Source organism: Passer montanus, unplaced genomic scaffold (assembly GCF_014805655.1).
Source record: "Passer montanus isolate IOZ18808 unplaced genomic scaffold, ASM1480565v1 scaffold3, whole genome shotgun sequence".
Classification (NCBI taxonomy): Eukaryota; Metazoa; Chordata; class Aves; order Passeriformes; family Passeridae; genus Passer; species Passer montanus.
The window spans coordinates 1,427,484-1,488,431 of NW_024367707.1; the positions used below are offsets into that span (position 1 = coordinate 1,427,484).

Sequence of the window (60,948 nt, forward strand, 5' to 3'; positions counted from 1 at the left end):
ACAGTAATTTGTTACAAAACCAGTCTGGTTTTCTTCTACCACAATGTTTTGTTTAGTCATTGTAATGACAATTCATATCCTTGCCCTAATTACCATTATACTAGCATGGCCTCATATCCTTACTGCTAATGCTCCAACTACCACATGCAGAATAGCTGCTCTCACCAACAGGTAGTTACACTGCTTTGCTGAAATTGTTGCGCTCAGAATTGCACTAGACCACTTCAAAGCCATTAAAACGAGGCATCAATCTAGCTTTTACCAGAAGTGCTTCTGAAGTGTTTCTTTTTCTTTTTCTAAATTGTTTCCTTTTCTCTTCTGGTTCTTCCTGAGTGTGAAATTAAAAGCAACAGAAGCAGCATCTGTTCTGCAGTATCTGCTGCCCTCTGATGGGTGCAGTGATAAAGCAGCTTTGGGAACTCACTGATTTTACTGAGTGTGTTCAACGTGAGGGATTTAAGCCCCTTTTTCTGCTCCTCAAGTGAATACTAAGGGAGTACAAGCGAATACATGAGCTGCTGTTTATGCCCTCTCTCAGGTGGTCATTTGTATTTGTGTAAAGGAAAGGAAAAGAAAACAGCTACTCGTTTCTTTAAGAGAAAAAAAGAAAAAATAGGGCATTTTAGGTTTCAATTTTGGCATGGCTCTTACTCATGCTTCAGCTTAAGTGTGTGGCCTCTCTGAAATCAATCTAAATATGTGCACCATAAGATGGAGATTATGCTTGCTCTCCATCATAGAGTAACTTAGCAGTTTCAAGCTGCCCTTATTAGGTTTGAAGCCTCCCAAAGAAACTCTTTTTGCCACACCTTGTCAGATAGATATTCCTTAAATATCTCCCATGCAAAACCATGATATTCCTACTTTAAAGTCCTTGCTCCTCCTAATTGCATGTGTGGTAGGAGCCAAACTCCTGTCTGCAACACGAGCCTTGCACCAAGTGTTGATCCACTGAAGGCTCCCACTCCTGCCCAAATATTTCCCTCCCCCTGAAAGGGCTGAGCACTCCGCTCATGCCCCGTTCTGCACCATATCAGTAGTTACTGCCCTTAAAAACCAACATTTTTTTCCAAAACCTACAGACATTTTGCTGCATCCTTGACCAAGTCATGTATATAAACTCCTTCATTAAAAGACTGGGTGCCAAAACAAAAAAAAAAAAAAAAAAAAAAGCTGCAACACTAGTGGCAAATTTCATAAGCATCAGCAAAGACAACAGTACATTAAACATGATCTTAATTTGTGACATGCCTTTGAAGCTATGCTACATGCTGAGAATGCTGACACCATATACATGGCATGTTCTATGCCCTCATCTGCACTGCCCTGCGTACAACATCAACGGGCAATCTCGCTCAGAACTGAGAGAACCCAAATCTAAACCAAGTCAAATACATATATTTACTCATATCACTGATGGAAATTATCAGGGTAAGAAAGTTTAGAACAGCAAGGTGTTTTCCTTCAAAATCAATAAAGTGAACTTCCGTGGTTTATTTTTAATGTATTTTTGTTCTCTTGAAGGACTTCAAATAAGGATTTACAGTGAAATCTCCTGTTTACTCTCATGTCACACATACACTTGACAAAATGAAGTCCAGACTTCTCTCTGTGATTCATTATAGTAGCCAAGCCTTGGTTCTAATTATGACAGGTACAGTACTTGCTGCTGATAGCTCTTTTGGAGAACTGTTAAGGCCATTGGCAAGGATTTATTTAATTAACTTTTTGGACACCACTTTCAACGACTCAACTGTAATTACTCCAATCTAGACAAAGACTTTACTACAGAATGTACTAAAATATTATTTCTCTCTGATAACTTTTCCTCATCTCCATCAGCTTTAGCCTGTAATCTGTATATAATTGTTTACTATGCTGAATTTTTTCTTTCTTCTTGCTTTTAAAATTCCATTGCTATGCTTGGGATGTGTTGAAGGCTTCAAGTAAAATGGTCTGGCCTCTAATGAACTTATTTCAAATTTGATGGATATATAAAGATAAGAGAGGATACAAAGAGAGCCAGACAGTTACTAATACAAGTTGGGTTTGTTGTTTTTTTTTTTATTTCCACTGCTGAAAAACAGAATCTAATCAAGGACATTTGTATAGCCCAAGCAATCCTGTATGTTGCCCACACTTTGACCATAAAAAGAATCACCATGTTCACAGAAGCAGAAAAAAAATAAGAAAGGATGAAGGCTTTTTGATTTGCAGTTAGAAACCTTACATTACAAAGAGGAAAATGAAAACTGAAGTGAGCTACTTTCTATGTAGAAAGAAGATGAGATGGTGCTAAATGTGGAAAGATTCTAGCAGTGAAGAGTCCAGGTTTAACACCAAAAGGGCCAAATAAAGCAATTAAAAGTAACATTTTCGGTACTTCTAGAAAACTTTAGAAATCAAAACCATACAAAACAGATGAAAGATTCTTAGTAGCCTTTGGAAAATGAGGCAGCTACTGAAGGACACCACAACACAAACACAACCCTCTTTAAAAAGGCCTGGGGTGGAGCTAGGAAATTATAGACCAGTTTGACCTTGGTGGTAGGCAAGATCCTAAAGATATTAATAAGAGATGAGATCACAAGGAACACAGACTGGGCAAAGTGATTAATGGACATAATCTACTTGAATTTCAAAAAAGTATTTGACATAAAACTGTAAAGTAGATTAATGTATGATGGCAGCAAGCATAACGTAGAAGGTGTCATCTTTGAGCGACTAACGAGAAGCACAGGTACACCCTACATCCACCCATGCTATCTGCACTCTTCGAGGAAGTATGATAAAACATCATTCATTTAACATATAGACTGAGGCTAATTTGCTGTTCCAAGGCTGCTGGTCTCTTAAAGATACAGGGGACACATTTTGCTTTCAGTGCCACCGATGTAGTCAGTAGAGATTTTCTACAATGGGTGCTGGAGGCTATATATATATTCTGTGTTAGATATCATAGTTTCCCGTCAAACTAAATTATTTTGATTTGTTGGTATGAGTTTGGGTTTACAGCAGTGGAGATAAGTATTTAGCCCTTCTTCCACAGCATTGAGTTATTTGATGGTCACTTTTAGGAACCTGATTTGGTATCCTTTATTTATATCAATATAAATCCTGGTCAAACCCAAGAAAGCTGTTGCATTAAAATGAATTTAAAAACCTAGCACTGAAAGCATTAAATGTTGGCCTGGTTGTCTGAAAAGTCAATTGCATCAACTACAGCAGAGAAATTGGCTTATGTAGCTTCTTTACTGCTGATCCCTTGTAATGCCAAAAGGAAGTTCCAACCATTTACAAGCTGACATATATAAAACGTGAATCCACTGGGATGCCGTAAGTCTCCTTTGGAAACCCTGTCACCATCAACAGCTCAGGCTAATATCAGCAACTGCTGTGATAGTTGCTCAGAACAGTCATTCCTTTTCCAAAGTGTAAAGTTGAAGTGGCAAGATAAAGTTGCTGCTTGCCCTCGTGTTGTTGCTTCAGCTGGTTATATTTATCCCATTACTACTGGAGAGCTTGGCAGGCTGCTGAAGCATCGTGATGAACCCAAGTTAATGATAGCAGGGAAGCCAGCTCTGTTCCAGATTTGTCATGTGGATGTGATGCCATGTGCAGTGGACTGCAGTATCAATGAAAGGATCAGAAAGGAGTCAGCTGATCACTACAGATTCAGTCCCTGAAAACCACCCCACAGCCACAGCCTGAGTCTCCCTAGGGCAAGAGGCAATCCCAATGTGTACTTCTGGAAGTACGAGGGACTGCCAGCAGGAGCCGGCCCAGAAGGGTGTGTGTCCAAGTGGTGAAGGATCTCTAAGTTCAGCTGGGAAACTGAGCACGAAATTTGACTCAGATCTGCTGACAGCCATTTGTGTGCAAGTCACAGTGCCACTCAGATGCATTCTCTTGGAAGTTTGGGTTATTTTGGTGGTGGTGATGTTGTATCAGAACATGTTCTGAATTTGGTCTTGGACTCTATCAAAAGTATTATCAGCACTTGAAAGTAAAAAATTCCAATAACTCTCTCTACATCATAGACCTCACACAAACTCAATCCTCTGATTTAGCAAAGTTGCACAACCTGGGCTGGGAAATGAAGGCTCCAGCTATCTACGTTTACCTTTTTGCTAACGATGCTCACCTTTTGGATCTCTACCAGGTGAGAATTTCACACATCCCTTGCCAAAAGGAAGAGACAGCCACAGAAACAATGAATTCAATTTGCTTCTCATCCATGCCAGAGATTTCTTATACAACTTGTTATAGGGTGCCCTAGGGTGTACAATCCATGGCACCCTTTCTTGTGAACAAAACACACTGTAAAAAAAGAACCTTACTTTTTTTTTTCTTTATTATGTCTTCAGTCTTCGTCAGAATAGTCAGGAACTGTTATAGATTAGAAGAAGGGAGTCTAGTTGCCAAGAGACTTTTGGAGATGACAAATAAAATAACCCAGTCTTTGCTCCCTGCAAACATTAAAAAAGTCCAAGAGAAGTGTCTCTATGTACTGAAGGCTGGTGTTTCAGTCTCTTCACTGGAAGCCAGGCTAATTTCTTAGCTACAGTTCCTCTTAATCCTCCTCAGCATCTCCTTCATTGATACTTTGAGCTTTGATCATTCTGATAGAGTGGATTAGAAATAACATGAAAAGAAATGTGTGTAGCAACTAAAGTGACAAAGACACTTTTAAAAATGTAATTATGATACTTAAGATCCAAATGCATCACTAATGGAAGAGGAAAACCAAATTCACTGATTTTTTTAAGGCAGAGAGAAAATGACCACTGGACAAAGAAATGGCACAACATTTATCCACTAAGATACATCCCAACACAGAAAAATCAAATAAAGCCAGAAGGAATAAAGTTTACTGAAATGATTCATGAGTCTCAAAGGCCTGGGGAATGAAGAATCTGGCACAGAATATGAGACTTTTCTGAAGAGTCATGGCTGGAACAATTTGTTTTCCCATGCACAAAAAGACTTTTCTTCTCTTTGGGCAACACAGTTCACCACAAAGAATTATCAAAAATATAATCAAAAGTGACTTTTGACCCCATGACAAAAGCATTGTACATTAGTGCCAAGCTCTGCCAAGTTTTATTTTTCTTACATGGATTCTGAATTTGATACAGTTACAACTTTAGACCCTTGAGCTTTGTGGCCTAGAGCAAGGAGACCCAGACTAGCCCAGAATTCAGAGAGCACAGCAACAACATGGAAATACTTCTGTCCACCTTATTCTCTACTGGAGCCTCGTGTCAAGCTAAATAAAAGAACATAGTGCATTGTTCTATATGATTTGAATTAGAATTGTAACCAAACTGACAGTCACTTAGGAAATATGTTCTGTTAAAACATTTAGACAGCAACAATGTAGACAGGTTAGCAAATGAAATACTTCTCATGTGCATTCTCATAGCAATTCTATCAGAACAAGGGCGCTAATCTCTAAACAGCTTACTCATAAAACATTTTATTAAATTAAAATTATCAAGCTGCATCTTTTCATGTAACACATTAGAATACAGCTGTTACTTAGAAGTCAATTCTGCTGAGCCAAACCTGCAGTTTCACATTCCTGCAGCACTGTGGCCATAAAATTCCCATGGCTTATCAGGTGTAGTGAGAGGCTGGGCTTTTCCAGAGAATACAGAGAAGCCCATGATGAGGAGAACAGAGATGTCAATATCCTGAGCCTTCTGTAAAGCTGTGGAAAAAGAATCACATGGCTAACAGATCCCTCCATCTTCACGGATGCTTGCCTCCTTTTGCTGGAAAGTAATGACCATGGAATTGCTCCCTTTTGGTGTGCTATCTATAAACTGAGGGCTGTGTTGCTGCACTGAAGGTTTAGCCCTAAGAATACTGTGCTTTCTAAGTCCCATAAAGGATTTCAGTGAGCAAGGGGTACTCCAAACCATGAGTCTGCCTGAATCTGTTCAAACTTGTGACTAATTGAGCATCTCACAAAACGAAGGAAACCAAAGGAAGGCAGTACCAGCCAGGCATGCAAATTAAATTGTTCCAAAGATATGTGTTGAACAACTTCAGATAAAATAAATCACATTACTATGAAAAATTACAGGCTGTACAATTACAGAGACTGAAGATACTTTTAATTACCCAGTGTTAATTATCTACTTAAAATAGTTTGGGAAGGAAGAATAGGAGGTCTGTTAGGAAGTACATTTCTGCTGTTTATTGTTTAGGAAGCAATCGTTGTATATAAGCTAAACTGTCTGCTTGAAATAAACACGTGGAGAACAAAAAAAAAGGTGTTTTGTATTTTGGAAAGCAAATATCTCAATAAAACTATTTAACTTTACTGGCAAAATCATAAGCAAGAAAAAAAAACTTTCTCACAATTTCTAAGCCAATTTCAGGATTTGGTGACATGTATTACAAATGCTGTGGTGGAAGTGATGCAGGTACTTTTCACCCTATTTAAGGAGAAACCATCCTGTGTATTCCTTTTTGCCAGCATTAAATGTCTATTTTCTATTCCAGCCCCATACACACTTTGACCCTGCTCTTCCCTCTTCAGCTTGGTTTCAGGGGTATTAGTCTGCCACAGTAAAATCTAGATAAGATTCTCAGCTTACAATGACAACTGAGAAGGCTGGAATGGAAACACAAATTGACAGTACAAGTTTCTCTTGTGTCTGTGGCTCCTGTCATTAACAACCAAAACTCACACAGCAAGAAAAAGCTGCACATGTTCATAACTCACAGAGAAGAAAGCCCAGAAAAAAAAATTACCTTTAGGAAGAAAGATTTTGCATGCTTAATTCTTTCAGCTGAGTATATCTTTCTCTTGATTATCTTCTCAAATACTAAGGGTCTGAGTCTGTGCACATAAACTCAGTGGAAAATCTTCTAGCTGTGTTAGATTTAAATGTGTTCCTTAAAAAAATCTAAAAATAAAACCAGCTGTGATGGGTTTGAGTTAATTTCTGTACACAATGTAATTTTTCTACAGTTACTTGAAAAACAATTAATGCTGGTCCCATTTGAATATTGTCCTAAAACCTGCCTCATCCTTCCACAAAAGCAAACCAAACAGCAAACCACACAGCTTCTGCAAGGCCTTGCAAGCTTATTGTCTTTGGTAACTTTTTTATCTGGATGAAGCTGCAGTGCCGACAGAATTCAATAGCACAAGCTCACTCCTGGAACTACACCAGCTCCCTCTATGTACACCTTGGCAGACACATCTTCTGGCTGAAGGACTGCAATGAGGCAGGAAATAGAAGCAGCAAAGCCCAGCCTCCCCTGTGCTGATGGCTTCCAGAAGATTGATGGCGTTGCTCAGAAAGGCGCGGGGCCAGGCGTCCTGCGAGCGCTCGCTCCGGGGATACTCGCGGAGTTTTGTCTGCGCTTGGGGCTGGCTGCCTTCCCATGCAAACGATGCACGAGGATTAGCTGCTGTGCCAAAGGAAGCACAGATAATTTCGCCTTGACTTGAATGTTAACAAGCAGCAGACCCTGTGTGAGTGAGGTTTGAGAAGTCGTTTTTAAAAGCAGCTGTTTCTTTAAACTTCACTGTACTTTCCAATTAGTGGAAAACTGAATGGCTTCCACTTAAAACCACGTGCAATGTAGCCTGGCAACTTTGGGTAACACTTTTGGAGAGGAATCCTTGAATTCAAGGATGAATAACACCATTCCAGCTCTTATATTGCTGAAGGTACATGTTCAAAGGCATATGAAGATTGTGAAACAAAACATTTCCTTGGGGAGAAGACAGACAAAAAAGTAAGTTTTTAAACCTACAATAGTAGTGGCTTTCAGCTGCTGTCTGATGTGAAAAAAGTCAAGAACATGCTTTGTGTTTTACTGCAATAAAGGATTGTGTGGCAACATAAATTAAAAATACAGTTATCAGTCTTTGGAAATGAGCAGCTGCCTTGTTTCACGTATCATTGCAAGTGTTTGTTAAGAAAACAATTCTTGCAGATGTTGAAAAATGTGATTTTTTAAAGTCACATTATTATTATTGAAAAGTGAAATACTTACCTTAATTCATTTACTGCTTCACTTTGTTCCCTGATATTGCTTGACTGAAATATAAAGTATTTACTTTCTCTTCACCATTAATTACCTTGTAGTAATGAAGACTTTCATTCTTTTTAAATTGCATTCACTGTGTTTACTATTGTGTTGGCACAGATTTGACACAAAGGAAAATACATTGCTTGGAAATGATGCCCGGTTTCTGTGGTGGAAAGCTGCATGTCCAGTTAAAAGCTTATTTAAAAGGTGTTAGCTCCCTGAGGTATTTTTCTCTGAAAGTCAGCATTCATATTGTGGTTTATTTTTTGGGGTTGTTTTTTTGGGGGTTTTTTCGGTTGATTTTTTTCCTCTGCCCCCTGTGAACTTTGCCTGTCTTTTAAAACTACCGGCTTGAAGAAAACCCACCCATCCAGATTTTGTCTGGTCATATAACTCAGGAGAATTGCTGGAATTTTCTATCATTTTTTGTTTGTTCTTATTCTTGCGGTACCTGACAGAAGGTTAATCAGAACTCATTTTCATGCTCTGATAACCTGTGTAGAAAAAAATACAGAAGGCTGAAATATGAGAATGTTGATTAGTACAGAACAAATATATCTTAAGCTATACATGTTAGAATAGTTGCCCAATTTTATAAAATTTAAGTATTCCATACATAACCAGCAGCAGGAAGTTCTTCCTTGTCTTCAGAAAATATACTTCTATTAATTAAGGAGAAAAATGGTGGAATGAATTTCAGGAGTGTGTATTTTCAAAGACAGCAGAAGGTGTTGAATCTTTATTATGTGTCTCAGGGAAAACCTCTCTGCAGACCATCTGGAATTTCCTAAAAAGGAAACATTAATCTAATTTCACCTGATGACAGCAGGATTTGTTTTCTGTTTTCATATGCTTTATATTAGGTCTTGTAACTGGAAAAAGCCAATGGTCTGTGGATCAAAAGGCAATCATAGTATTGATACTGTGTGGCTTAATACTTAATGGATTTAAAGTTACTACCAAGGAATCCATGGCAGCTAGCAAAAGCACCTCAGCAAAAAGACAGATGTAAGAAGTTTGTTTTTCTCAGTTGACTTCCCATTCCACTTCAGTTATGGTTCACCACACCAGAAGTGTTGGAAGCACCTGCTACTACTGACCCCAGCACTTCACGGAAAGAACGGTCGGTGCTTTTCAGCTGGCTGGAGACAAGAGAAGTCCCTTGCTTACAAACTAGTGCCCCAGCAAGCAAGTTAACTAACAGCAAAAACCCCATATATGACCTGGTGTCACTTCGGAAACAGAAGCAGCTGTTTGTCCCCAGCTCTCCCATGAGAAATGTCTGCAAGTGACTCTGCAAACTCTCCTTGCTGCACACACCAGTCCATGGTGTCCCAGCTGCAAAATCACTGAGGTCAAGCTGTGAGAGTTCTTGTGCACCACCAACACTGTCTTGTGCTCTGCCCTGGCCTTACATTATCCTTACACTTGCAAAATAGTCACATATGGCCCAGGCTGCTGGGAGTTCAGTACTTTACTGATTATTGTCCTGGGATGAGAGTTTGGAACAGGAGTCACAGGTGCCTTCAGAATTAGGTGTTAGTTTCTCAAGAATTGAGGGGAACTGTTTCAACAAAGTGTTGCAGCACAAGCTCTATTTTAGAAAACTTCTCGGCCTCAACTCTCCCTGAAGTACCAGCGTTCTTCAATCACCCCACTCTTCCTCCAAAAGTGGTGCTGCTGAGTTATAGAACTGCTGTAGGCTGCTCTGCAGTACTGCAAGATGTCATAAACTGCAAATCAACAGCCAAGACACTTTTAAATATTTAATTATAGGGCTCTACCTTAAAGCTTCCTTTCCAAGAAGTTACATGCTTTGCCCAGTGATTTGAGACAAAATTCTCCATTACTGTTTAAGAACACATGTAGATCGTAAATTACATTAATTTCTGGCTACTAACCCAGTCTGTACTATGACACCACTGCAGCCTCTCTGCACATGCCCCTGCCACAAGAGCTGGTTCTGGTGTAGTGGGCACACTCACATTAACTTTCATCTAGCTAGAAACAGGAGTAATATAGACTTGGAAGCACATACTTCATCACTGACTCTACAAACCTGCAGAAACCCTACATATAGGTATATATATAATGTATCTATTATATATATATTTATATATGTGTGTAAATATATGTATATGTATATATGTATATATTAAGTTTGTGAACCCTCACTAGAACCTACAGTGCTCTGTTTGTATGACCATAAAACTGCACGCTAGCTGGATTAAACTTGGTGTGGTTATGCCCCATCATTTACTGAGTAAAGACACTGCAAGTGCTGACTCAATAGACTGATGCTGAAAGTGTTTCCCACACAACTTACACTCTTACTGCTGGCCCAAAAATATTTCAGCATGGCTGAAATGAACTTACCATAGCAGGCTATAAAATACAATCAAAACAATCACAGAATGAAATCTGTTGTATTTTATATAATAAATAGGAACCTTGCCCAAACCTCATGTAAGCAGTTGGTTTTCACTCATATCCTGCAGCAGGGCTGCCCCTTTGTGTGGTGTTACAGAGCGTGGTTTGAAAATCATTTTCTATTACACTTGTGCATCTTTCCAGGAAAGTAACAACAGAGAATAAAAGGAGGTATTCACTTCACAGTCAAAACACACTGTTCCTTCCCTCTGGAACAACTCACGGGGCTGTAACACCTCTTGTATCTCTTACCCAACGAATGTGTAGGAAAGCAAGAAAGAGTGTAAAGAGCACTTGATCCTCAGGCAGTAATGCTTTCTAGCAGAATTCTCTTGCACTCCCATAAGGATGAGTTGTTTCTACAGACTGGGTTATTCTGCCCCGATCATTCTGACTGCTTTCACTATCTGATGTGATATATCTGATGTGATGTGGTGATCTGCTATCTGCCCCTGTTCCTGTTCACAGGATCAGCCAGCACTGAGCAATAGCTGGGCCACTGACAGTATGTGATGACGAGTTTGGACAAGCAGTCAGTACAACTCAAAAGCACTATCTCCTTTTCAAATGTCACACTTCAGTGAAAAATCTGGGAACTGGAAAAAACACCTGGATACTATTAGATCTGACTACAAGAATTGAGGCAAAAATGTTACTCTCATCCTGAGGGAACTGCAAACCACCAAACCATCCTAAGTTAAGGAACACATACAAAGTCTTCTATTATGGTAATTTTCAATTGTGTTTCTTTTATTCTCAAGAATTTAAAAATCCTTAAAAGCAATTTTACAAATGAGACTCCCCAGTCTAGGTGCATGTATGTAAGACAGAAATGGCACAATGGCCTCAAAGCAGGGGCATTGTGTGCACTGCGGAAGGACAGCCACACCCAAGACAGAACCGGAAGCTCACTTCGTAGGATACAGTGGTCCCACACAATAGCACTGGCACAGAAGGAGTAAATGACATCATTCATTTAAATTTCTGCTACCACAGAGGAAATCTAGGTATTCAGAAACTACATCTGACCAGAGCACCAAAATTAACAGCGATGAGAAACACCCCCAAGGGAATCAGTTATATTTATATATATAATCCAAAAGAGAAACACAGTTTTCATGCCACTTCAGGAAAAAAAAAATCAGAAATTCTGTTTGAATTATTATTAAAGCCTTTGAAACCTAACAACAAAAATTCATGTTCATAAAAGGCATACATAGAAGGATGTCTTCTCCCTTTCCTCACAATACATATCCTATCCAAACACTGAGAAAACACTCATGCCCCAATCCCTTATATGACTGATTTAATTCATCAGTCTTTCAGCACCAACTTAACAGCTCTAGTGACAACAACTATGCCAGGACTGCAGTTGTTAAGGAGATTCTGCAAAGGAACACTTGAAATTTTCATAAGTTTTTAAGCATGCTTTTGAAGAATTTGTTCTTCATAAAGTCTAGTTCTTCCAAGTCACAGACTAATCTGTAAAGCGTAAAACTTAATTACAGAAATTGCAAAATTAAAGTTGTGACTGCAAGCCAACAAAGAGGTGGGGCTGGCACCCTGGGGGAGCAGCTCTACAGCTCTTCCCAGCATCTGCCTTGTTCTCCAGGTCAGAAGATCATTCCCAAAGAGCAGCAGAATTCTGACCCTGCCTTCTGGAGTCACTCACAGAACTTCAGAGTAAAAAGGCATACCTTGAAAATGTTCTGTGACCACAGTGTTTTATGTCTGAAGTGGAGAATAAGGGAAAAAGGGAAAAGGGAATACTGGGGGATAATGCTTTATCCTTTCCTGGACATGCATGTACACTTAAACATACTCCAACAGGTTCCCCAAACTGTGTCAGGTGACCTTTCTAAGGGTCTAACAATATGCAGTTATTTAGATCTCCACTTCATAAGGCAGCAAAGATTCCACCTCAAGATAAAGCAATCACATTTTTGACTGCTCTTGGGAATATTTTCCATTTTCTCAGAGGTTTATTTTGACTTCTCAGTTTCACTGCTGTAGTTTACTAGTAAGTTCCAAGATATCTTCTTTGAGCTCAACTTCTTGATCCATGAACTCTGTTTAAACAAACACTTCCTAATGCAACCTCAGTGACATGGCTGACACCAGTTTGAAATGAAAAAATAACCAGGGTATCTAGCAGAGTCAAAACAACCTTAAAACAGCTTTGCAACAGCTTTAGCAGAAGGAAAAGCACAAAGGATTATGTGTAATTCCAAACAGTTTTGATTAAATTTGGAATCTAGTAGATGAATTGTGCTCTAGAAATTTTTAGGGCACAGAATTCACCTTCAGGCGAGGAAAGGCCAAGGATATATTCTTTAAATGTAATGAAACACAGAGAATTGAGCCACACTTACAACCCAATGGCACAGGACTTGTTAAAGAATTAGCAGGCAGAATAAAAATTATCATAGAAAGGATATCCTTGACTGTGAGTTCCAGTTCCATAGGCTTCCACCTAAATAATCCTGCTTAGACCCTGAATTCTGCAATTTCTTGAATACAAATTACCACAGGGGTCAGCAGGACCTGACACTAACACAAAGTACTACCACAGAACTATACAGGACTGCTTAGATTTTATCCCAAGGTAATTTTCTTCCATAAGGAAAATAGTGTGAAAAACTGGTACCTTCTTACTCTAGGCACACATTCCTGTTTTTTGGTTTTTTTTTTTTCATGATAGTGTTAAATACTTAAAGTACCTTAGGAAAAAAAAATATAACTTTTTTTTTATTAAAACTCTGACAAATGGATGCTCTCCATTCCCACACAGTGGGACTGTATTCCCCTTTAGGCATCACCAAATAAACTTATTTGGTGCATTTCAGTGACAAAACACCGACCATGGTGTAACAGGGGGATTCAAGACTCAGTTTACAGTGCTTACGTTGATAATTATGCTTTTGATTTGTAAATGGAGCTAAGTGAGTATAGGAACTATTCAAACAGAAAACCTATGGAAGGGCCATTTTACCAAGACCTTTTTCTGACTGCAATTCCTACGCACAAACATGCATAAAATTGCTTTCTTCCAAAATAGGAAAATGGGTCTCTTGGATTGTTGCTCATGAAGAGAAAAGGGGAGCAGAAATAGCTACATTTTTGTTCTGCTTAAAAATTAATGTAGCATGGAATTTAAATCCAAACCTGAGGCCTTTCAAAAATGGGCAGTAGTAACTGCCATAAGGATTAAATAAAAAAAATCACACAGAGCCCAGGGGCATTTTCATCTAGAAGTTATTACAGAACTGGATTTAACAATGAATTCCATTTGACTTTGAGTTAACTGTCTGAGCTGCAAGAATTGAGAGCTAGCAAGTATTGAGAGCCAACTTCTTCCTTGCATATATTGCATATTTTAAAATACAGGGAAAAAATGGTGATTTATTTCAGAGCCCTGATACTCTGGTTCCCACACAGCTGTCTAAGAACAGCCCTGATTACTCAGTGCCAGCTCTCCTTGTTTCCAGCTGCTAAATCCCATTAGAAGCAGCTAAAAATGCATTAAGCGCTTTCCTAACATTACTTTTCTGTATAATCAATTTTTGTAGTTGTCATACGGCTAAGAGACAGAAAAGCTGGATCAGCAATAAAATTAACTGCTTTGAGAGATGTGTTCAGCAAAGTTAGAACATACACAATCTTTGATTTCTAGGGTAATCAGGCACCTAATACCCATAAGGATTTTTTCTTAAGTTCTTGAGCACAGCCCTGGCTGTGTTCTGATTAATTGTGAAGTTTCAAGACCGATTAATTTCCCAGTCTCACAATCCTGCTCTCCAGCCTACAACAAGCTAAGGGTAGATGAAAAATTCTGAGTGTCTGCAATTTCTGTTGGAACACTCTTGCTTTGAAAGTGGGATAAAAGTCAGGCAATTGCGGGATTATGGTCCTCCGTTAGTCTGTTGCAGAGAATTGCAGAGGAAAAGCATCATTTCCAAACAAAAACAAAGAACTGGCTGCTTCTGAAGTGAAAATGAGCTGTGGAGCCCACTTGTATGAAGCCACAGTGGTTTGCCAGGACTCACTGGAGTTGTAGTTCAAGGACTTTACAGACGTTGATTTGAAAAATCTGGACCAACAATGACAGAATGAATAAAGACAGTAGCTGAAAAACTCAAAAAATGCTGAAGAAGCCAGGGCCAGCACCTGTTAAGCCAGGGCACAGAGACTGTCAGGTGCACATCAACAGCTGTACCAAGGGCTGTTTCTTACATTGTAAGTGAGACTACATATAGCTATGGGAACTATTCATTGGCATTAACAGCACACACTTATATTTGGAAATTATGGATTTTTGCTAAGGAATATGCACTTCAGCATCTTGATAATAGTTCCAATCAGAGGATAAGAATCAAACTCTTTCAGATAAATGTATTGTTGCACCAAGATCCTGTTTACTTCCAGTTTTGCATCTTGCCTCTCCAGAAATGTTAGTCAGGCTCAGTGTGTTTCCGATGTGGGGATTAGAATACAGGAATTCCTTAATTAACTTCACAGAACCTCTGACCCAGGAGCCGAGGCCTCTGCACAGGGAAGATGACGTGGAGAGTCAGTAATGGCAATACAAGACACATGTCCCCCCTGCACTTCCAATCCTCTAGCAGAGAGAGACAGAAGGTGGTTACAGGGCTCTGCATCTGCTCTCATCAGTATCGGTGCAATGGCATTTCTGTGGCTCTGAAACTGAAAAAAAGACAAAAAAGGTAAAAAAAGACAAAAAAATCTACACAAGACAGATGCTGTTTAAACAAAGAAAAATATCTAAACACACAAACCCTGAAGAACACAAATAACAGTCTTTATGATTTGTGAAAAGATGTTTTAATCCAGTTCATGCTGGCACACAAACTGAATGTAATCTCAAGGCCCAGCGTGCAGATGAAAAATCAGTGTACACCCACTAAACCATCTGCAAGGCTCTGCCTCAACAGGAAGATTTCAGCCTCCGTAGATGTCAATTAGAAGTTCACACTGGATCAATTCGTATTAATCATAACAGCCCCGAGTCCATCCTGCGAGCAGAGGGACCAAAAACATTACTTGGACTGGCACAGGATCATGAGACATTTGTGTAGGAGCACAGCACACCAGCGCTGTTCTGCTCGTAGTTATCCTGTGCTATGTAAGAACAGATCGCCCATGGAGAGCATGGAGTCCCTTCACTGGAGACACCCCAGCACCGTCTGGACACAGCCCCGAGCCCTGCCTGAGCCGAGGGGCCGGGCCAGATGACCCTGTGGTGATCCTGGCACGTTCCGCGACCCTGCCGTAACCACCGTGCGCACGCAGCGCGCCGCTGCCGGCCACACTCAGACAGCAACACCTCAGCTCCGGTCACCGCCCCGCCATGCTCGGGCTTCTCTAGAGGGGACGAGGGTCCCCATTCACCCGCAGCACGCAGCACTGTGTCCTACCCCGGCTAGGGTGGAGCTTGGTTTGAAGGCGCTGAGGCTCCCCCGGCTGCCGGGACAGGAGGAGGGAGCCCCGGCGCGGAGCCCCCTCACACCGGGGTGGCCACGCCCCCCCGGGGGCCACGCCCCCGGCTCCGCCTTCCCCGCGCGTTGCCGCGCGCCTTCGCGCCCCCGCGCCCTCCCTCAGCCCCGCTGCTTCCTCCGCCAAGTCTCGCGAGAGCCGTGCGGGCCGGCGCGCGCGGGCCGCGCCATGTCGGATGCCGTTGGGCGCAGCCGGGGCCCCGCCCCGCCCGGCGGCCCCAGCGCCCCGCACTGAGCCCGGAAGCGCTTCCCGGCCGCGCTCCGCCCGGCTCCCCGCAAAGCCCGGCTCCCCGCAACGCCCGGCTCCCCGCAAAGCCCGGCACCCCGCTCCGCTCCCCGCGCCCGCCCGCCGCCGGGCCACGCGCCTCGCCCTCCTCTCCCCTTCCTCAGCAGGAGCGGGGGGGCCCCCGCAGCGGGGCCCGGGGCAGAGCCGGAGGGCGGGAATGCAGCCGCCGGAGCCGCAGCCGCAGCCGGAGCCGAGCCCGCAGCGCAGCACGGTGAGGGAGAGCTGTGGGGCGGGAGTGTGGGGGCGGGCAGGGCCGCCCCGCTGCCGGGGGGCGGTGAGGGGGGCTCGGTGGCACCCCCGTCCCGCCGGGCTGTGGGTGTCCCCCTGCGGCCGGGCCGGGGGACGCGGCCGGGCTGCCCCGGCAGCGGGGGCTGTCCTGCCCTGCGTGGGCCCGGGTGTGGTGACGGGAGGCGGCTCGTGTTGATCCCGGCTCCTGTTTTGCTGCCGCACTCCCACGCACCGAGCAGGGAAAACTTTGGTCTTTGTTTTTGGAGCGCTTTGCGGAGCGAGGCGGGCGGAGTGCCCGGGGATCCCGTGCGGGTGTCCCCTGAGCGGGGCTGTGCTGTCTGCTGGGCCACTGGTGCCGCTCTCGCTGCGTAAAAATAAATTAATTAATAAAAAGCAAATGGATTCACAGGTAAACGCTGCCACTGCCCCTTGGACGTGACTGCAGCGCGATGCTGCTGCTGCTGCTGTGCCTTGGCTCTATAAATAGGAGGCCCCCAAAGGTAGCGAGGCCTTGGCTGTGCTCTGTCCAGAGTCTTGGCTTCAGGTCGGGTTTGAGATCTTATCGACTGCTTCTTTTGGCTCTGAGGAAGATCAACTCGATTTTCATTTTAGTTGATTTTTTTTAAATGTAAGTGGGTATGGTGGATGGATGCAGCCCTTATTTATACTGTTCAGTGTTAGTGTAGGACTGTGCAGTCGCTGTGCTTTTCCCCTTGTTCAAACATGACTTGTAACATGATATTGGCCCTTGTTTCCCTGGCTTTGGCAAGGAGAAAACAAGGAGAGGAAAGACAATTGCTTAGATGGTTTGGGAGTATCTGTACTTCAGATTTTGGTAGAGATTCCCTGTGTCCAAAAAAACGGAATGGCGTAGATATGCCACGCTTGGAAAGTGATGGAAAAACTTACAGCGAGACACTGTGTTCAGGTAAACATGCATATGACTGTTATGGAAGGTCTCAATGCTAACAGATTTGAAGACATTATTCTTCAATTCTAAATAAATCTTGAGAGTGATCAGGTCAACCTATCCAGCTGATGTGTCAATTTGTGTTTGTTATTTTTAGTGGTGGTGTTTACTGTGACAAAATTGAGTACTGTTTCTTTATGGGCTTATGTTCTCTAGCAGGTCCACCTGATCACTAATATTTCCAGAGGACTTAGTATAACAGAGCTCTTAAAACTTCCAGGTAAAGCTTACCTGGTCAAAGGCCAGTCACTGTTCTGGTAACTTTAATTTTGTTTTCTAGCTCTGCAAGAAAAGCGATACTTTCTTCTGCTCCTCCTTAAGTATATCTGCAGTTAACATATTTCATGTAAAAAGAAGAAATGTTAAATTCATTTCCTCTTTGTAGAGAGAGAGGAACAGGATTCTTAAAAATAAAGTATTTCACAACATTTGTTAAAGCTTGCACTTTGTCCTGCTTTGTGAATGGTGTCTGTTGACAGCAGCAATCTGAAGAGTGCCTTAACAACCTGTATTAATGTACATATAGACTGTCTCTGTTCATTAAATTACCAACATACCAAACTTTGCACACATTAGTAAAGAATAATAAAATCAGCATTTAAGCTTTCCTTTAATCCTGAACCATTTGGTTTAAACACAGGTAGCCAGATAAGTATGATGTATTCTTCTTATGAAATTATACTTTTATGGTGTATTTTTTTCATCTTGTGTCATAACCTTTACATATAATGATGTCAGGTAAATGTAGTCAGGGTATTGTGAGATCTGTGTCCATTCTTGTTTCATGAGTCTCATTGAGGCTCCTTTTTCATCTTGAGGAAGACTAGATAAGTTGACTGGGTATTGTGAAAACATATCTGACTTTCCGCCAGCTTTGGTGATGTCTGTGCTGGTGTCTCTCTGTTGGTTGCAGAGTAAAAGGAAATCCTAATGGAAAAAGACTACTTTGAAGTCATCCAGGAGAGTACATTGATGTGATTCTTTGGGTTATCCAATGGTAACTCTCCTCTGTCCCCTCTCAGGAATTATGTAGGGCTTTAATGAAGTTTGTGGTTGCACTGGTCTATAGAGGCTTTCTCCTGATTTCAAACCCGTGATGATTCATTTTATATATATTTGTAAACAGCATAAGTAGCCTCAAAGTGTGGCCTGCAAAAGTATTCTTGATTAGGGCAAGAGTTACATTGATATGTACTGCAGTTCATAATAAATAGGAAACCTAAGATGTTTTATTGAATTCTTTTTCAAAGCACTTTGTCTTCAACTGGGAAGATTTTCAAATCCCTACATTCACGGCTTCAGTGTTTCAACAAAATCACCAACACAAGCAAAAGCCTTTGATTTACCTTTTTGACACCAAAGGTATTTTAGTGATGATCGAGTCATTGAGTAAATGATCAAATCTAGTAAATTTTTGGTAACGTCAAGTCTAAGTGTGTGCTTAGTCATCCAACTCAACTATGCTATGACACATTCTGCTCTGGGAGCATCTGTGATGCTGCTGTTCCCTCTGCTGTGAGCCGAAGTAGGTGCAGTGCCTGTGTGCTCACACATAAGCACAAGTAAAGTGTAACTGAAGGTGTTTGCACTGCAAGTTATTTTTGTTACGTGGTGTGGTTAAAAGGCAGGTGAAAAACAGTATGAAACTGAGAGGCTTCATTCAGAGCCCGAAACATTACCACAAGCACCTTTTGGGCTACTTTTGACTGCATGGTAGGCGGTAGAAATATCTGTGACTTGTGGTTTTGCAGTATCTTTTCCTGTCGCTGTCTACTCAAACAGAAAAATTAAGCCGAACTGAAAAATGTTGGTGCTACCTAGTACAATAAACTGATATTAGGGATTTACTTTCAAATCTCTGGCAAATTTTCTATTATTATAGATTGGGTTTTTTTCCAGGTTGGAACGCTTGGTTTTCTCTATAGTACAGTTTTTCTCTAGGCTTATTTCTGTATAGGCATAGTAGACTAAAATACTGTCCAAAAGGCAATATTGACTGTCTTGTTTTTGTGAGAGATTGAGAACAGCTTTGCAGAAGTTGAATGTGTGGTGATATGGTGCCAGTTCTCACGTGTGAAACTCTCTCCGTAAATGGAAAGATGAGTTTTGAAATACTTGTTTAGACTCGCATGTGCAAATGTTGAAGGTGTTGGTTGAAAACACTGCTACAATAAGTTCTTGTCGTCTGCCAAACCTTAAAGTGTCAAAGTTGTCCTTTGAAAGGCTTTCAAGGCAATGTGCTCCTAATATTTAAGCAAAATGCTCTCTTCAGCTCCAGGTGATAGTGTAGGTGGTTCTGTGGTACTGAGTATCCATGCTGGGTGTCTCCTGTTCTGTGTGAGGAGCGTGGTTGGTCAGCAACTTCTGTGCTTTGTCAGTCATTGTTTAAGAAGTGGCACTGTGGTATTGGTATCCAGGAGACTCATGTGCACAACTTTCAGAAAAAACATCACTAGGGCGTTTTCATTGACTTGAGAAGCTGAAATACATGTCACAAAATTCAGTATGTAATACCATGAGACAATGCCACAGCATTGCTGCTGCAATTCAAGTTGTGCAGTGAGTTCTTATTGTTTTGTATTTTTCTTGTTAATTTCTTCTTTTCAAAGATTAATTATACCAGGTAGATCACGATGTCTGTCTCAGCTTAATGTCACAGTGGAAGTAACATTTCAATATTCTTACACCCCATTGATTACTATGTTGAATGTTTCTCCCTTTTCCAGTATTGTTTTAAAATAGCCAGCATAGCACTACAGAGTAAAAATGAAAAATGCCATCTCTGCTGAGGTTATATACAGGTTTGTGTTTTTAAGAAGTATTAGTCCTTCAGTTTCTGGTGGGCTTTATTTTATTAAGGGCCTGAGTTCAAAGCGGTGGTATTTTAAAAGCAGTGAATTACCAGGTTTTGTCCTAATCTGGCTCTTTTGTAAGGAAAATTACTGCTTTTTTCAGATTGTGTAAAGCATGAGGCTTTTTAAGCAAATAGCCAAGTCACAAAGAGAGAGAGAGAGGAGGGAGGTCATTCTGCTGTGGTAGTGTTGAGCAGCCTGGCTGTCACAGCTTGCTGGTGGATCCTTAAGAGTGTTTTCTGGAAAACACCTTTCAGCAGATTCTATTCAGTCTTGTTACACACTCAAAATACTTTCTTTCAAATGAAATTGCATATCTGCTACAGTGTACATTAATTGAAAAGTGGATCAATTTATGTGAAATCATGGTTGATCTGGGGACACATGGAGAGTTTTTAGAAAAAGAAATCCTCTTACTGTCAGTATGTGTCTTGGATGTTGTGGCAGGAAAACTTGAACGATTTAATAAAGTGCATTCAGTATTGACTGTTTCTTACCAGACTTGGTAAAAAGAACCACAGCAGTGCTGGTATTTTAATCTTGTTGCAGCTTTATGCTAAAGCATTTTTCCATTCCTTGGTTATATTCTGAGGTGATTTGCCCCAAAGTCTCATCTGTTTGAACAACTTCCTGGTTTGCAGTGTCACAGCTGCATTAGAAGTTGGCTGGCAAAAGGCTTTGCTCGTTCTCTGTTATTTGTCACATTGGTATAAATCCTCAAGTGTAATTTTGTGCCTTCAGTGGGGAGTTTGTATACTTTGGCTTGACTCAAGATGTGGGCATTTTTTCCTAGCACTTGAAAGAGTTACAGATTTGTTTTGTTCTTTCATGTTGGGCATTGGATCAATAATAGTTGATGAATAGGAGATGGTTGGGTTTTGTTGCCTTTTTTTTTAACCTAGATATTCTGCAAGTTATGAAAGAAATATAGAACTTGGCTTTCATGTGGTTGTTCTTAAAGATCAGCTTGCAGAAATAGTAAGCCAGGTGCCAGGCTGTTGCAGAGCATTGCATTAAAGTGTATCTGCCTTTTTTTTTTTTCTTGAAATTCTTATGTTTATCTTGAAGGAATAGTAATTCTTGCTGTAATCCTGCTAATGTTAGATCAACAATTATGTGTCTAGGTAAGACAAAGTGTTAATTTGATGCAATTTCTCTGTTGCTTCATATTTGCCAAAAAAATATTAATAAGTTAAATTTCTACTAGCAAGCATTACAGCAAATAACATCACTGCTGATTTGAATGTGTTAAAAATTTTGTTATTTTCTGGGTATTCTGCTAAAAAGTCACTGTATGTTCTTTCCTGGTAAAAATCAAATTTTAGCTGCTGGGTGATCTGGACATTTGCAAATGTGACTTCAGTAATTGGTGAGTAAGTGTTGTAGCTGAGTTCAGAACACTTACACAAAATTACATTTTAAAACTTTTGTCAGTGCTTTTGTACGTTATCATGGATTTTTTTCATCTCATTGGTAAGTTTCAAATGGACAGCACAGGGGAACAGGTATTTTAGTCTTTTATCTACGCTTTGTTTCCTGCTGTTTGGGCAGCATCATGAAAGTGTGGCTATAAAAATTTGCATGCTGTTCCAACTTCATGAGCATCAATGTTTTATACAGGTGTTTCACAGCAAATCTCAGTGTTGGGCTGAATGCTTCATGCATTGTGAGTAAGAACTTTGAGTAATTGCTCAGGAATATGTCTGCAGTTTTGTACTTTCTCCTGCTCTTACACTGAAGCTGTTACTTTTCAGTGTGTACTGGTTTTGGTAGCAAGCAGTGACAGTAAGAATTACCCCTGTCCACATCCAGCTGCTTTCTGTGTTGGTTTGAGTTCATTGGTATTTTCTAGAACAAATGTTTTTTAATTATTGTTTTCTTGGAATATCCAAATTAAAGGAAGAGTGGTCAGACAGGGAAGAGAGAGTTTGTACCACATCTGTTACAGCTGAATTAAGTTCATAAATGGCAGAATGCAGGTTCTCTTAAATGAAATTTGCCTCTTTGCTTTTGAAACCCAGCCTCTAGATGGTTTAAATGCTTCTTTTTCTTTAAAGAAAGTTTCAAGTCAAATAAATGTTCTACCTGCCAATCCCTTTCAAGATTTGAGAGTTGAGGTAAATGAGGCTGAAGATGGCCTTGGGCCTAAGAGAGACCTGAGTAAGATCAGCTATTTTTGTCTGTCTTTAGAAATTATGATTTACTGTATTTAAAAAAAAAAAGAGAGCGAAAGAGTCAAAAATCACTTAAGTGTTGAAATAAAGTTCCTTGATCTAGGAGTAAGGGGTCTGTAAGAGGGAAGTGGCTTCTGTAGAGGACAACTTGAAGTATTCTAAAGAGGAGAATCCTCTCAGCAACTGTGCAGCAGGTCTTGATGTTCTTAGTTCTATCAGGTGGGTGACATCTTTCTATAGTAATGTGGACACTGAGGCATCTTCAGTGATCTCTGTAGTTGTTACTCATGGAGGCACTAGTACCAACAACACAGACGTTTCTGGTACTGCGATAAACAGTACTTCTATTTCTGTAGGAACACTCAGTCACTTGAAAGCTGCTTTGCCTTAACTGAGACTTTTTTTTTCTGTAAAAGTTGTAGCAAAAATTTATCACACTTCTCCTAAGAGCATATGTTACCCAAGATGTGATCAAGGCATGGAGGCTTGTGCTGCTTGGTTCTTATCTGTACCGTTCAGTTCTTGGGTTTCGATTTCACAAATCCCAGTGCAGTTTGTTCTCATGTCTGTCTGTTATGGAGAGGTTGAAACACAGCAGTGGTGGACTGGTGTCTCCAGTCTGATGAGAGGAGATGGAAGAAGAGCTGCTACTTCTCTTAGCTTTTAAGAAATCCATATCTTCTGAAAGAGAGATTCTGCTCATCCTCCTGGTGGTTGGATGAGGCGGAGAATACTTCTTGTTGCCAGTCCTGGGCTCAGTGAAGCTGTGGTCCCTGTGGGCTGTCAGTTCATGGACTTGATGGCTGAGAGAAATTTTTGAATGGGGAGTGGTGTTGGGGAGCTGGCAGGAAAGCATCAAAAGAAGTCTGCCTCTCTTCTGTGAACTGAGTTTTAGAAAGACCCCCCCAAAGCAAGCAGTCCTTATGGGCTTTCCCCCCACCACTGAATCCTGTTAAAATCAATACCATTGTTTTGTCCTGCTTCCGTAAAGAAGTTTCAAGAATGAGATTCTAAAATCTCCAAATGTCTTCTTTTTGAAAGTTTTGGAAGGTAAAGCTTTTGTGAGCACTGGAAGAAGAGGAAAATAAATAGGTTTAAGTGTTAGAATTTCTATGATTCAGGTGAGAGGAAAGTAGTTATGACATTGACATTTTGATATGCTTCTTATGTTTTGATTATGTGCTAGAACACAGATTGCAGAAAGAAGAGATGTGTTTTATGGGAGAACTTGTGTCCTTGTGACAGTAGCAAATTTCTGCTTTGGGGTTACTCTGAATAACTTCTCTTGAGCATAATCCTTGGATTACTCTATCCACTTGACAATTCATGGAATATTTGAGTTTAAGCTTTGCCAGTAGCCTTACTTAGTCAGCCTTGGAGTAGGGACTATAGGTATTTTTAATTAGTTCCTAAGTGCTACTTTCTGAAATCTTTGGCCACTGTTGGTTGTAGTGCCATGAGTAAAAATGGCTGACTTTCACAGGCTTATGTAAGCTGCACTCATTATTAAAGTTAAACTATTTATGGTACAGGCTTGTTAGTCTCCAGAAAATGAACACTCTACATACTTAAGGGGGATGCATTTAGACTTGCTTAGGGCTTTCTTTTATCTGCTTTTCTGAGTTTAGTTTAGTTTTGTTTTTTTCGCTGTAGTTTGTTTTATGGGGATTGAGGGTGGTGTTTGTTTTTTTTTCCCAGCAAGTCTATGGTGTACTTAGACTTGTAGGGAAAGTTATTTCTGTGTATAGTAGAATTTGTGAGTTATGTAAGCATATTGCATAATCATAAATAGTCTTAATTTTTATTAAAATATAATAAAAGTCAAGCAAGGAGAAAAACTTGATGCTTGGGGTAATTTGTTCAGTACTGCTAATGATCCCATATTCTGTACTGTGAGCATCTTAGTTGTTTGGTTGCCTGACAGCATGTACAGTGTGACAGAATGCTACTAGAAGACTATCCATTACACAAATACTCTACCAAAAAAAACAGATATTTTTTTTTATATTCAGAAAGTATTTTGAATAATGCATTCTAAAAAAAAAGCAGTTTAACAGCTGTATTATATTTGTAGTAAGTAGTATTTAATTTGGGTTCCTTTAATGGTTAATGATTTTACTAGCTGTGAAAAAAGACTGCTTAAACATTGAATGAGTTTGCTAAGGTGCAAACCTCAAGGTTGAATTATAGTAGGCTTTTATTATACATATATTCAAGTACATCAAATTTGTGTTAGTTTTATTAAATACTCAGATGAGTAACTTCTGACTGTATTATTGTGATTGTAAGCCTTTCTGCAGAATAACTTTTCAGGAGAGATCTGTGGGGATTGCAAACTTGTCTTTAGATTGTGCTTTAATTCTCATATGATACTGGATTAAATTAATATCAGTTCTATGTATCTCAAAATTCTAACATTTTTCAATCACAATATTCGTATTTTGTATAGCTTGCCCTGGCTTTTGGATTATTTTCTCTGTTCTCTGCTTCGTATTTGCTAACCCTGAAATTTATAACTAATCTGGTTTGATAGCTTTGTTTTTCCTGTGGTGAAGGCTCAGAACTTTTCCCAGTTCTTCCAAATAAAAAAGAAAATGAAGATTCAGGAAGGCAGGTTTTCAGGAAGTTGAGAACAATCAACTCCAAGGCTTAGGTTTCTGGCTTGCTTGAATATAGATCATCTGGATTTCAAGGAGATGCTGTTTTTTCTATCATTTAACATGGAAAATAAGACTTCTACAAATCTTGGGTGTTTTCAGTGTCTAAATCACTGGGTAAGATGTGACCAACCAGTTATATTGGTTGCAACCAGAACTGTTGGTTGTATAGTTACTTGCAACTATGAGGTTCCTGTGAGTAACAGGAAAACTGCTAAATGGAATCAGAGTTATGCTTTGGACTGTGACTTGGACTAATAAGTTTTTGTACCTTACCTGAAAGAAGAGTCTGCTCTGAGATCTTCGTGGTCAGATCTCATCCTGACACTTTGGTCTAACACTTCTTTCTCTCTCACCCTGGCTGTCTGCTTCTGTCTCAGAGTTTTGTGTCTGTCTATGACACAAGACATTGGGGGGGTTTGAGGGCAGCCAGGGAGCTGATCCACTTTGTGAGTATTTAGTGTTTGTAAATCAAAGTTTAGCATTAGTGATGTCCATGTCACTGTTTGGTCTCTAAATTTGTGGTAGTGTGTTGGGAGGAGCAAGCATTGAAAGGAAAGGAGAAGCAAATTCTTTCTTCAGAATTATTGTGTTGTTACTGGTTTGAAGTGATTATGAAACAGCCAGATGAGACTTCCTTTGTGACAATTTCTCTTGAGGAAGCAACCAGAGTGTCTGCTATTGGAGAGCATTTTATGATGATAAATATTTCCCTAGACAAAGATTCCCACCCCTACCACCACCCCAGCTTATTTCCCAGAAGTTAAAGGGCTTCTGTGCCTAATACTTATTTAAATTTTTTAATGTTTTTTCAGTATTCAACAGCAGTATCAAACCACTTCTTTTTGCTGGGAGTGCTGTTTCCTTGGTGTTTTCAGTTGTGACTCTGTATGTTAGACCAAAAAAGATGAATTTGGATGTTCAGTATTGCTTTTCCATTGTAACTGCATGTTTCTGTGCCTCTGCATAGGAGGGAATTGGATTGCAGCCCCCATGTTCCCAGTTAAAGTTTGTAAGAAGCTTGGTATTTGAGTGTGGTATGTTTGTAATTTTTGGTGTGGTTTTTTTTTTCTTCTGTTAATTATTTTGCACTTACAATGTTTTAGAATTATTTTTTTCTGGAAGTAACATTCAGTAGCATCTTAGTAGTTCTAATATTCCAGAATTCACTGTAAGTTGTCTTTCCTGACTTCCAGACCAGTCTAGGATATGTTTGTTACATAGTCTTCATTAGAAATATGTTTGTTTTATGCTATTAATTTAAAAACTGCTTTAAAAATGTAAAATACATTTGGCAGTGCCATTTTATTTAGGTAGAAGCTAAGGTATTTAGCTTTTATTTAGGTAAAAGTTGTATGAAAAATTTTGTAAATTAGGAACACATACTTTTGATTTCTAGTAATGAGATTTCCTTCAAATATTTTGTTCTTATTTGAAAACAATAATTTGAATTTTAGAAGTTGCTTTTTGTAATATATAATGCAGATTGAGAATTTGTAACAGAATTTTATAATGCTTATATGATTTTTTCATGATGTCATTGAAAGTTTCAATAAAATTAATAATAAGTAGAAGATTCATACTACAGTGTTTGAACCTGTGGCTTAATTGTACACCAATTTGGGGGTTTTTTATGTGTTTCTATTTATTCTGGACTTGATTCAGTTGAATTGAGCATGTATAACTACAGAAGGAATGTCATTACTCTTACACATACTTGGAAATATGTTATTATTAAGGCACTTTCTCGTTAGGCTGTTTTGTCTGTGGACTGTGTGCAGTTCATTAACTTTTCAAATACATAGAAAGTTGCCCTTATCAAAGTGAATGGTTGGATGTGGAAATCTGACAAATAATCAAAGTAATAGAGATTGTGTACTTGAGGAAGTATGCATGTTGATTGTGTGTTGTCTTCTGCAAATATTTAAATTTGTGTGAAATTTACTTTTAATCCATTTGAAAATTATCTTACTATTACAAAATAGTAAGATATTTGAATTAAGAGTAACTCCATAGGCTAAACTGTGCAGAATGGAGAATTAGTGGGTGTTGAGTATCCAAAATCTTGTGTGCTCCCTGCCTGGAGCCCTTCTTGGAAGGTGGCTGAAACAGAGAATCGGTAAGGTTGGATGAGATGGTATTATAATGTAAATCTGGTAACTGGAGAATCTTTTGATTGTGGTTCTCAAGTAAATATTGTTAAAAAAGATTTTGTCATTTTTCAGCCAATAAAACCCCCAAACTTTAAATAGTACTGAGTTTGGCTCACCATAATGGAAAACTGGTGGTGTGCAAGAGTCATGAAAATAAGCATCAATAATCATTGTAATTGTCTGGGATTTTTTAAAGCATGAATTACCTTTGTTTTTAAAGCTGATGCTGGATCAAAGAATATGCTTCTCTGAGGTACCTAATTACTTAATTTGCATATTTCTCCAGCAGTTAGAAGGAAGATAAAATCTGCATATGATTTATAGTCAGACTTAACAGGTCTGTTGTGGTATTGCTCAGCTCATCTGGCCATTCACATACTGAATGTGTAGCATTGCTTCCCATCCTGTGGGGGAGGAATGACTCAGAACAAAATCAAATAAGGCTTGTGCTTAAGCAGCACTAAAAATGTCAAAGGTTTTCATCTCCTTACTTCTCCTCTCTTTCCTCTCAAAGGAGAGACAACACAAAGCTTACACTTGAGTCTGGGTCATGTAAATGCTTAGAGCTGAGTTTGTTTGCAGTAATGTTGTGAGGGTTCTGAAGGAGTCATTGGGCTGTTTGGTGAAGCAGAGGGTGTGACTACTCGTGCTATGATTTTGGAATCAAGGCATCAGATTACAATGTTATTTTAATACATTTTTGCTTTCAGCTGGTTAGGTTTTGGTTGGTTTTTTTAAATTCAGAAATGTACAAATCTCTCACTTTGTGCTCCTTTGTCCCGGGCTGGCATTTTGTGTCACTTACTGGCCTCAGGGGAATGCTCTGGTGGCAGTTGTGTTTGGCTGGCCAGGGGGAGACAGCAAGTTATTTTAAACTTCAAATTTTTCTACTGTGTAGCCTCCTGTTGTATAGAAGACTGCATTGTATTTGTGGGAAGATATGACCTTGATATTTTTTCTTAGTTTTCCCCTCTGTGTTTTCTGTACATGATGCCCCTCTAAGACTCAAGGGAGTTAAAGGAGAAGACTGGTTTGAAAAGGTTGAAATTCTTAGTTACTAATTGGAGAGCTGGGCATGCTCCACATTGTTGCTTTCTACAAACCATATGGACACTCCTACTTCTTAACAGTAAAGAAGCGGGGAGATTGGTTAAAGAACTAAATACCACATCTCTTCTTTTACTTCAGTATCTAAGCAAAGGAAACCACTGTGGCATATCAGGTAAAAGAAATGTTTTTTGTGTTCTTGTAGTGCATCTGAGACACTCAAATTGTTGGGTGGGTGTCAGTTCCAATCTTTTGTTCTGATGGAGGTGAAGAGCCCTGAGCACAGCACAAGTACCAGAGCAAGCTCAGTGTGGTATAGAGAATGTTTCAACAGTTCTTTACCTATTGCTTTACTGAGTTACCCACAAAACTCCATATATCCTTAAAGAAGAGAGGGGTCTGTTAAAACAAAGAAGGACGTGGATTTTGGAGGCTGCACCTACCTTGAACTGCTGGTCAGCATCTTTTTGGTTTTGAGAAGTGAAATAATCCAAACCTCTTTAAGAGTAGAATGAGTTAGTAACTATTTTAGGTTGAAGCTGCCTTTGAGCCCTAATGGTTTTTCTTTTTCTTCTAAAGCTGGATTATGAGGATAGCTTCCTAAAAGGGAAATGAAATCAGTGCAGTTCATCCTACCAACCATAATGGAGTACAGTAAGGCAGGTCAGCGTGGAAATGATTTGGCTTTAGAGAGATGCTGATTGCTTAAAGTGTTTAACTTGCATGTGTAACTTATATTTGGAAGGATACTTGTCATGTAGAATAAAAATAAGGTATTGTAAAAATACATTGAAATGATACCCTTGAAATTGTGAATAGGAACTTCTGGGTGAAAGGGTGAAATGCTTTGAAGAGTCAAGTACTACTTATTCCTGAAAGTCCCAGAAGGTGGGTCTCATTCATTTTGTCTCATATTCAGATTAATACTTTTTTGTTCAGTATCTCTACCTGATGAAAGTGACATTAGCTGTAACTTCACCATCAGCGAGCTGTGCAGTGTCAGCTGTGGAAGGACTGCCTAGTAGTCAAGGACCTCTTTCCCTCTACTTTGCATACCACAAGGCTGCTCCTATAAAGCCACAGGGTTGTTCAGCATGTTCTTTCTATAGGTTGCAGTCACAGGTTCTGTGAAAGAGCATCCAGCTCCATCATCACAAAATTGGCCTTTTGTACTTAGCTCTATGTAAAAAGTTACACATGCTCCAGCCAGGAATTGTGTTAATCTCATCACTTGGATTTGAAATTTTCTGGCCTGGTGTCAGACCAACAAAAATAAACAAATGTTATGACTGATGACCTGGATACTGCCAAACTGCCTTTGCAGGCAGTGTCGTTGAGTTGAGTAACCATGGTGTCCAGACTGCAAACACAGCTTTGGTTGACCTACCAAAGTCATGGCTTAGCCTTGGAGAGAGAGCTGATGTGTGGGTTTTAGGAGGAATTTGTGCTTCTATGTAACTACTGCTGATAATAATTTGTTAATCTTCCAATTTGATTTTAGAAAAATAAGGAAATTAGAATAAATGTTAGAAAAAAGTCAGCTTAAAATTGTACCCAAGGTGCACAGAAGAGCATGAAAGTTATTTTATAAAGACTACTGCATTATTAGAATAGAATATTCTAGCCATAAGTATTGATTGTTTTTTCACATATACAGGCTTTGGATACTACATTGAGTTGGGAACAGAAGAATTTACCAAGTAGCTATTAGATTTTGAATTTGGCAGAAGCAATAAATACAAGAAAAATAAATAATAAAAATATATTAACAAGCATGTATACATACACACAAACACACACACATATAAATATAGTGAAAAGGTGTCACTGCCCATGGCAGTAGGTTTGGATTTAGGTAATCTTTAAAATCCCTTCTGACCCAACCAATTCTGTGACTCTACCAGAGATTAGTTTTGTTCACGAAAAGGTTTAATGTAGGTGGCTGCAATTTTTCAGCTGTTATCTGTAGTTTCTCAGGTGTTAAACCCACCTAGTTTGGAGCTCTCTGTAGGAAGAGGATACTCTAAAGCTTTCATTGAGTAAAGATACTGGATATTCTTCAAGGTTTGAAGCTGTACAAGAATTTTGGCAGGAATGCATTTTAGGATGAACACCTGTATTCATATTGTAGTTTTTCCATTATCTCTTTTGGCTTATCCCATTTCTGGCCAAGATGATAGAACAAATGAATCTGAAATAATATTGAGACTTCTTTATAGAGATTTGCTATTCAAGCAATTTCATAAGCAAGAGACAGCTACAGCTTTATCTGAGTGTTGATTGTTTAAATTCTACCTTATATACCAATGCTTCTTCCTGCAACAAATGTAACATATGGAAAGAGGGGAAACAGCAACAGCTTTCCTTTCACCAGACCTTTTTCTTTTTTTTTTGTATCCCCATTAGTATTTTTTAATAGACAGTACTGAAGTTAGTGTAGAAAGAAAGCATTTCAGAATGTCTGCATCCTGTAGTATCTAAGGCACATCTCCCCAGAAAGTCCATCTGGGGCTAAGATGAGATAAAATAATGTTAATAGAAGATGATTGTGGTTTGATGTTGCAGAAACAACATTGATGTTTTTGTTAGAAACAACAATCTAATTTTAAGGCATTCTTCCCTCTCTGCCCCAAAAGCAAAAAGAAAAAAAAGATGTAAAAGCATAATCTAGGGTATATATGCTATCTGTATGTATACATATATAGCTCATACACATACATGTCTGTATGTATTTATGTTGTTGGCTGATAATTTTTTATTTTACGATATTGGGCACAGCAGTTCCTGACTATGGCACATGGTCGAGCAACTCTACGTGTACAGGTGTGATCATGGATAACCTCATTGTGTCAATATGTTATATTGCAGTAAACCTAAGTAACATCAATATAACGTGGTGTGTAACCTCTTTATGTGCCTGTCTTGCAACACTTCCATGAGCAGCTATTCATGCCAAGACTTGTCAGAAGATACCACAGAATCAGCAAGGTCCGTGTTAGATCTCCTTATGTTAACAAGTTCTTCTGGAATGGTAGAAAAGACAGGCATGCTGCGTAACTTGTTAATCGTATTTTATAGCAATTATTCATGTCAAAGAAATTTACACAGTCAGGCCACCAAAGTTTAATTCTAAACTTTAAAAATGGAAGTTGATGTTTTCTGCTGTAGTGAGTATTGTTCATGTTTTTCTATGTTGTTCTGTATTGACTTTTACTTTATGGTGTAAATAGACTTTGTGATCATTTTCTCAATGATGCAGAAAAATGTAAATGTTTAAGACAAGGTGTGTTACAAAAATTCCTGTAGTTCATTGTTTTTTTCTCTATCCGCTTTCTCCCTTTTTGTGTCTTACTTTTTGTTCCTGTTTATATGTGCTTGTCTGCTTTCCTCCTCAGTTTCATGTGTGAAGAGTCATGTTCTCCATCAGTTTGTTTTTGCTGGGGGTCCTGAAGGGTGGTTCTGGCATCCCCTCACTCCACTCCTTTCCAGTCTAGGGTTTTTCCTCTAGTTTTGATGGTCAAAGTGAGGAGAGGCTGGTGGTCATCAGGCCAGAGAGTGTTCAATGTTGTGCTTCCCAGTATAATTTTCTCCTTTCTGAACTGGCCATATTGGGTGTAGAAATGTAGGGAATCAAGTGTGCAGGCAGTATGTAATTGGTGTTGTTTTTTGCAGAGTTGTCACTTATATGGGCTGCTAATAAACTTACACAGGTCACTTCACTTGAAATTAGTGGTAATTACAGTCTCCTGTTTCTTTAGGAAAAGAAATACTTTTACTTTATGGTGTAAATATACTTTGTGATCATTTTCTCAATGATGCAGAAAAATGTAAATGTTTAAGACAAGGTGTGTTACAAAAATTGTCTGTATCCTGTGAAGCTTTTTCATATATGCAGTTATCAACAAAGTAGAAAGCTTTGATTCAGTGTATTGAATATAGTGTTTTCAAGATTTGTCATAGAAAAACTAATCAGAGACTTAACAGAGAAACTGTACTGGTCTGTTTATTTTAAACTGTTGTTTGCAACACTACTATGGTGAGCCATCCCAAAAGTCTTACAGGTATTTCAGAAGCAGGAAACCTGATATTTACACAGTTGACTTAGAACTTTTGTCCTCTTCTTTATGCCTTGATAGTTGCTTAATTCTAATACTTCAAGTTTTAATTCAAATAGATGTCATTTTCTGTGGTAGCATAATTAGATTTTATTTTTTAAGTTTTGTTATAATAACTCATCCTATTGCTGGATCGCAGCATGATTCACTATTGAATTTAAATTTTGTAGTTATTGCACAGCTTCAGCTCATTCTGAGAGGATGGCCAAGCTTTTTCCATGAAATTGTTTTCTGAGCCACCCAAGTAAAAACTGGTTAAAAATTCAAATAGTATAGCCCTGAATGTGTGAAGTGCATTGGTGTGCCTTTTATAGAAGTATCTGCAGGCTCAGACAATCAGCATGATTGTGTTGCTTTTACTCTGCAAATGGAGCCTCTTTCCAATTTATTAATTATAATTCATTTATTTAGAGCAGTCATTTTTAATAGGGAGAAGCCCAAGTCAAAGTGAAAAAGTAAAGAAAAGTGAGGGGCACATTTAGTCTAATTTTGTGACTAGCTGTTGAAACATGTAACAGCTGATTTATGAGTGTAGATAACACCAAAATTTTACAAGTTCAGTGTGAGTAATCCAAGTTTGGTGGATTGGTTGTTTGGATTTTTTAAAAATGATTTGTCTCTTGAGACTTTTTGCGGCTTCTGGCTTTAGTGAATTCTTACTGATCTGAAGTCCTGCAAAAGTACTTGCAGTGTTTCATTTTGTAGAAGTGTCTTGTGGAAAGACTTGTGTTTTGACTTGTAAATATACCTTAGGAACAAAGCCTGTTACGAATGTTTCACAGGTAATTTCAGTACGTCGCAATAAATATGTCATGTAGGAGAGTTAATGCTGTGAATCACCTTGTGTAGGAGCTACTAAACATCTCAGCCTGGAACTGAGAATATTGAATTCCTGTTGTGCTGGTCAAGATTCCGACTGGTGCTCTGCAGATGACTCAGTATCAATAGCAATATTTGGAGACATTGCTTCTTTGAGAAGTTTTAATCTCAAACTTCTGAGAAGGACGCTCACTTTCTCAAACAGATTGTGTATGAAACGATAGTCCAGTACTTTTGCACTTTGTTAGCTCAGTTCTCTCCTGTATAAACCTCAGCTTCTAGTAGTTGCTAAACTTGGAAATACGAATAGCAGACTGTACTTAAAAATTAAGAAAAAGCTGAAGTTTGTGATTCATGGATTTACAATAGACCTTCTCCAATGCTTTGTACTATATACTCAGTTTCACATTTTCTTGTATCCTTCCTGGCTCATTTTGATTCCCAGAATAGGATATCACTACCTAAAATTTTTGCATCATCATAAAACTGCTTTTATCAGGGTCAACACAGAAGTTGATGAATTAGGAAATCTGTCAGTGTACTGTTCCCTGCAGGATTTTTCCCCACCTCAGCCTCATTTCAAAGGTTCAGTCAGAAATCATAGATCATATGTTCTTGTAAGAAAGGCAGTTCATTGTTCTCACAGCTTTGGGTATAGTCATGATACTTGTGCTAACCTCGGGAAGGATTATCTGTGAGCTGTACAAACTCACCATTTGCAACTTGTAGTTGTGCTCATGTTCTACAGAGTCCTTCTGGAAGCTGCTATTTGTGGCATGGTAGCATCATTCCTGCCTTGGAAACTTTCTCTTTTGTAACTTTACTCTGCATTGAGAGATGCTTCTACTCACTCACTGGAGTGAGAGAACCCATCAGTTCCTTCAGAGTACTTACTACTATGTGATGTGGCCTCTCAGTGTGCGAGAGGCTGAGGAAATATTAGGGGAGACTTCTTACCAAGGTCTGTCATAGTAGGATATGGGGCAATGGTTTTAATACAGTAGGTTTAGATTGGACATAAGGAAGACATTTCTGATGAGGGTGGTGAGACGCTGGAACAGTCTGCTCAGATGATGCTCCATTGTTAGCAGTGTTCCGGGTCATGCTGGACAGGGCTTTGAGCAACCTGGTTTAGTGCCCCCTCAGCAGGGCTTTGCAACTGGGTGACCTTTGAGGGTCTCATCCCAACCAGACCATGCTGCGACTTAGCAGAGGAAATACTGGCCAAGAACTTCTTAGCTACTTGCTGAAAGGAGTATCATTGTTCCAGTTAAGTAGTCTTCTAATTATCATTCAGTTTTTACTATCTCCCGGTGTAATGTAGTTATTAAAAAGTTAATTCTTTAGTTATTAAAAGTAAATTCTACTTTGTGGAGGTTTGACTTTTATATGGGATAGGGATGAGTTTCACCCCTTTTGCTTCCAAAGTAATGGAATAAATAATGACTCTATATAAATGTTTAGTTGGAAAATTGAAGTTTTGGATTCCTCATTGCAAGGACTTTGAGGTGCTGGAGTACGTCCGGAGAAGGACAATGGAGATGATGAAGGGTCTGGAACACAGTTCTCTTCAGGAGCAGCTGTGGGAGCCAGGTTTGTCTTGGGGAGAAGGAGGCCTCAGGGGTGATCTTATTGCTTGCTTCACCTGCGTGTAAAGAGGTTGTAACCAGGTGGGGGTCTGCTCTTCTTCCAGATAACTAGAGGTAGAACAAAGAGAACTGGCTTTGAGTTGTGTCAGGGGAGATTCAAGTTGGATATCAGGAAAAATTTCTTCTCTGAAAGAGTGGTTAAACATGGGAACAGGCTGCCCAGGGAAGGGTGGAGTCACCATTCCTGGAAGTGCTCAGAAAATGAGTGGATGTGGCACTAGGTGATACAGTTTAGTGGGCATGGTGGTATTCAGTCAGATGTTACACTTGATGATCTTGGAAGTCTTTCACAACCTTAGTGATTCTGTGATGTAGATGGAAGAGAGAAAACAGTAACTGTTTTCTCTTTCCACCCCCTACATCTCTGCTGACACACTGGTTAAATGTTTCCAAAGGCCAGGGTACTGTCCATATACTCGACACTAGTTCATTTTGATGTTGATGGCCCATAAGGATGGCAGAGCACAATTAAAGGGGGAAAAGCATAAAATACTAAAGCACATAAAACACATGCTTAAGAAGGAACATTGATTAATAATGATTTTTTGAATTTTTGTAACAACCTGTGTAATTAACATGCTTGTGCACAGTTACAGATTAAACCTTTTTTACTTCAGTCATGTTTCTAGGCGGTGTCATTGTTCAGCCAGAAATGGTTTTCCTCTGTCCAGGTTAATGTTACCTCAGAGTTATATATTGTTTTTGTGTGATACAGACACACCACACTGAATCACAATATTGCTCATTTGTAGAGTCTGTGGGAAGAGTTTCAAACATGGATAAAATTGATCACTGCTTAAGTTTAAGCTACTGGGTAAAAAAACCCCAAACAAGTGAAGGAATGATTTTGACGCTCTACACTCCTTTTTCATCTGGGATGATAGTGTTCTAATCATGCTGACTTTAATGATTAACGTTCCATTTCAGTACTCTGAGCTGTTCTAGGCCATCATGTGACACATCTGGGTAACTGTTTATAGATAAATGGGCGGGGATATGGAATTGTCAGGAGAGCTTGTATAACTTTATCATAAGAGATCAATTGGTCAACAGGGATAGCTTGTCAGCTTTATTTTCACTTTCATTCTGCTGTATACCTCTTTTTTGTGCTTCACATTGCCTTCCTACCATCCAGGGCTTTTATGATCTTTTACACAAGTGAATGACTGTTCATCAGAACACAGCTTGCCAAACTGTGAAGCTGTGGTTTTACTGATATAGCCAGTCATTCAGAACAGTGTCAGCAGCATGCTGAGCTCAGCTTTAAACACTGACTGCTTGTATTTTGCTTTGTTGAACTTTTTAAGTCTGTGTGAATTGACAAAATGTCTTTAAGTTCTGTTGTGTCTTTCCTACTGTGTGAAGCAATACAGTCCCAAAGATGTGGGATGTATAACTCTGTAAATAAAGAAAACGTCTCTTAACAAATAGGCACTCTAATTTCTGAGGTGGAAAAGTTGTGCCTAGCTATATATAATCTTAAAATTATTTTAGCTGGACAGTTGCAGGGAAAATAATCTTTGGGGTTTCTCTTATATCATGTTTATACAATGAGGGTATGACTGAAGATGGTTGTGAGGAAAAATTGCTTTTGGCACTGTTAAAACACTTTAGTTTCTTGTATTTCTGAGATTTTAAGGTCCTCTAGCTAGTATTTCTTTGTGAAGCTGTCACATTACCATAAATTCATTTGCCTGCCTTTGCTGCAAGAGCAATCCAACGTTTTAGCTGGATTGATGTAAGTATTGTAATATTAGTGGGATAAGTTAATTGTTTTTGCTTATTTGTATGGTTAAATAAATGCAGACTTAGTGTAAAAATCTGTTGTCTTAATTTTCAACATTGGAATTAATAGGTTGTGATTATTTTTAACAATTACAGCCAATGTAATTTTCTACTGCAGGCAGGCACCTTTGAATTTGAGGTAGCAGTGGTTCTAGAGGCTGCTCAAGGATTAGAGGTGGGATTACATGATTGCATCTGCAGCCAGGTCATATGCTGGGCATGTTTACAAGGCTATAATTGATGCCTATTAAATAATATGTGTGGGATAGGATGTTAAAAAACACATTTTTACATAGTTAATCCTTTGTGTGAAGCAACTCAGTTTGAATTTTTATATTTTATCTTAAGTGTCATGTTTCTATACAAGCTGATTTACAAAAAATGTTGCTCTTCAATTGCTTTTCTGTTTGCAGTCACTGTAGGAAGTACCACAATAATTACACACCTTAACATCTACTTGAGTACTGAGATACAGAAGTGGAATTAGGATGTGATGATGCAGTAATGGCTGAAATAATTTTATTTGTTAAAATTACAGTAACAGCCAAAGCCCCAAAGATACTAATACTCAGTCTAATAAAGTGCTTTCTAAATATGTTGTCTGAGCTAATTAGTCTCTTGTCTTCTCATGTGTTACTGTTGGCAAGCAGTATATGGACAGTATCCTGGCCTTTGGAAACGTTTAACCAGTGTGTCAGCAGAGATGTAGGGGGTGGAATCATTCCAGTGATAAAGAGCTGCTGCCCGTAATCAGTTGGTCTGCCACAGTGTTCAGGAAGAGTTTTTGTAGAGGATAGTGTTAGTATTGCTCGGATGGTGAGCAAGTGATGGGGAGTTTGAAGTGTCGTTTCAGTTTTGACCTGGTATCTGGTGGTAGCTTTGGGGCTCAGCTGACAGGCAGCTTTCTTGCTATGCCACAGCATGGTCTCTGTCTAACTCCAGTATTGACAGCACTTGGTAAAATCCCCATCCTGATTTACTGCAGTTTATACAAGAACAGCTTTTGCTTTTACACATCTGCTTCAGGTGAAGGTGTCCTCTTGTTACAGCTTTAACAGATCAGATGACTGACCTGTGCTGAAAAGAGGGAGGCAGTTGTGGTGTTCTTGGTCCTGTATCTTTTTTCCCTTTTTACCTTTTCATCTTCCTTTACACAATGGTTTGATGTTCAGTGGGTATGCATTCTGCAGAGAAAGTTTGTTAAACTAATAAGAAGTGTTTGGTTTTTAAATTGTTTTAGCAGGTCGAGTTAGTACGGTTGAGTTGACTGAGGGTGAGAAGAAAGGTGGAGAAAGCAGTTCAGTTTTATGTGAGTTGTAACTACCAAAGAGGCTGTGAGGGTGGTGAAGGGTCTGGAGGAGCAACTGAGGGCACTGGGCTTGCTTAGCCTGGAGGAGACACCTCGCTGCAGTCACATCTTCCTCGTGAGGGGAACAGGAGGGGCAGGCACTGATCTCTGCTGTGTGACCAGTGACAGGACCCAAGGGAATGGCCTGAAACTGTGTCAGGGAGGTTTAGGTTGGGTATCAGGAAAAGGTTCTTCACCCACAGGGTGGTTGGCCACTGGAACAAGAAGGTGGTCACAGCACCAAGCCTGACAGAGCTCAAGAAGTATTTGGACAGTGCTCTCAGACACAGTGTGATTCTTGGGGCTGTCCTGTGCAGGGCAAGGAGCTGGTCTTCGATATTCCTTGTGGGTAGCTTCTGACCCCAGTATATTTATGATTCTGTAAGCTGATTTTTATTTTTGTATTCTGCCTCTTGATTTTTTTCTTCTTACACTTCAATGCACAACTATTGTTATAAAACTCTTAACAATTAAATTTAAATGATTAAGCCTAAGAAACTGTCTTCCATGTAGCCTATTTTCTGGAAATTCACTTAGTAATTACTTAATTGTTCCATACATAGTAATTGTATAAGTGCACATCAGTACATTATTTATACATTTTCAGGTAGTATTGATTGACATAATTAGTATTTGTTGACCTAATTTAATTTCAATTGGATCTTAGTCCTGGTGATTTAGGGGTCTTTATTTAAATTGATTTAGTGCTTCAAAAATGACAGTAGCAGAATAGATTTCCTCTCTATGTATTTGAACAAATCTTGAGGAGGATCAAGATTGTAGTAGTTCTACTTTTTTTATTTACTCTTTCAGGAAAGAGGCATCAATTGATTGATGGAGCTGTTGGTTGTTTTCTTAACTCATAATATACACAAATGCCTTAAGGAAAATATTAAATGTAAAGATGCTGTTTTCAGGTACATATCATTTGGGCATATTAAAAGGTGTGAAGAGGCAAATTATTGTATTTCTTTAGGACTTGAGTCATGGTTTGCTTAATTCCTGAGATTGACTGAGTGGCTCCTGAAGTCAGCTCTGTGTGTTAACACAGCAGGACCAATTCTGTGACAGTATGCTGTGGTTTTGCCATTAGAACTGCCATGTATTTAGTGCTGTTAATTTATTCCATCTTCTTGAGATACTTTTCATCTATGGTTTGAGTACTCTCAACTCCTTCCTGAAAGCTACAGATGTTTCATCCTGTTTTCATTTTGGGTTGGTGTTTAATGCATTGAACTTTCAGTAATTACAAGGCTGGTCATGTAAGGCACCTCAGTGTGTCCCTTAGGCTGTGAATGCTGTGGAAGAAAGTCTTTGAAGGATTGCTTTCCTAACGTGTTGTGGCTCAGCAGGAGTTCTTGTCTAAGCATCTCAGCTGTGTAGCCTTTGCTGTAAGCCCTTGGCTCTCTGAATAACTTGGTTCCCTGCCTGCCGTGTGCTGTGGAGCAACATGGGAAGTGGGTATTGTATTCCAGCCAGTTTGTGCCTGCTTAGAGTGGAAAATGTGCAGTCAATTGTAGTCAGGTCAAGTAGAATAAGCTGAACAAAATGCTAGATAATAGGTAGGACAGAAGGCTGGGCTTGTACATAACGACAATAGTAAATTTTGTGGTATTGGCTAGGGGGGAAGAAAACCCCAAGAAACGTCCACAGTGGCTTAGCAATGTAATCCAAGGACTTCAGAATGATTGTGTGTTTGTTCATGCTTCCCAACAGTTATTTTGGGTTTCTCATAGTCTTTTTAAGGCTGTTTGTATAAGTGTAAAGCCTGCAAGCTTCAACTCCTCAAAATAAAATGAAACTTTGTTATCCATTGTGTTTAGAAGTTTGATAAAATTCAAAGTTGGCCAGTAACTGCCAATTACTTTGTGTTATACCTCTATTCACCACACATATTTGGGAAATGTTACAAAACAAAAAGTTAACTTCTGTTATTTTAAAACTGTGGTGGAAAAACGTTGAATGTATTGATGGATTTTCAGTCCGCATGTTACATTTTTACAGCCACCCATGTTACATTTAAACTTTTATTTTAAGAGAGAAATGATGCAGATGCTCTTGCCCATGCAAATGAAATTTTTGTAATTATTAACTTCTGTTTCAGATGCCATCATTTGTTATTTCTCAGAAGTTTTAACTGCAAATTATTCTGGTAGGGTACTCCTTCATTACTGCATTTCAGCCGTTGCCTCCTGGGATAAGGAGAGCTGTCTAGAAACACATAGAGCTTGATTGCAGTCAGGTTTTCTTTGAGTATTCTTGTGATGCTCTGCCTTTCAGAGTATAATGTTTGTTTGTCATTTACAAAAAAAAGTTAGGTTTATAAAAGATCCCCTATTGTCAGTGTAGACAGGAATTTTCTGCTGGAAGCGTTACCACAGTGGACAGAAATGAATTGTGATGTACAATGTAAGCTTATTGTGATATTTCCTAAGTCACAGCAAGATAACTTGCATATCTCACATTAGGTTTATAAAAGATCCCCTATTGTCCGTGTAGACAGGAATTTTCTGCTGGAAGCTGTGTTTCCTTTTTAAAAAAAGCATTACTGCAGTGGACAGAATGAATTGTGATGTACAATATAAGTTTATTGTGATATTTCCTAAGTCACAGCAAGATAACTTGCATATCTCACTGTTCTTTAGACTTGTCTCATTTATCTTGAAAAAGTGTGTGACGTGGCAGATGTGATACTGAGTACTGGAATACATGAGATGGGACAGAGAGGGACCCTTCCTGTGAGCACAGGTGGTGTTCAGTGAATGCTGAGGGCAGCTGAGAGCTGGCCACATGCAGAGCCACCCATCAGGGACTGGACTCCTGCTTTTGATACCCCTAAAACTTTAGCCTAAGTGGTTTTTTTTTTACCTCTAAACCTGACATTTTACTTTTCTTTGAAGATATATATTCTGATGTCTTGCCTATGAAAATAAACTTTCAGAGGAAACTGTTGGAATTTTAGTGCCTAGAGGTATGTGTGCATTTACTGGTCTGTTGTGCTGCTGGAGTTTGCTGCTGGAAGTTGAACTAACAAATGAAAAGCTGAACACCTGTGCCATGTGCCACCCACGGCTGCACTGAGGTCAAGATAAGCATGATTTAAACTTGGGACTTTGGGTAGCTAGTATATCATTAAACACCAGCTCTGCTGGTATCTGATTTTCATTTCCTTTTTGAACACAGCAGTGCCTTCTCTGCAGTTACAAATTCCACTGTGCAGTACTGTTGGAAAGGCTTTTGAAGCTTAGCAGTGATAGATGTGTAACAGGCTGTGCCATGCAGCACCTCATGCAAAGTTTTTGTGAATCTTTGCTTGGACATCAGCTGCTTTTCGGTTACTGCTGTGATCGTGAGCCACAAGCGCGATCAAGAAAGCGTTTGTTGACTCAGACTGTATTTGCCTTCCAGTAGTCCTTGGGTTTTGAAGTTCAGATAGAACATTTTTGCTGTTGAATACAATAATTTTGAAATGGAAGGAGGTTTAGGGGATTTTGTTTGGTTCGGTTTTTGTCACTCATTATGTTAGTATGAATGTAGCAGGTACTTCGCAATAATCTTATGTAGTTGCTTACCTAATGCTGGAAAGGGCTCTTTAAATTCTATGTAATTCTTGTTCAGTTTCCCAAAAATGGCTTCCAACTTCTTGGGTTTGTAGTGGTGTAAAGACAAAAGAGTTTGAACCCTGTTAATAAACCAGTATTTTTTTGGTAACTGTGCTACTTAGTTTTCCAGCCTGTTATTTCTAGCATGTTGTAAGACATCTGTACTTGATGATAACTTCATTCTTCTCTGCAGACTGTTCAGAATTTCACTAGGAGCAAATATATAACAGTTCTATTTTATGCAGGTCACAATAATTAAATAAAATTATAGTGCCACAGTGGGACTGAGTAAAGACCTGAGCTAGCACATTCCAGTGCAATGCCATAGAGACATACCTGTGGTATGTTAAGTGTTTTAATATTACTATTTGAGACATGATTATTGCCACCCTTATGTTTAACCTGTTGTCTCTCTTGGCAGTTAAAAAGCATAACTTTTTTAAGCATAACTTAAAAAGCATAACTTGTGTAGTTTTTCTACACAAGCAGTTTGGGAAGGACAAAAAGTTGTGACGGTTTAAAATATTGTGTTTTCTTTCTTACAGAAAATGCCAGAAGCCTCAGAAGACCACAATCATTGGAAGGCCTGTTGACTTCTGTTCTCTGGTAATCTGGAACATCATCCATCTGGCATGGCGCAGGGCAGCCAACAGCTTGACGTGCAGGTACTCCATGATCTCCGGCAGCGTTTCCCTGAGATACCTGAAGGGGTGGTATCTCAGTGCATGCTTCAGGTATGGTGAAGAGTCTGTGTATTTTATTTTGGCATGAACTATGAGTTCAGTATGAAAACCCTTCCTAGGGGCACATGTGGAGCACAGATTTTCATTCTCCTGGTTTTATTTTAAAAGGTTGGAAGACTCCAGTACTTGCATTTCTGTCTTGTCTTTTAGGTACAAAAATACTGTCATTCTTCATTTAGGTTCGTGGAGGTTATTTTGCACTGATGTTTTTTCATTGTCTGTGTGACCTGTGACTGTATGCATATGGATAATAAAGAAAGTGGCTAATGGGATGTTAATTGATGATGGCTACATAAATAACATACATATACTGGAGGAGGTTTTAGTAAACAGTCACTCATCCTTCCAAGATAAGGAGCTGGACTTAGGTAGCAATCTGACAGTTTTCCTTCATCATGGTATCTTTTTCTCATGGCTCTCCAGAGGTTTAGTTGTACTTCTCTCTTTCTAGGTCAGGTGGTGGCTCTTCTTTCTGTACTCATTTTCCTTTCCATTTCATCCTTCATCTCAAGTCAGAAATTGAAGTGATAATAAGTTACCACATGTAATAAGTAGTGGTCATCTGGGAATACCCTCAGTTAATGGGAGGAATCAGGAATGGAATAGAAACATGCAAGATCTGGTTTGGCCTTGTGTGGCCATGGCTGAGGTTGGAAAGCTGTACTTGCATCCTGCCTGTCCCTAGCAGATGAGTAGGTTTACTTAGAATAGAGGTTGTAATTTTTGCATTGTCTTCTAAATCATACAAATACAAGTTAATTGCTTTCAGACAAATGTAAAGCAGGAAAAGTCCTTCAGTTTAAAGCTTTAGTTATCCTGACAGTCATATCTTCTGTACTGTTAAGTATACAAACCTTTTGATGAACTGTGTTTGCCATAGACCTTTTTAAACTGATAAAATTAACCTATAATCCTGCAGAAGCGTATGTTGTTCTGTCTCTATTATATGGCATTCTGGATGGCTAGTTAACTTTGCACAGTGCATACTTATATTTTTAAGTATAGATTTTGTCTCCAAACCGACTTTATGTTTTAAAGATGTGTGTGCTGATTTCCAATAACCATTTGCAATAAATGCTCTAGATGTAAATAGAGTTTTAGTTTGGAGTTTTAGACCTGTCAAAAATTGAGGGTCCTTTGAAATGACAAATATATTCCATACCCTGATAAAATCAGATCAGAGCCTGTCCTCTTTACCTGCAGAGCTGTCTTTACCTGCACTCTGACCAAGTGACCTAAGGAAACTGAAGGCTCTGTTCATGAAGATGTGTTTAGATGGCAAGTGGCTGATAGCAGTGGTTCCCTTTTTTGAGACTGCTGTCTTGGCATTGTGGTGCTGGTTGTTATTACACAGTCTGATTCCCACATATTCTGGTCTTAAATTTTTAGTGATATGTCTGGACATTCCCAGTGATTGCTGATGTCTAGAAGGAGAGCTCAGCATCAAGGGAGGTTGTCAGGGAGAAGTGTCTGGAGTGAGAGCTCCTATTTAAGTGCTGCTCTCTTCTGTCATGTTTAGTAGTAACTCTTCATATGAGAAAATACAGAATATGTGAGTTCATCTCATAGTGAAATCATATGAAATTATGGGAGAATCACCTTCACTCTGATATTAAGACTGACTAGGTATAGTCCATGAGAAAAGAAATGTAACATGATTTTTCAGCCAGTTGAAAATTGTATTGCAAGGCAATATATGTGTATAAATGTAATATATGCATACAAATTTATATAGTGATAGTGTTTAAAAAGAAGTGCAGCCATTATTAATGTCCATTCCTTAGAATGGTAATTTTAGCACACTGAGGAAGGCAGGGGTGTGTGTGCATATATAAATATGTACACACTTGCCGTGCAAGGAGGTGCTCTCTGTCACAGAAGGTACCAGTCTTGGGTCATGTTTAACAAAGTTAGGGTGCTAAGGGCCAGATTTAGTTGAACTTAAAGTGAAATTTGTTTTCTTTAGCTACTATTTAAAATAAATCTGAACCACAGCTGATGGAGGCTGTTACATGATAAAGTGGGGAGAAAAATAAATTCACCATCTGGAACGCTTTCTAGTGATTTTACTCGTTTGGAAAGGCCATCATTTGTGTTGTTCTTTTAACAGACTACATTATGCTAAAATTAGTGGAGAGGGGCAAGAAGAGAAAAGGAATTCCCCATTATATTTCTCATTTGATTCATAATTTATTGTCTGTATAGTTTCAACTGCCAGCACCACAGAACAAATCAAACATTTAAAAGGGTTGTGTGGTTTCTCACTGATCTATGAATAAACCTTTTTTAGCCTTAAGCTTGAAACTCTTAAAAGCAGTTTAAATTTGGTTGGAATTGCAGTGTTCTTTATGGAATCCCCAGGACTTCTTCAAGCAATACTTTGACTTCGTTGTTAAGGTATTAAATACTGTTCTACCAATAAAAGCTGTTTTAAAATGTTGGGTTTTTAAACTTCTGGGTGAAGAGAAATAGTCAGGTAAACAGTAAACTGAAAGTGAAAGCAGTAAATACTCAGGTAAACATTGAAATGTTATCTGCATTTTTGTTTTGCTTTTTCAGAGTTTGCAGTTTTGATCTAGTTTGATTTGTGTTGTTACTAGAAGTAATTAATTGCACAGACTTGTTCCTTGAAGAACATGCTTCCCAATGTTGTAACCATTGCTTTCCCAAAACTGGACTTGGGGTTTTTTTTGATATGTCATAGTGTAACTAATGTTACCAGAGCATTTTGCCAGATGCAGTGTGAGCTGTGTGTTACATACCATCTTTATTTCACAATACCTGTCTATGAAACGTTACCCCTAGCTGTGTCCAGGCTAGGCCTGGCTGTGGCCTCAGCTGAATGTTGAACAGAGTGCTGGCTCTTTCCTGTGCTCTGTGACAGTAATGGTGTCTGTTCTTGCTCCTAGAACAACAACAACCTCGATGCCTGTTGTCGAGCCCTCGCACAGGAGAGCAGCAAGTATTTGTATATGGAGTACCACAGCCCTGATGACACCAGAATGAATAGAAATAGCCTTTTGCACATTAATCTGGGTATTCATCCTCATACCAGCTATCACGCGGGGGATGGAGCTCAACTTAATGGTGGTCGTACACTGGTACACAGCTCAAGCGATGGACACATTGACCCGCAGCGCACGGCAGGTAAACAGCTCATTTGCTTAGTTCAAGAACCACATTCTGCTCCCGCCGTTGTGGCAGCTTCTCCTAGTTACAATCCATTTTTCGTGAATGACCAGAATAGAAATGCAGCTACTCCTCCTCCACAGCCACCTCCACAGCCATCTTCCATACAACCAGGAATGAACACGTCTGCTATGCAAGGCCCTCCCACGTATATGCACATACCTCGGTACAGTACAAATCCCATTACTGTTACAGTATCACAAAACCTCCCCTCTGGACAGAGTGTACCCAGAGCTCTACAAATTCTTCCACAGATTCCAAGCAATCTTTATGGGACTCCTGGCTCTATTTATATTAGACAAACATCTCAAAGTTCTTCAGGACGACAGACTCCTCAGAATACACAGTGGCATTCATCGCCACAGGGCCCAGTTCCACATTATACTCCTCGTCCTCTACCTGTATATCCACATCAACAGAACTACCAACCCTCTCAGTATTCTCCAAAACAACCCCAGATCCCTCAGTCGGCTTTTCGATCACCACCGGCATCCCAGTGTCCCTCTCCCTTCGGCTCTCCTCAACACCAAGTTCAGCCTCCTCAGCTGAGTCACCAGAGTTCACATGTTTTCATGCCTCCTAGTCCTTCCACTGTCCCACCCCATCCATATCAGCAAGCATCCCAGACTTTTCAAAAGCAAGGTGGTCACTCTGTATCGTACCTTCCTCCTTTTGCTGGACCTAGTTTATCCAAAGGTTCCATGAATAAAATAGAAATTACAGTTGAGCCACCGCAAAGACCTGGGACTGCAATGAACAGAAGCCCTTCACCTATAAGTAATCAACCATCTCAACGAAACCAGCACCCGCTGTATTCAGCCACTACTCCTCCTTCAAGCTCTCCATCCAGAGGTATGTCGGGACAACCCAAACCTCCATTTAGTGTTAATCCAGTATATATTACCTACACTCAGCCAGCTGGACCTGCAGGTGCACCAACACAGTCTCCTCGGGTAATGGTATCTCAGCCAAACCCAACCATTTTTAAAATCACAGTAGGTCGAGCACCGACTGAGAATCTTTTAAATTTAGTGGACCAAGAAGAGCGTTCTGCAGCACCAGAACCTATTCAGCCTATTTCTGTAATCCCAGGATCTGGAGGAGAAAAAGGAAGCCATAAGTATCAGAGAAGTTCTAGTTCTGGATCAGACGACTATGCTTACACTCAAGGTAAATGTTTCACCCTGCAAATTGTGGTGTTGTAAAATACATTTTCAGTTTGATTTTGCTGCTTAGTAAGGATTTTGGAACCTGTACAGAGAAAAATAGAAACTGTCAAAAATCAGACTGTTTTTGCTGATTTTCTTTTTTTAAATACTACCAAATTTCAGTCTAATACATAAAGAATTTCTAAGAGTCTTAATGTTGCCGTACTTTTCATGTTAGTGGGCTTTCTAAATACACTGCAATTAACAATGATAAGTGGTTTGTTCATGTACTGTGTGTCAGTTTTGTCAATTCTGCATTGAAGAACTGGGTCATAAATTTGCATGTAAATTTTTATAATGTTTTTCAAGTGTTTTAGAACACCTGAAATGTTTCTGCATTTGGTTTAGATTGAAGAATATTAAGTGAAAGAGAAGAGAGATTAGAATGCAGCTAAAAAAACTTTGTCAATAAAGGTAATAAAATAATTATTTTGAAGATCTTAAAGTGAAAGAAGTGAACTTTTGATTTGAGTTTTCAAAGAGGAAGAGGAGATTGGCAGACAAATTTTAGGATGTGTGTTCTGCTGCACAGGGATAAAACATAGTTTTAATGCCAACTATAAATGAAGAACTTGGTAATTCAGTAAAGAAAAAAAATGTGAAGTTAATCCTAAAATGAAAACTACTTTTCTTGGAGTAATCTGCTGTGTAGATTTGAAAGTGAATCAATCTGCAAGCATTCAAACCAGTCATTTGGGTAATGACAGAATGATAACCTCCAACAGGTATTTTCTGGATTTGTGTTTGGAAAGAAGAGTCTATTCCTCTGTTGTTCCTTCTAGCCTTTGTTTTACTTCAGAGAGCTGAAGGGAGAGCTTATAGTGCTGCTCTGTAGTTCTTGATTTCTTATTTCACTTACTGCCTTTTGAGCTCTTCTAACTCATCAACAAAGCTGTTTTGTACCTCGTAGACCCAATTAGAAATTCTGTAGACCCAATTCTTCGGTAAGAATGAGTGCCAGTAGGTCTGTAACTGAGGCCTCGTGCTTTGGTAGTGTTACTATTACACCTTCAGTAGAGGTTGTCACTTATGTGAGAAAAATACAAGTAGCTTCACATAGCTGTGAAAAACATGTTCTGAAATGTAAGACCTGGTTTTGCCTTTGTGCCTTCCACTAGATTTGTGTCTCTGAAAAGCAAAGCAAATAAAACTAAATAGTATATGCTTTTTGGGGTGATTACATTTGTGGCAATACCTACCAGAGCTTTTGTTTATTGCTGCACTCTGAACTCTTGATAGAAATAAATTGTAAAAGAATAAACATTTTATTCTTTACTACCACAAAGGAGTCCTAGAAAAGAGTGTGTTTAACAGCTTAATTTAGGGAACAAGTTTGTTTAATTTTCGCTGGAATTTGAGCCATTGCAAAAAGTGTAACCAGAAATTCATTCTGGTTTCTGTACTTTGCTTCTTTGTAATATGAGTCATATCTGATGAGTTGTACTAGAGTATTATGTGAAGCTCTGAAATGTAGTCACACCATGTTAAGTTGAAGGAATCACACAGAGACAGGTTTTGGTAACAATAGTGAAAAAATCATTCAGTCTGATATCTGTACTTTTTTTTCTTAATTCTGCTTGCATGACTTATGCTACTTGAAAAAGTAGAGAGCAGTTCTCTTCAGTAATTCTGGTGCCTGTAGTGTAAAAACACCTGATGTTATTCTTGGCTAGGCTCTTTAGTGTTTATTTGTTTGCCATGAATTGGTGAATTCATACAAAATCCAAATCACAGTGCTACATTTTTGTATGGAATGCTGATATCTGCTTCTGACAGGTTGGGGTGTTCTTTTGCAGGAAGTTGTCATGTTGTTACTTATTTTTCTAATTCTTTTTAGCTGCTATGTTAATAGTCTTGGATATTATGTGCTTTTCCTTTGCCTTTGTTGGATGAGATAAAGAAAAAGGCAAGTTCTGGATGGAACTTTTCATGAAGTAACATTTTGCAGGTTCTACAGCGTCCTTGCCTTGAACAGTTTGCTGGAGTATTGTTATATGAGCAGCATGTTTGTCTGAATACCCACATCAAATGTCTTCTTTTTCTCTGTCCTAGCAGACTTCAATCAGGTAAAACCAGCCTGATCAGAAAGGATTAAGCATCGCATTGACTTGGCCAGCTTTGCATCATGATGAAATACTGAGAAATACTCTTCTTTAGGAAACTGAATATTATCTTCCAGCTAGTCAAAATTCTTTTCTTTGGTTCTCTGGGACCCCAACATCAGTTTGTGACTGAAAATCATAAATTTCAGTACCATGATGAAAATGAGGGATTGAATTAACAGCAGAGAGAGGTTGGAGAAATTGATCTGTCATAAAATTCAGATCTGAAGCATCTGAGCTGACTCAACTTTTTGTTTTCTGGATTCTCTAGTTTATTTTGCTGAAGCTCTGTAGTTTTCCCTCTGAACCCTTAGGAACTTACAGTATTGAGGGTTACAGTATTTCCTGAAAAGCTAAAACTTCTTAGAAGTTATACCACAGTTTATAATAGCAGTGAAAAAAACAGATTTGGGACTGACATTTGGCTAATGTCTGAGGGCTGATGTGTCAGCTGCTGTTGAGCAGCAGGTATGAAGTGTGTGTTACTTTCTGATCTTACCTCTGGTATTTTTTTTTGTCAGTAGAGTATTGGTATAACTAGGTTGCTGTTTCATCCTGAGAAGCTGTCTCCTTGTACAGGTGCCTTTGTATTTTTGAGACGAGAAAGACCAAATGCAAAAAAAGAAGCTTTGACCAAAATGGTAATAACAACTTCAAGTTACTGTATAAAATGTGTTTTTATTCTGGAAGAACTTTGTTCTAAATTGTAGTTCATTTGGCATGAAAGCATCTTCACACTGATACTTGGCTGCATGTCTACGATCACCTTTTTTTTTCCAGAAGGGTCACTCATGAATCTTGTGCATAAGTTAAGAATTCAGTGTTCAGATTTTTATGTGCTAGTAACTATTTTTTCTGTGTAAAACATTAGCCTTGCTGTTACATCAACGGGCAAGGATGGAGAGATTAGCAAAGGAACTGAAGCTTGAGAAAGAAGAGCTTGAACGCCTGAAGACTGAAGTCAATGGCATGGAGCATGATCTGATGCAGAGGCGGCTTCGGAGAGTCAGCTGTACAACTGCAATTCCCACAGTAAGCAATTTGTTAGTATTTTAATTCAACCATACACATTTATTCTTTGTGTTTCGATGAAACTAAGGTACCGTTCAAAAATACTTATAAAATCTTCAGTCTTTGGGGACGCTTTAAGTACTTGACTTGTCACAAGCCAATTCTTGTAGTTAATGAAATGGATAGGTATGCTGCAGTTTTCTTGGTGTTCCCAGCAAAACTTCAGAAGGTTGTATGCATGTGCTTTTGTGAACCACAAAACTAATATACTTGGTTTCTTAACAACCAATAAAGGTATGTCCAAGTCTATTCAATAAGCCTTAGCTATATAGAGCTTTGTGTTCATGCAGGAAGATTTAACTTCTGATTTTAAAAAGCTGTTTTATTGTTTGAGTATTTGCTTCTCATAGACAGTATTTCTCTTTTGGCATGTGCAGGATGTGCCAAATAACTTTTCAGTGTCAGTGTTGCCTGAAATAGTTGGAACTCTCCTTTTTACCTTGTTGATTCTTCTTATCTGTGTGACTTCCACCTGCAAGTGACTCTAGCCCAAACATGTGTGTGGTTCTGATAAGGGAATTCATTTGGCTGAAAAATAGCTTCCACTGTGTGTAGTTGTTAAGCAAATCAGCTCAGACTTACTGACTGTATTGACACAAACAATGCACACAGGTGTAGGCTGGAAGGCACAGAAGGGCTGTTGGCTGCTTTGCTGCTGTGGCTGTTCTGTCTCACCTGTTTCAGGGCAGCATTTGGCACAGATGTACCTGTACAGAGGCACTGGGTGTGCCAGGATGAGGTTAGGAAAGCCAGAGACCAGCTGGAGGTGAATCTGGCACAGGATTTCAAAGACCAAAATAAAGGCTTCTGTTACTGCCTAGGTGACAGCAGGAGGACCAGTGAAAATGTGAGCTCAGGAAATTGAGGGGCATGGTTATGTAGGACATGGAAAAGGCTTGAGATACTGAATGAAGTTCTCGGTTCAATCCTTACAGTCCTTCAGGAATCCCAGGTCCCAGAGACCCTGGGAAAATTGTGAAGCAAGGAAGGTACACCCTTAATGGAAGAGAATCAGGTCAGGGAATGCTTAGGCAAAGTAGTCATACACAAGGTCATAATCCTGGATGAGATGCACCTGAGTGCTGAGGGAGCTGGCAGGTGTCATTGCAAGGACACTCCAGGTAATCTTTGGTTCACTAATGGTGTTTGGGAAGGTTCCCAAAGGCTAGAGGAGAGCAAATATCACTGATGTCTGCAAGAAGGGGAGGACCCAGGGAACTACAGGCTGGTCAGCCTCACTTTGATCCTTGGGAAAGTGATTGAGCAGCTAATGCTGCTGACCATTTCCAGGCACAAGAAGCACAAGAATGTGGTCAGCAGTGGTCACATAGATTCACCAAGGGGAAGCCAAGCTTGGCCAGTCTGGTAAACTACTAGGATACAAAGTCCTGGATGACCTCCAGAGGTTCCTTGTGACTTTGAATATTCTGTGATTTGTGACTGTGATGCTGAAATGTATTTTAGGATTAAATGTGTTAGTGATGGTTGCTGCTAACATTAAGACAGCTTTGCATTCCAGTAACTTAGGGGGGTTAATGATATGCAAATATATGCACTTAAATAACTGATTATGCTGTTAAGAATAATTGCAATCTTTCATCACTGAATGATTTAAATATACTGGGCTAAAATGGTTTGGCTTCTTGGAGATCCTTGGGTTGCTGCAAATGAATAAACTTTCAACCTCATTCAGTTATAAGCAAGTAATAGTTAATGTGGGCTGCAGCTTCTATTCTATTTTTGATGATCTTGATGCAAACTTGGGTAGCAAGTAATCCATTTGTACAGAATTTAGAAACATGTCTGGTTTTATAAACTTGAGCTCAGCTGTGTCATCTTACTAATGAATTTTAATATTGAGTAACTTGTCTGTTTTCCTACTCACATACTAATAGAAGAATGATTTTGAGGGCAAGTGAGTTAAGGGTAGTAGGCCAGACAGTTGGACTTCTTTCAGTGCTTTATCTATACTCAGTTTTTAGTAAAACTGTTAACAAAGACAATGTTAACAATATTTGTTAACAATATTGACAAATAACAATGTTACTTCTGTTTCAAATAAGATGCTGACTTTCCCGCAATTACTATTTTGGGATGTTTCTTTCTAGCCTGAGGAAATGACCAGATTGAGAAGCCTCAACAGACAACTCCAGATAAATGTTGACTGTACACTGAAAGAAGTTGATCTCCTTCAATCTAGAGGTATTGAATTGATACTTTTTAAGAAACATCATTTGGATATGGTCACAAATGTTAGTCTGCTGGAGGTAGGAAGGCTCTGCAGAGGGTTCTGAACAGGTTGGATCAATGGGGTGAGGTCAATTTTGTGAAGTTCAAAAAGTGTCATAACAACCCCAGGCAGAGCTACAGGCTGGGGGAAGAGTGGCTGGAAAGGCCTGGAGGAAAAGGGCCTGGGGGTTCTGGTCAGCAGCAGCTGGACATGAGCCAGGTGTGTCCGGGGGGCCAGGAAGGCCAATGGCCCCTGGCCTGGATCAGCAATAGTGTGGCAGCAGGATCAGGGCAGGGATTTCCCCCCTGTACTCAGCGCTGGTGAGGCCACACCTCAAATCCTGTGTCCAGTTTTGGGTCTCTCACTACAGGAAAGGCATGGAGGGGCTGGAGTGAGTCCAGAGAAGGGCAGCAGAGCTGGAGAAGGGTTTGGAGAGTCAGTCCCGTGAGAAATGGCTGAGGCAGCTCTGAGTGTTTAGCCTGGAGAAAGGGAGGCTCAGGGGGACCTCACTGCCCCTTACAATAATGTGAAAGGAGGCTGTGGTGAGGTGGAGTCTCTTCTGCCAGATAACAAGTGACAGATGAGAGAAACAGCCTCAAGTTGCACCAGAGCAGGTTTAGATTGGATATTAGGGAAGATGTCTTCAGGGCAAGAGTTGTCAAGCATTGGAACAGGCTGTATAGGGGAGTGGTGGAGTTGCCATCCCTGGAGGTATCTATAAAACCTATAAATGCAGCTCATGGGGACAGGGGTGATTGACTTGGCAGTGCTGGGGTAGCAGTTGGACTAAATGATCTTTGAGGTCTTCTCTAACCTAAATGATCCTATGGTTCTAATATGGCATGTGCTTAAATGTGAATATTTGGAGGTTTTAGAGTTCAGTTTATATTAGCAGTGATAACTTAACCTCTAAAGGGTGAGTGTTTTTTCAGTTGCAACCTAATAAATTTGGCTTGCTTTTACTTCTGTTGGCCAAGTTAAATTCCATTAGCAAGAAAGTGGTGACATAAAATGACTTTGCCAGGAGCATATTAAAAAAAAAATTACTCCTTTGTGAAGATCCTTCACTTAAAATTTTAACTTTTTGCTGACAAAGGCTGTGGCCAAGTAATACAGAACTGGACAATGAGTTGCAATCAAGAGGCTGGCAAACAGAAATTTACTAGGGTTTGTAAAAGTCTTTTTTTGTACCAGAAACTTGTCTCAAATAGAATCAAACAGATTAGGATATGCAGTCCCTATTTATTAAGGAAGTATCCTGCAGGAAGACATACATTTCACGTGTTTTCACGGCAATGCAAAATGTTGAGCTGGAGTTGATTTTTCAGTATGGGATTGCCCTGCTAAAAATTACTGTCATTGACAAAAAACTAAAAATGTGTGACAAGACTTGTGAAAAAGCTGAGATACTATGTCATAATAAGATGTATAAAATAAGAAGTCTTTGGATGTTCATGTCACTGGCATAGGCATTTAAATAATCTTCAAGTTACACTTTCTTTTTCTTTTCTGACAGGAAACTTTGATCCAAAAGCCACATGTAACTTCTATGATAACATAGAGCCTGGTCCTGTTGTGCCACCAAAGCCATATAAAAAAGGTAGGTCAACAAACAGGCATTATGACCAAATCTGCATTGAGTGAGGTTGTTTTTTCTTTTTTAAACAATTCCTGTGGTGACAGGAAGTAGCTCTAGTTGTTTAACTTTTCTGTCTATAATTCAAACCAGAACATTTCTATAATTCAAACCAGAACATTTTTCTATAAATGCAGTAACCCTGGCTAGAACTTGTTTTCCTCAGGCAGCTTGTTGTGTATGAATGTTCTGTTAATAACACCTTGATTATAAATAGTTACTCCCTATTAGAAAAAAGAGCTGAAATAGCCAATGTGGGATCCTATGCTCTAATACTGAAAAAAACCAGCTATCTTTTCCCTGAAAATGTTATGTGTGATAAGATTTACAATATTGTGTCTCCTCTTGCTGTAACTAGCATGTACTGCACTTGTTAGTGGAAAGGAAGCAGCTCTTCTGAATCAGTAATCCTACAGTCTCCCTGACTCCAAAGTTTGTAAATGGGTTCTGGTTGCTTATTACACTCCACAAAGGTTTCTGTAGGTGAATTTTGAATTAATATTAGGAAATTTTCCCCCTCTTTTGAAGCAAGTGTTTTACCCCTCAGTGTAATAAAATTATTACTGTGTGGAAATTTAAAAGAAAGAGAAGGCTTAGAACTGCTGCTTGTGGCTCAAAGAAAAGATAATACTGGGAGGAGTTCCCTGCATGAGGTGGTAGTGTCCAGGAAAGCAGTAGCATCAGGGGAGCCATGGTGTGCCTGGATGGAGTCACCTTAATTTGCAGTGATCGTGCGGGTGATTAAGGAATTGTTAACTTTGTGGTGCTTGAAGGCATTCTCTTAATTACACTACCATAGTTAATGTATTATTTCAAAGCAAAATAATGTGCAAAACTCATGTGAAATAAGTTGTTTTATTTGGCAGTTAGGAAGATAGTGCCTTGTGAGGATTTGTACAACGAGCTTCCAGGTTTTGTCTGCCAGCTTATCAGACATCACTTGTAGGGCTGCTGTACTGTATTCAGAGCTTGGATTGTTACATGGAGACATCAATTTATTTTTTTTTCTTAAATAACAAATATTGTTGAATATTGAGCTGTTGGAGGTGTGGGCAGACAGACGGGTGTGGGCAGACAAGGGTGTGCTCTGTGCTGCCATCTGGCCAGTCAATGGCACGCAGTGAGTGCCCACACTGCCTGGCTGACAAGGAATTTGTTGAGGTCAAGCAGTGCTGATGTGACTGTGCAGCTTCTGGCCTGGAGACTGCATCTAAGCAAAGAGGTTACTTTTATTTCCTTTGTTTTTCTCTGAAGACAAGTACTATCTGCACCAAGGTTGTTGTGAAGGTCTGCTGCATTTCTTAGCAGGTGGGGCAAATTACTTTGTGTGCAAAGTTACAAATTGCAGGCCTTTGTTAGATATGCATTCACAGATGTTTAGCACTTGGGTATCCTAGGCATACCTTGTAGTTATGTGTTAATAAATATTAACATTTTCTAATGTGTTTCCACATCCTGGGAGTATTCCTTACTTACAGTAGATAACCTAAGGTGTTGAGGTGGTGTCAGGAGATATAGAAAACTGAGTGCTTCTGTGAGTTAAAGCCTATTGTGTGATTTGCATACATACTGATTTTGAGTGAAAACAGACTTAAATGATGATTCATGTACATATATCCCTGCTTCAAAGGCATGAGGAAGAATTGTCTTGTATTGAAATAGGCCTGTCATTTTATTTTTAGATTGTATTCTTTTTCAGCCTGAATTAATGCTAGAAATAATATGTCTTTTGTTAGATTGCTTGAAGCAACTAAGATAGAAGTAGTTTTCCTCTTCAGGTGAAGCAAGGTTATTGTAGTTAAGTATTTGGAAATAGACTGCTGTGTGTAAACCTTAACAGGATGGCACTGCAGTGCTTGTAACAAACTTATATGCTTTAAGCTATTAAACCTTTAGCAGTATCAGTGACCTTACACGGATGAGTTCTCTTCTTGATTTTAAGGTGTTGCAGTTAAGTGCCTCTTTACAGAAGTGAAATACTTCAAATATTCAGATTTCACAAACTGAATTAGAAGTGCTTTAGGAGAACGTTTCCATGTTCATTTTAAGATAGACCGTTTAATTAGGTGACCTTTCAGTAGTGTGATCTTGACTATTAGTCCTTCTCTTCTGAACTAAAATGTTTTCTTTTGGCTATTCTCTAGAGCATCAAAACAGCTCCAAACAGACTCCACGGACTCAACCAAGAGATGAAGACTTTGAAGGGGCCCCATGGAATTGTGGTAGCTGCACCTTTCTAAATCACCCAGCACTAAATCGCTGTGAACAGTGTGAAATGCCACGATACACCTGAAATTCAGGAAAGGGCTGCACTGGGTTGAAAACAGGCTCTCAAGCCAACAGCTGTAAGAGAAGGAAACATGGGGAACCTTTCAGTCCACCTGCCCGGCCTTTGCCAGTCAACAATCTTCATACTGCAAGGGATGGGAGTAATGTGTTAGGATGTTTCTGCTTCTGCTGCACTAGAAAATAAATGAATTAAAGGTTAAATTCCTTCCCATTGTAGTGAGCAAAGCAGAAAACGAAACCTGAAAATGTAAAAGGATTCATTTTGAGAAGAATGTATGCAGGAAAGCAAATAACTACTGGTATTTATTCCTGTGGTTATAGTTACTGCTTAGTGGCTCTAAAAACAACCAACCCAAAACTACTGGTTTTTTAAAGAAAATTATAGGACTCTTAGTAATGGTGTGAAGTGTTACACTTAACCAGAAAAACTGAAGAGCCAGAGCTGACTTAACCTGGCCACAGCTAGCTGGAAAACAAAGGCTCCCTGTGCTTCTAGATTGTAAGCTACTGAAAAAGAAGACAGGTAAATGCAATGGTAAATTTTGAAATGTATAAAAAAAAACAAGGAGAAGGGTATTTGTAATTGCTGCTTTTTTTCAGGGTAACTTATGTCTACAAAAAATTGCTGTTTGAAATAGTGACCTGAGGTGACTAAATGAGGAACCGTGTGAGTGTTACAGAGAGTGTAATCAGAGTAATTTTTTACAATCCCGTTTGCTTGTACAGTGCCCACCTGGCTGTGTCAACACTGGTAATAAACCGAGAATGAATTCTACCGCGTTGCGGATGAAAATCCTGCTGCATGCTTTCATTGGGCCGTCGTGTTTCCAAGCTCAAAGGATGCTTTTCTATACAGCCTTCTGAGCCTGTGCTGTGCAGCAGCACAGTGAGATATGCCATACATAGGCTACTCCAAATTCCATTTGGAAGACTTGGGCTCAGCCATGGTTGTGTTTGAGAAGAGTTTGTACCCAGTTCCTTAGGCCTTTTCAGCTTCCAATTTGTGAGGAATTCATGGTGTTTACAGCACAGAAGGTACTTTGTGCCCCAGATCAAAGTTAGCTGAAAAATGATTAATCAGCTCTTCAGTAAAGGTTTATTTGCACATTATTAATAAACCAGCCTGTACAAAATAGCAGATGCCAGATCCTGAAGAATTACACACTGCATTCTTTCTATTTTGGTCAGGAAATATTTGTCATAGGTTAAAGAACACAAGACTTGCAATTGAAAATCCTGCTGGTACTTATCTGCCTGTGATACACTGTATTCTAAAGGTGATGTTCAATCTGTCTGAATACTTCAGGCTGCTGGAATAAAGCACCCAATACTTTGAGATCAAACTTGGGTTTGGGCAGCTGAATGATTCTGTGACACAACTGTGTGACTGAGCAGGGTGTTCTGTGTACTGGTCAGAGGCTGGTACAGTGCATTTGAGTTTTTATGGTATAACTTCATCACAATTCAGAGATGCAGCCAAGCACTTCAGCTGAATTATGGTAATTGATAAAGGAAAATTTGCTATTAACTTTACCATGAGAGTTTGAAACTACTTCATTTTAAGCTGTTCTTAGCTCATGGCAGCCACATCCATATTGTCAATTACCACAGTTCACTCGATGTGTGATAACATGCTAAGCTGTGGTAGAACAATCATATGTCTGAATCCTTATTTAAAATAAAGCAGCATTTGCAAGGGGTGGGTGGAGAAAAACTCATCTTGATTGCATTGCTCAATCTGGTGTCTTCTTTCCCTACAGTTTATAAAGACAACAGTAAGAACCAAACTGTTGATCTTAGATGAGGAACCAATATTTTATCTGGCATTTTTCAATATGTTCTTGCACTAAATCTTCAGGATAATTTAAAATAAGCTAAGAGATCTCCAGCAATCAGTGTGCACCACTAATGAGCAAAACTAAGTCAAAGGCATCAGAGATACTTTTCCTTCCTTCCTAGTGATTTACAGTGCTGTGAGGGGAGCTCATCACATGTGCAAGGGGGTAAGAAAGTTACTGTCAGTTACCGTCAGCTGAAAAAAAAGCCAGGTATTACTTTTGTGCATGTCAGTGGACAGTTTGACAAAACTGAGAACTAGGAAAGATGAGCAGAAGCGTTGCTGCTATCAGCTGTATAACAAATGACTCCAAACAATACCAGTAACTTCATGGCTTTTCTATCCTGATGCCTTTGCCATTGCATTATTTCAGTTTTCTGTTCCTGTGTACTTCTGGTGAAATTCTAGAAGCATTTGTTTTTGCTGGAATTACAGAAAAGATAGCAACTGAAGTGACAGTCAGCAAATGAGAGTAGGGGTGTCATGCAAAAATACAATTGTGCCATTTTTAGACAGAATAGATGCTACTTTCAAAGGAGGAGGTGCAAATATGCATTCAGTCCAAAAATGCCCTGAACTGCAATAACCTTACATGGAGACTTGCAAATCTTAGTCCCAGCTTCACCAGAGGAAGAGAAGGAGGGCTGCCACCACAGCAAGATACTCATTGGAAGAGTGAGTGAGCACCATTAAATTGAAAAATAAGTCCTTTGTACCAATGAATTTACTCGTTTTTATAATTACTCTCATTTGTTGCTTGTACAAACAAACAAAGAAAACCCCACACCCTTCTGTTGTATTCTTTTACTTGTAAATGCCCATACTCAGACATTAATAGTAAAGACTTGACATGGTGCTTGAAGATTTCTAGTTTGTTAGAATGTAATTGTATTTAAATATTGGAAGATCCATTTTCCTTCTGAAAGCAGGTGATGCCATTCGAACCCCAACTGAATTGTAGATTATACCAAAAAGATTGGTTTATGGAATATTTATTGAATGCACATAAAACCCTAATGTCAGCTGGCAACAAAATGCACTGTATTGTATAAAACTTGTGTGTGTGTGAGTGAGAGAGAGAGAGAATGTTGGGATGCTGATGCTGTTGTATTGAGTTAATGCACTACTTGTGTTTTCTTTTTTCCTTAAGACTGAGCTTTCCCTCAACCATGCTACTAGATTGGTAGAGTTTGTAACTGACTTGGACATTCAGTTATTCAAAATGATCTCACTGTTCATTGAAATTTTATAAAGCTTATTTTATATTTACTGTGCTATTAAGATGAATTCCCTTTAATTATAGGATACTACTGTAGTTCTTTAAAAGTTTATTTAGAGTGGGACTTGTGGAAAATTGTTCAGAACATAGTAAACCAAAAGAAATCCTGAACTTTGGATCTACTTTTAATTTGATGTAATTATTAGTCTTGTTTGGGTGAAGAGGAAGGGGGTGGGAAAGGAAAATGAAAGGAAGTACATTTACATTTGTAAAATGTAGTCTTAGATTGAATTGTGTATCTGTGTGTCTGTGGTATGTGTGTGTTTCCCTTGAAAAATGGGAGGTGTGGTGAAAAGGTGTAATAATTCTTAAAAGAGCTGGTCTCAGTACTTTCTGATTATGATATGCTACTGAATCATGTTTGTTTTTATTTTTAAACCCAGCTTTTCTCTCAGTTACTTTATCTCTCCCAGCTATACATCTCTCACTTCAATTTCTGAACACTTTTTCAATTTCTAAATACTTCTAGGTTTAATATTGATTGTAAAATCCCTTGAAACTGAAATAGAAATACTTGAGTTGAAATGGGGACAAAATAAAAACAATAAAGAATGTTTTAAAAAAGAATGTGAGAATATTAAATATATTAAAAACAAGCTTATCATCAGGATGATAGTTCTTTTAAAACCCAGTGGTGTACCCTAGAATGTGAACATGACTATCCTGATGAGAAGTGGATGGTTGGACATAAAGAATTCAACAGCCAATTTGGTAGCACAGAATTGATGTGCATACTGCAGTGACTCCAAATCCCCCAAGGAAGGAGGACATGCACAGATATCACATCTCACAGTCAGTACTGTCTCTGTGTGCAGCTGCATTTGTTTTCGTTTCAAAAAGTCAATCTTACATGAACCCAGACATGACTGAGTTTTGCCACATTTCTTCAGTTGGGGCTTTCATTGCTGTATATGTCCATAAATGCAAATATTTTTCTTGGAATAATCAGAAATCAATGGAGTTAATGCAATATTATAATCCTGGATTTCCAGTATCTTTGAAACCAATTTTAAAAAACTGTGTTCTTGAAACTTAATTATTTATGGTGGCACCAGTGTATCTAATCCATACTTCCTGCTGTGTGAAACCCTGTTAAATTTTTTCATTAAAAAAAGAAGACACGATCTTGTTTAATCCTGTATATATGGTGTCTACATTCTAGATTTGTGTATGCTGTGAATGAACTTATTACTAAGAGATGAAATTGTATAAAAGCATTCAGAGGCTATGCATGCATGGTACCTCCAGAAAGTGCATACTCCAAGTTGCAGATTCCTGCAAAAATAAATTAATAAAACTAAGCAAACATCACATCCTGCATTTGTTCTTGTATGTAGTAGGAAACATTTTTAAAGTACAGCCTTCTTAGGCCATAGCCTGATTGTTTCTGGTCTCCCACTTGGGTTTTTAAAGTACAGCCTTCTTAGGCCTTCATAGCCTGATTGTTTCTGGTCTCCCACTTGGACCTGTAGCTGTAGCAAGTTTGTTTCAGGGCTTTTGGGGTTTTTGTTTTGGTGGTCATTAGGCACTTGCTGAGTATTGAACTGGGTCCAAATCCTGTTCCCCTGAATGTGAATGAGCAGGAATCCCATTTAGATGATGGATATTCTGTGCAGTTTCTGGTGTGCAAACAGGATGTAGCATGTTCGGGGTGTGAGGTTGGCCTCAGCACTCCTCC

The 60,948-nt window shown here is 39.3% G+C and overlaps 1 protein-coding gene across 6 annotated transcripts; it reads left to right on the forward strand.

Moving 5' to 3' along the window:
* The first annotated feature begins 16,371 nt into the window (after positions 1 to 16,371).
* On the forward strand, positions 16,372 to 60,411 carry TAB3 (TGF-beta activated kinase 1 (MAP3K7) binding protein 3). Of its 6 annotated transcripts, none has more exons than XM_039714114.1 (8): positions 16,372 to 16,498; positions 42,232 to 42,420; positions 45,339 to 46,470; positions 46,651 to 46,788; positions 49,800 to 49,960; positions 52,108 to 52,201; positions 53,746 to 53,829; positions 56,010 to 60,411. In XM_039714114.1, exons 2-8 carry the CDS (start codon positions 42,319 to 42,321, stop codon positions 56,156 to 56,158), a joined length of 1,860 nt encoding a protein of 619 aa, XP_039570048.1. In that variant the 5' UTR covers positions 16,372 to 16,498; positions 42,232 to 42,318; the 3' UTR covers positions 56,159 to 60,411. The 6 variants fall into 6 exon arrangements, 5 of the variants coding, with proteins under 5 accessions (XP_039570048.1, XP_039570049.1, XP_039570050.1 ...); XM_039714115.1 differs by having other exon boundaries at positions 46,711 to 46,788; XM_039714116.1 differs by having other exon boundaries at positions 45,339 to 45,576.
* Positions 60,412 to 60,948: the final 537 nt, after the last annotated feature.

Coding starts and splice junctions, on each gene's coding strand:
- TAB3 (XM_039714113.1), top strand. CDS start 42,319: ATGGCGCAGGGCAGCCAACAGCTTGACGTGCAGGTACTCCATGATCTC. Junction 42,421..45,338: donor TATCTCAGTGCATGCTTCAG/GTATGGTGAAGA, acceptor TCTTGCTCCTAG/AACAACAACAACCTCGATGC. Junction 52,202..53,745: donor TGATCTCCTTCAATCTAGAG/GTATTGAATTGA, acceptor CTTTTCTGACAG/GAAACTTTGATCCAAAAGCC.